Source organism: Anastrepha obliqua, chromosome 6 (assembly GCF_027943255.1).
Source record: "Anastrepha obliqua isolate idAnaObli1 chromosome 6, idAnaObli1_1.0, whole genome shotgun sequence".
Lineage (NCBI taxonomy): Eukaryota > Metazoa > Arthropoda > Insecta > Diptera > Tephritidae > Anastrepha > Anastrepha obliqua.
In genome coordinates this window covers 60739991-60812079 of record NC_072897.1, presented here as the reverse complement: position 1 = coordinate 60812079, position 72089 = coordinate 60739991, and the positions used below count along the sequence as shown (strand labels likewise).

The 72089-nt window shown below is 37.9% G+C and overlaps 2 pseudogenes; one reads left to right on the top strand and one right to left on the bottom strand.

The window, feature by feature from the left end:
• Positions 1-44348: 44348 nt before the first annotated feature.
• Positions 44349-44791, bottom strand: LOC129250594 (uncharacterized; annotated as a pseudogene).
• Positions 44792-67851: 23060 nt separating this feature from the next.
• Positions 67852-68294, top strand: LOC129250593 (uncharacterized; annotated as a pseudogene).
• Positions 68295-72089: the final 3795 nt, after the last annotated feature.

Below are 72089 nucleotides of genomic sequence, written 5' to 3'. Positions count from 1 at the left end.
TTTGAGAATTTAATGTGAAATCCGAATGTTCAAATGAAATTATGTTTTGTGGATTTATTTATAAGCTACGATACACCATGAGTGAAAAAAATGGTAAAAAAAGTGAAAAAACAAAAGAAAGGATGCAAAAGAATTAATAGCCTTATCATGCAAATTGCCAACAATTTTCAGAAGAAAAGGGATACTTTAAGAAAATCACAACAAAATAAAATAATCCTGACCATGTAGACTTGGGCTTTTAAACACATATGCATCGAAAATATAATGCACAAAATTGAAAAAAAAAACATGTTTTAAAATCTCAGAATACCATAATTACAATCATGTGTATTACAGTACAAATGCCAAGACAATCACATAATCATATTGGTCGTTCGACAAATAATAATAGGCGCAAGAGAAATGCCCGGAATAACGCGACATCAGAAGAACGTCAAGAACAAAATTAAGTAGTCAAACGATTGATGAATAATGTTATCCAAGCAACTATTTTAATTGGCAAATTCAAGAATGAAGACGTTCTAATACCAAGAATTCCAATGATTGCGATTTGAATTCAAGCGTTTACATCTGCCCATTCGTTTAGCATTTGCAATAACTATCAATAAATCACTAGGGCAAACTTTAGAAATATGCGGGATGAATTTAGAAGAACCAGTATTCACCCATGGTCAACTATACGTTGGCTGTTCACGTGTTGGGAAGCCAACAACATTATACATTTACTCAAAAACAAATAGAAAAACAAAAAATATTGTTTATGCCAAATCGCTTGAATAAAGAATAAAGGAATAAATAATATGAAAACCATATCTTTTCTGTTCTAAACCATATCTATTCTATTTTAGCGAAGCGAGCCGGGTTTGCTAGTATATATAATATTAAAATTATTGCACATATACTCATTTATGTGAGGTACTTAAGCGTAATTTTGGATAGCAAATTTACCTTTGTAAGACATGTAGATTTCATTTTGACAAAAACAAACAAATTTTCTTTAGCTTTTGTAATTTAGTAAGAAGGCTAGGCCTATCGAACTGCATTAAAATAAATATTTTCAATTCTTCATCCAAATGGTTCAACATTTCGTCGAACCAAATGGAGAGATTAAGACAATATGAACGATGTGTCTTAAGAATTTGAAGCGGTCTCAACCGCTAATTTTACAGAAGTGGTACTTTTCCGAAAATAATTTCTAATAAAAGTTTATATGAAAAATGTAAAATATCACGCATAGACTTTTTCTTAATGAAATCGTCAGTAAGATTTGTTGATAAAATGACACTCCTAGAAAATTAACTGACCCAAAATCGACAATTCTGCTTATTTACGTACCCATTTATCCAAAAATGAGCTTCGTCGCTGAACACAATATTTCGATAAAAAAGTGGATCTTCGGCCAACTGTCCAAGAGCCCATTCACCAAAAATTCTGCGTTGGGGTAGGTCGTTCGGCTTCAATTCTTGCACCAGCTCTATTTTGAAAGGCTTCACACCTAAATCCTTTCGCAAAATTTTCCACGTTATTGAGTAACAGACACCCAATTGCTGCGAACGGCGACGAATCGATAATTGATGGTCATCATTAACACTGGCCGATACAGCTGCGATATTTTCTTCAGTTCGCACTCTACGTAAGCGTGTTGGTGGTTTGATGTCCTATAATGAAACTTGGTTCTAAATTTAGTCACAATAGCTCCAATAGCCGCTTCAGTGGGCCGATTAAACCATAAAATAAAAGAAGCGCGCGATAAACTTTCTTAACAGAACACGCATTTTTATAATAATAAAATTCAATGATTTGCAAGCGTTGTTCGTTTGTAAGACGATTCATGGTTAAATTATAGACCAAACTGAAGATGTCTGATAGTGAAACAAAACACGAAACGTGCGTCAGCTGTTTAAACCAACTGTTTAAAAAGATAATAGCTAAAAAATCATATCATTATAGCGCTAGCCTTGTAACTCCATAGTCAGAGCCAATATGAAGTCTATAAGCTAGGTAAAGCAATTGAAATGAACAACGCAAATGTAGGTTTTAAACCTTTAAACTTAAATAAAATTTGCAAATTCGACATTTTAATTATGTCCTTTATCCAAACTGTGCAGAAAGAGATTATTTGTTTCTTTTGTGTTTTAAGAATACCATTTTATTTCGTGTTTTCTTTTACATATACCAGTACATCTTCTTCTTCTTAATTGGCGCTAGAACCGCTTACGCGATTTTGGCCGAGTTTAACAAAGCACGCCAGTCGTTTCTTTCTCGTGCTAACCGGCGCCAGTTGGACACACCAAGTGAAGCCAAGTCCTTCTCCACCTGATCTTTCCAACGCAGAGGAGGCCTTCCTCTTCCTCTGCTACCACCAGCTGGTACCGCACCGAATACTTTCAAAGCCGGAGCGTTTGTATCCATTCGGACGACATGACCCAGCCAACGTAGCCGCTGGATCTTTATTCGCTGCGCTATGTCTATGTCGTCGTAAAGTTCATACAGCTCATCGTTCCATCGTCTGCGATATTCGCCGTTGCCAACGTGCAAAGGTCCAAAAATCTTACGCAGAATCTTTCTCTCGAACACTCCAAGCGTCGCTTCATCGGATGTTGTCATCGTCCAAGCTTCTGCGCCATACGTTAGGACGGGCATGATGAGAGCCTTGTAGAGTGTTAGTTTTGTTCGTCGAGAGAGGACTTTACTACTCAATTGCCTACTTAGTCCAAAGTAGCACTTGTTGGCAAGAGAGATTCTACGTTGGATTTCAAGGCTGACATTGTTATCGGTGTTAATGCTGGTTCCTAAATAGACGAAGTCCTTTACAACCTCGAAATTATAACTGTCTACAGTGACGTGGGTTCCGATACGCGAGTGCGCCGACTGTTTGTTTGAAGACAGGAGGTACTTCGTTTTGTCCTCGTTCACCACCAGACCCATTCGCTTTGCCTCTTTATCCAGTTTGGAGAAGGCAGAACTAACAGCGCGGTTGTTAAGGCCAATGATGTCAATATCATCGGCATACGCCAACAATTGTACGCTCTTATAAAATATTGTGCCTGAGCGATTAAGTTCTGCGGCTCGTACGATGCTCTCCAACATCAGGTTAAAGAAGTCACACGACAGCGAGTCACCCTGTCTGAAACCTCGTTTGGTATCAAACGGCTCGGAGAGGTCCTTCCCAATTCTGACGGCGCTGCTGGTGTTGAGCAACGTCATCTTACATAGCCGTATTAGTTTTGCGGGGATACCAAATTCAGACATCGCGGCATACAGGTAACTTCTTTCCGTACTGTCGAATGCAGCTTTGAAGTCGACGAAAAGATGATGTGTGTCGATTCTCCTTTCATGGGTCTTTTCCAAGATTTGGCGTATTGAGAATATTTGGTCGATGGTGGACTTTCTAGGTCTGAAGCCACACTGATAAGGTCCAATCAGTTGGTTGATGGTGGGCTTCAGCCTTTCACACAATACGCTCGCTAGAACCTTATAGGCGATATTTAGAAGACTTATCCCGCGGTAATTGGCACAAATTGGCACACTTAAATTCCAATCGGCAGGCATGCTTTCATCCGACCATATTATGCATAGGAGCTGATGCATGCACCTTACCAGCTCCTCGCCGCCATGAATAGCTCAGCCGGCAGTCCGTCGGCGCCCGCGGCTTTGTTGTTCTTTAGCCGCGTTATCGCTATTCTCACCTCGTCATGATCGGGTAGCGGAACGACAATTCCGTCGTCAACGATTGGGGTATCGGGATCTTCACTTTCTCTGTGACATGCGCAGCTGTCACCGTTTAACAGGTTCGAGAAGTGTTCCCTCCATAATTTAAGATTGCTCTGTACGTCAGTCACCAGTTCGCCGTCTTTGTTCTTACAGGAAAACGCCCCGGTCTTGAAACCTTCTGTAAGCCGCCGAACTTTCTGGTAGAATTTTCGGGCGTTGTTCCTGTTGGCCAGCATCTCAAGCTCTTCGCACTCACGTATTTCGGCCTCTCGTTTCTTCTTTCGGATAATACGTCTCTCTTCCTTTTTCAGCTCTCTGTAGCGATCCCACATGGCTCGCGTTGCGCCCGATCGCAGCGTGGCTCTATAAGCGGCATCTTTTCTTTCTGCGGCAGCATGACATTCTTCGTCGTACCAATTGTTTTTTCGGGCTCGCCGGAATCCGATTTCTTCTTCGGCGGCGGTACGTAGGGAACGAGAAATGTGGCTCCATTGCTCGCGCATGCCGATTTGTTGGGCAGTGCTTTCGGAGAGCAGGAGTGAGAGTCGAGTGGCGAATCTTCTGGCTGTCTGTTGTGATTGCAGCTTTTCAATGTCGAACATTCTTTGCGCAGGTAGATGTACGTTTTTTGCTGCACAGAGGCGTGTGCGCAGCTTGGCTGCAACAAGGTAATGATCCGAGTCGATGTTGGGTCCTCGGATCGTGCGTACATCTAATACACTAGAAGCGTGTCTTCCATCTATCACAACATGATCGATCTGGTTTCGCGTTTTTCGATCAGGAGACAGCCAGGTAGCTTGGTGTATCTTTTTATGCTGGAATCTGGTGCTGCAGACTACCTTGTTTCGGGCCCCGGCGAAGTCGATCAGCCTCTGTCCGTTACCGGATGTTTCGTTGTGCAGGCTGAATTTTCCGACTGTGGGACCAAAAATTCCCTCCTTGCCCACCCTGGCGTTGAAGTCGCCAAGCACGACTTTTATGTCGTGGCGGGGGCAGCGCTCATAGGAACGTTCCAGGCGCTCATAGAAGGAATCTTTGGTCGCATCGTCCTTCTCTTCCGTCGGGGCGTGGGCGCAAATTAACGATATGTTGAAAAAACGGGCTTTGATGCGGATTGTTGCGAGACGCTCGTCCACCGGAGTGAACGACAGTACTTGGCGACGAAGTCTCTCTCCCACAACAAATCCGACACCGAATTTGCGCTCCTTTACATGGCAGCTGTAGTAGACGTCGCAAGGTCCTATAGTTTTCTTACCTTGCCCCGTCCATCGCATCTCTTGGATGGCAGTGATGTCAGCCTTTACTCTCACGAGGACATCAACCAGCCGGGCAGAGGCACCTTCCCCATTAAGGGACCGGACATTGCAGGTGCATGCCCTCAAATCATAATCCTTAGATCGTTTGCAGGGGTCGTCATCAGTATAGGGAGGTCTCATCCGAGGCTTTTTTACACTTTTCATTGGGGGCGATTTTTAAGTGGCGGGTCCCAAGCCCAACGCACAACCAGCTATCCTGGAATATTTCGCCTTCTCACGTTAGCTCACTCCCAAACGGATGTTCGGAAGCTACCCAGAGGATACGTGGGCTAATCCCGGCCGTTGTGAGCTGCTTGAACCATATGCAGAAGAATCGTCCTGGCCATTCCCAAGTGAATGGCGATCAGTAACTTTCCCCACTTGCGTGGACTTCTACACATGGAACCATCCTCCATATACCAGTACATAGTATGTGATAAATTATGATTTTAACGATATTAAATATAAATGTACGAGTATGTGATAAAAACAAGTTTCAACGTTGACTAGAGTTGGATTTTTATTTATTTATTTAAATTTTTAGTCAAAAAACACAAAGGTTCTTACTGACTATTTCCTTCGTGCTTATATAAGATAATATATTAATAGAATAACAAGAAAAACGATCTAAAATCTAACTTAATTAAAAAGAATACTACTCTATTAGCGAATTAAATTATGTGTTACATAGAGAATCGATTTACCGTGCATGCGTTCCTTGAAATCGGCTGCAATATGTACCCGTAAAGGTAAGTCAAACTTTCTCAAATAATCGAGAATTTTGATAGCATTCTTTTATTCACTAACTTTTCGGCAGCTTTCCCATTTGGAGTTATGAAATCCTGATAGCAGGAGCTGCATATAGGTGGAAATATTACCTAAATGAAAGCAGAGGTAAGTATTCCCTAGCTTACTTGCATTTACATGCACATCACCACAACGCAGACCCACAAATGTTGAATCCAAACTGAAAGCTGTACTTCTAGTAAATTGTTGATGATGATGGTTGACATGTATAATTTGTGTCTGCAAGATATTAATAAAACTCAAAATGTAGTTTTATACCTATGTTTCCGCAAATTTCGTTTTACCTGGTCTCCATTTTCATTTAATAACAAAATTGAGCACTTTGTTATTATATGTATGTCAATGCTGCAACTTCTTGGTCAGGTATAAATAATAATCCTAGTTGTTAATTATTTTTACAATTAATAACATAAATGTACTTCGAACAATTTTACGCCACACTCGAAAAACTTTGTTTGCGGTTATTTACTATTTACAATCCATCTCGCCTTCGAAATAAAAATTTTTTTGACACTTGTGCCAAAAAAACAAAAACAAAATACATTTAACTTTTTGTTTTTGTACAATTGGTATCACCTTGAAAAGATTCGCCTTGGTATTAATTCCGCTCATTGAAAATTTGTTTTGTATTGGCAATTTGAAAATTTGGATGTGGCTGCCTATTACGATATTTTGAAATCTGTAAAACTTGACACTTGCGTGAGTCATATCCCAATGTTAAATACTAAACCTTCGAAGCGGCCGTAGTTCTCTTAAGAACTCAAACGACTAAGGAACTTGAAGAATAAGTTTTATAAAAAACAAAAGCATTCGAATGATTCTGATTTTCGTAAGCGGTGTGTGTTTTACAGAGGTAAATTTAACAGGCTCAATAAGACTTTGTATAGAAGTAATATTCATAATGTAGAGAGCAATGTTAAATGTAATCCCAAGTCCTTTTGGAGTTGCATAAGAAAAAGTGCTCAAATATACCTACTTCCGTTCATCTAAAAGAGGTCTCAGCTAATTCAGATAATACGGATTTGAGTTTATGGTACTCATTAAGAAATCCTGTCTAATTTCGATACTTCCATCAATTTTGAGAAATTAAATGTGACTAACGAGGATGTCATTGTTGGAACAAATCAGCTTAAGCCATCCACTACTACCGATGTTGATGGTCTATCAGTTATTCTAGTTAAAAGTTGTCCTTCTTTGATTACGCCTTTAAAGCACATTTTCAACTTTCTGCTGGAGTTTTTATTGATGACTGGAAATTAACTTTTATTACGCCTATCCTTAAAAGCGGCAATAAAAATTATATTGAAAATTATAGGAAGATTTCCAAGCTATTTACAGATTCGAAATTATTTGAGTATATACTATAGTCAAAGACAAAATATACTTTGCTGTTAAACATTTGATATGTCCTAATCAAATGGGTTTATTCTGAGCAGACCTAGGTTAACGAATTTAGCTGTCTTTATGAGGGATTGTTTGGATACATTTGAAACAGGTTTCTAAATGGATGCAATCTACACAGATTTTTCTAAAGCTTTTAATAGCGTATCTCACTCAATATTAACAGCTAAACTTGAGGGTTTCAGCTTTCACTCTCAATTTTTTAAGGGGTTAATTTTAAGGGGCTAATTTCCTATCTTGATAATTGGCACTGTGTCGTTCGACTTGATAAGTTATCGTCTTATGCTTTTGTTGCTTCGTCTTGTGTTCCCCAAGGTAGTGTCCTAGATCCGCTAGTATTTAACCTCTTCATTAACAATATTTCTCCCTGTTTTTTTATTATGTAATGTCCAGAAGATTAATCCATTCTCCAGCGCGAGTTGAATAATATAGTTGGAGCGCACTCCATAATCTAATCTAATCGTTTTTTCCTTAACATTAATAAATGTCACTATACTTCGTATGCGAAAGCTTTCAATATTGTTCCAATAGCTTACTTCATCTCAAACTCGCCGCTATAATCTATTAGTGAATTAAAAAACCTGGGTGTTTATTTTGACTTCACCACCCACATAAGCTTTGTTCTTTCGAAATCGGTTGGAATGTTAGCCTGTATTCGTCAAAATAGTTCTTCGTTTTCTGATTCCTATACTCTCAAACTCTTGTACTCGTCCTTAGTTCGGTCCAGGTTAGAAAACGCGCTATTTGTTTGGAGACCGTTTCATGCAGTCTATATTAATAGATTAGAGTCTGTTCAGAGAACTTTTGGGCGCTTTGCTTTGCACTCAAGGAAATTCGCTGACCCCATTCTCTCGCTCTCGTTGCTTATTAATAAATCTGATATAATTGGAATCTAGGAGTGGTCTGTTATCTATGTGTTTTGTCAATGTGCGGGCTTAATAGATTGACCGTATCTGCTCATTAAATTTATTTTAATGTTCCCTCACGTATTTTCCGTTGTAATGAATTGTTTTTTGTGGGTATTGCTAAAACTGTTTATGGAATGAATGCTCCTTTAAGGAGGACGCTAGCTTCCGTGACTACCATTCGGAATTCAGAGAGAACGTTGGTTCGAATATCTGTGAAAAATCCAAATGAAGAAAAAGTTTTTTCTAATAGCGGTCGCCACTCCGTCGGACACCTCCGAGTGTATTTCTGTCATGAGAAAGCTCCTCATAAAAAATATCTGCCGTTCGGAGTCGCTTCAAACTGTGCGTCCCTCCTTTTGTGGAACAACATTAACACGCACACCACACATAGGAGGAGGAGCTCGGCCAATCCCCCAAAAGGGGTGTACGTGCCAATTATATACATATGGCTCATTTTAATGCTTATTCTTCTTCCTTAGACTTTGATTTTCTTACTCTAAGTTTACTTTTAAGAACTTACATATAAGACTCTAGTCGTGAGGTCTTTGTTTGTATCTATTTTATAGTCCGTAAGGAACTTAGGAACACAAATTACATAAGGAATCACTGAATATTGCGGAGTTCAAGAACACCAAAACCAATCGAGATAAAACCCACCTATTCATTAGCTTTAGCAGAACTATTTGACTCCCTCTGTTGGTTCACTCCTGTAATTATAACGGCAAAATTATTATGCAAGAAGTGTGGCTTGATAAATCCGACTTGGTTGAAAGTCTTAAACCACTCACATTTCATCTATGGCTCAATCTCGTACAAGACCACGAAACGTCAAATAATATTGAAATATCCAGATAAACCCATTTCTCAATGTCAGCAACCATGGAATTTCATGAAATTTCTAATGCCTCCGAGAAAGTTTATGCCTCAACCCTTTATATTCAAGTAACAATCGAAATCAAAGTATGGACTGCCCTGTTAGTTTCAAAAACCAGAGTTACCCCAATTAAAAGCACATCACTGCCAAAATTAGAACTGTGTGGAGCCGTTCGACAAGCTTATCTTGTTGCCACTACCCTACCCCACTCAGCATTAGAGCAATGAAGAAGCTATTTTGGACGGACTCAACTATAGTTCTATCGTGGTTAAAAAAACCACCATGTTCTTGGAGTAAATTCGTGTCTCACCGAGTCACCGCAACCACGGAAAAATTTGGAGTCAATAACTGACACCATTTCGAAAGGCATGACCATCCCGCGTATTGGGCAAGACGATGATGACGGCACGGACCCAAATGCTTAAGATTCGAACAAGCCAAAAACCATACAGCACTACAGCTAAAATCAAACCCGTAACTACCCATGAGCATATACTACCTAAAATAAAAAAATATATATAGGGTTTTTCAGTAAGAGCGCTTCAACTTTTGAACTTTTTTGAATAAAACACAAACGGTTTGACTTTTTTAACTAATTTTTTTTTTTTATTATCGAGTTTGAACATATACATTTAAGTATGAAATTCGATTTCTTTTGCATGACCACCGCGTGCACGTTTTACGAAGTCCAATCGTTGAACCCAATTTTCGACCACTCTTTTGCATAAATCGGCCGAAATTCCAGCAATTTCGCGTTCAATATTGGCTCTGAGCTCACAAATCGTCGCCGGCTTGATACTGTAGACCAATGACTTCACATAACCCCAAAACGGGACGGCTTGTTAAATGGACCGTAAAATGGTCGTAATGCTCTTAAAGTAGTAGCAACAGAACGATTAGTTTCATAAAAAATTTGCACGATTTGCAATCGTTGCTCAAGTGTGTAGCGTTCCATGATGAAATGTATACTAATGAAGTTTACAAATGACAAGCGAAAAATAAAAAATATTGCGTCGTTCGCCCTCGCTATCGGAAAAAAGTTGAAGCGCCCCTATTGAATAACCCTATGTAATTGGTGTGCACACTTCCGTTAGGTATTTGGCCGAGCTCCACCTCATATTTGTGGCGTGTGCCTTCCACAAATCGGAAGCCTACAGTTTAAAGCTGACTCTGAATGGCAAATGGTTTTTGTGAAGGGCTTTTTTCATAACAAAAACGCACCCGGAGGTTAGCTAATACCTGCCGCTATAAGAAACAATTTTTTCTCTTCTTTGATATCGAAGACATAACTTCGAGTGAATTTAAAGCGAATAAGGTTAATTATTATGACCCAAAAAAATTATTGGGTATGGGAATAAGTTTCCGTTCTCTCTTTGCTAAAGTTGGGAATTATTTAAACAATTAAACGACTTTACTCCATCTTCCAGACAGTATAGACAGGTGGGCAAGATTTCCCAATTCAGTCCTTCTAAATATTTCTGAACCGATTTAGCAACGTGTGGCCTGACGTTGTCATGCATCAGTTGGTCATGTCTATCGTCGCTCTCCTTTGAGAGCTCGATTCAAACGCATTAGCTGCACTCCGTAACGATCGCCAGTAATGGTTTCAGATAGTTTAAGGAGATCCATTTTTGATCGCCAGTGACGATGCGGTGCAGAAAACCTTTTGTTTTCTGCCGTTCAAGAAGCGTCTCACACGTAACCAAACGTTTCTCGATATCCCAGTAGCACACAGTTACCTGCTTTCTGGTCCATTCCCATCGCATGCAAACGTTTACCGACGGTTGATCTGTCAACATCCAACTCTTTATACATATCATCAAGCGTTCGACATGCGCCTTCATTCAGTAATTGTTGTAGTTAAGTAGCTTCAAATTTTTTCGGTGCTCCTTCGCGATCTTCATCACTCACTTTGAAATTGCTACTTTGGAAGCGTCGAAACCACACTCAAGTTGTATTTGATGGAGCGTGATTACCGTAAATTTAGATCAATATACGACACGTTTCAGCTGCACTTTTCTTTAAAAGGTAATAATGAAGCATGACTTCCCTTAAATGCTGTTTTTTCGGAACGAACGTAGACATTTTTCACATCAGATAAAAGGAATCTCTACGCTTCAAACGAATGTCACCAGTATATTTCTCGAGCGAATACAAAAATAGTATCAGTGGCGACACCTGTTTTACGAGGGCGGAGACTTATTTCCGTACCCAGAAGAATATGATGCTCTGACCCGAAACAAAAGTTCACTACTAACCCTGAACCCGTCATTGGACTCAAAAATAATAATGCGGATTAATGGATGATGTACGTTTCTTGTACGTCCAGCAAAAACGTCGTCTAACTACGCAAAGAATGTTCAACATCGAAAACTTGCAATCACAACAGACAGCCAGAAGATTCCCCACTCGACTCTAACCCCTGCTCTTAAAGAGTACTGCCCAACAAACCGGCATGCAGGAGCAATGGAGCAACACTGCGCGTTCTCTACGTACCGCCGCCAAAGAAGAAATCGGATTCCGGCGAGCACGAAAAAACAGCTGGTACGACGAGGAATGTCATGCTGCCGCAGAAGGAACAAATGCTGCCTATAGAGCCACGCTGCGATCGGGCGCAACGCGAGCCATATGGAATCGCTCCCGAGAGCTAAGAAAGGAAGAGAGTCGTATTATCACGAGAAGCCGAAATACGTGAGTGCGAGGAGCTTAAGATGCTGGCCAATAGGAATAAAGACCGCGTTTTTCTGTAAGAACAAAGATGGCGAACCGGTGACTGACATCCAGAGCAAACTTTAATTATGGAGGGAAGACTTCTCGAGCCTGTTAAATAGTGATAGCTGCGCATGTCAAAGAGAATGTGAAGATCCTGATACCCCAATCGTTGCAGTCTATGCCAATTACCGCGGATTAGTCTTCTATATATCGCCTATAAGGTTCTGGCGAGTGTATTGTGTGAAAGGCTGAAGCCCACCATCAACCAACTGATTGGACCTTATCACTGTGGCTTTTAGACCTGGAAAGTTTACCATCGACCAAATATTCACAATACGCTAAATCTTCGAATTGACCTATGAAAGGAGAATCGACACACACCATCTTTTCGTCGACTTCAAAGCTGCAGTCGACAGTACGAAAAGGAGTTTCCTGTATGCCGTGATGTCTGAGTGTGGTATCCCCTCAAAACTAATACGGCTACGCAAGATGACGTTGCTCAACACCAGCAGCGCCGTCACAATTGGGAAGGACCTCTCCGAGCCGTTTGATACCAAACGAGGTTTCAGACAGGGTGACTCGCTGTCGTGTGACTTCTTTAGCCTGATGTTGCAGAGCATCGTACGACCCGCAGAACTTAGTCGCTCAGTCACATTTTTTTATAAGAGCGCATAATTGTTGGCATATGCCGATTATATTGACATCATCGGCCTTAACAACCGCGCTGTTAGTTCTGCCTTTTCCAAACTGGATAAAGAAGCAAAGCGTATATGTCTGGTGGTGAACGAGGAGAAAAAAAAGTACCTCCTGTCATCAAACAAACAGTCGGCGCACCCGCGTATCGGCACCCACATCACTGTTGACAGCTATGATTTCGAGGTGGTAAAAGTCTTAGTTTATTTAGGAACCAGCATTAACACCGATAACAATGTCAGCCTTGAAATCCAACGTAGAATGTCTCTTGCCAACAAGTGCTACTTTGGACTAAGTAGGCAATTGAGCAGTAAAGTCCTCTCTCGACGAACAAAACCAACACTCTAGAAGGCTCTCATCATGTCCATGCTAACGTATGGCGCAGAAGCGTAGACGATGATAACATCCGATGAAGCGACGCTTGGAGCGTTTGAGAGAAAGATTCAGCGGAGGATTTTTTGACGTTTGCACGTTGGCAACGGCGAATATCGCAGGCGATGAAACGATGAGCTGTATGAGCTTTACGACGACATAGACATAGCGCAGCGAATAAAGATCCAGCGGCTACGTTGGCTGGCTCATGTCGTCCGAATGGATACAAACGCTCCGGCTCTGAAAGTATTCGATGCGGTACCAGCTAGTGGAAGTAGATAAAAGGGGAAATCCTTCTCTGCGTTGGAGAGATCAAGTGGAGAAGGACTTGGCTTTGTGTGTCCAACTGGCGCCGATTAGCACGAGAAAGGAACAACGAAGAAGATGGACGATTAAGCCATTCCGCCGCACTATCATATAACGAGCGACATCCGATCTTATTACCCTATAGCACCCAAAGCGCAAAGCTACTGATCCGATCTACGCACTCATGGGAATAGCGTTTTGGATACCAAAATTAAGAACCCTCATAAATTTAATGATCCACAACTGCAAAACTGGTAAATTGTACAAGAAGACACAACACACACAAGTAATGACGACCTTCCCAGCTGAGAAGATAACCTTAATCCGTCCATTGCCACCATAGGAATTAATTTGAGCGGACAGTATGAGATAAGAAATTTAATTGGTCTTTACACGCGTCTGCTTCATAACTAAGGCCATACATCTCGAACCTGTCAGAAATCTTACGACGTACGCCGTATGTGCATGTTTCTTCTCCAAGCGCGGATATCCTGCCGATTTCTACTCGTACAACGGAACAAATTTCGTAAGAGCTTTCCAACTATTACTCAAAGATCGCCGAGAATTTTTCAAAACCCAAGTAACCGAACCAATTATGAACACCAAAACATCAATTGGCACATCAACCCCTGAGGGGCTCCGCACATGGGCGGACCAAGGGACGAGGGTGTACAAAATTTCAAAACCCATTTAAAAAAGGTGTCAAAAACCCAAGAATTTACTTTCGAGGAACTATGCAGCTACGCTATTAACCCTGAATTCTCCTCCATTAATCCGCTCAAATGGTGACCCAATAAATTTAGAATCTTAGAACCCCAGCACACTTTTTAAAAGGTACCGTATTATTAACAAAAGCCGAACCTAATTTAAAAGTTATTAATCTAAGCAACATAAACAAATGGAAAAAATTAAAGGCCTTCCATCAACATTTCTCCAAAAGATGGAAAGTAGAATATCTCAAGAAACTTCACAAGCGATAAAAATGAAAACATCCTCAACACAACGCAGTCAATCGGTCAACAATGCTCGCCGAAGCAATTCAATATCGTAAGCAATTGTTCAGTTATAATGCCACTTATTTTATGCCCAATTAACCACTTTTATTCCAAGATGCTGCAAGGCGCCCGAGATGTTTATTTCAAACAAACACATCCCTGCATTGTCCTCTTACATTCTAAAAAGCGAAAGAAAGACAATGCAGGAGCGATTAACCGCGCCAACATCAGTATAAAAGCATAGTTTTTTTATAACTACCAGCCCGGAAAATATCCAGGAGGAATTCAGCAATACAAATTCAGCACCCAGATACACTCAAATTAATTGGCAATTTACAAATTTCTACAGAATCGGACATACCCCGACATACCCCGACACATGTTACGGAGAGGATCGTTTTGAAATCAGGTGATCTCAGCTGTGGGCAATTTTTGGCGACCAACTGAGTGTTTTACTTATGGATCTGCACAATGGATAGCCTTTAGGGAAAAACATGTATGGTATATACATACATATGGTACATACGTACATATGTGATAAATACAAGTTTCAACTTTCAGTATACTTGGCTTTACCATGTATGCTTGTCTTTAAATCATATTGTTAAACTTCCACGAAGGGAGTATTTTCACTTTGATTTACGACTCGGGAAAAATTAATGTCATGTTCGTGTTAGAATTGGTTTTGCATCTCAAAAGGCATACAAAATGAAAGAAAACATAGAAAATTCATATATATCTTTCTTCTAATTAGTTTGACGCTTACGCAAGCAAAGTCGAGAATTTTGATAGCATCCCTTTGTCCACTAGCTTTTCGGTAGCCAGCAGCATATGGTCTTAATTGACTTTGCAATTTGTAATTAATATTTGGTTCAGGTACTTGTATCAAATCCGCATAGCTGGCGCTGCATATGGATTTGCATACTCATCACCAGAACGCATACAAACATACTTCATTGGCCAGAGAAATTTACTATCAATGCAGGCATCTTGAAAATCAAAGCAATTTGCTTGGTTAAATGCCAGACTCACAAATGAAAAAACCAAATTGAAAGTGCAAGACCACGCTGTGCTTCTCATAAATTGCTGAAGATATGAATAGAAACACAAAATTTTTTTAACACAAGTACTTCGTCATGAAAACAATCCTAAAATGAAAAAGTAAGAGATTGCGAATTTATACGCACACACACATGTTTTCATCCACGGCGTCTTCGCATGAAGACGCAAACAAACTGCATTTGGAGGCTTTATTTAATTTGTGCTTTCACAATTTAATACTCGGCACTTTGTTTTTATTAGTTTGTTTAGTTTCAATCTCACACATTCGAATATTACCGAATTTATTTTCTCCTCCTTTTTCTTGTGTTGTTCGTTTGTTTTGTATTGGGAAGGGAGCTGTTGTCAGACTTGCGGATGTCAAAACCTTTAATAAATTCGCCATTTGGGTAATTGGTCATTTGTATCAACTAAAGAGGCCTTATTTAAAACAGAACATTTTAATTTGAAAGAGATGTGTTGTTCCATGGCCGCAAAGAAAATGTGTTCACCATAACGCAAAACTGCTTGTTTTATTAAAATTCATTTATCTCGATGGTGCATCTTATGTTATTGTATTTGGTGAGTTTTGCGTTTATAACTTCTTCATACTGTTAATTTCTGTATATTAATACATTCTGTATATTAATAATTAATTTTAAAGATGCATATCAGACTTAAAAATGTATAAAGATGTATTGTTCGCGGATAATGCAAAAACTGAGGAAAAAAAAAACAAAAACTTTGAGGAAAAGGACTACGCTTGGAGGAAATAGCAGCGGTAAGACATACTATAAATAAACTTTATAAAGTTGTGATCCCGAATTTATTAATAGATTCGGAGTTTAGAAAAAGGTAGAGAAACCTCTATGGCTCCTTTTAATGTTGCAAAAGAATGGGCCAAATCTCTTCCGATAGCAATGCCATTTTTGGAAAATGTTGCAAACTCCACACGGTAAGTGATCATTACACTAAAAGGCTTTGGCCCTTCAAAATGTAATTAAGAGTTGAATCTAAGAAGTGGAAGATGAAAGAAAAGGAAATCAACAAAATTGAAAATACATGTGGCCTATTTGCCACTAAAATATTTATGTGTATACCTATATAGTTGGCGCGCACGTTTGGCCGAGCTCCTCCTCCTATTTGTGGTGTGCGTCTTGATGTTGTTCCACAAATGGAGGGAGGGCAGTTTCAAGCCGACTCCGAACGGCAGATATTTTTATGAGGAGCTTTTCCATGGCAGAAATACACTCGGAGGTTTGCCATTGCCTGCCGAGGGGCGACTGGTTTTATTAATTTTGGTTTCACCGAGATTCGAACCAACGTTCTCTCTGTGAATTCCGAATGGTAATCACGCATGAACCCCTTCGGCTATGGCGGCCGCCATTAAAATATTTACCTTGTCTTATTCATACTGTTATGAATTTTGTTACGTTAAAATCCAAATAAATCCCTCACATTGATTCCTCTGATTTCGATCACTACCTAGTCCTGCCATAAGTTCTGTTACAAGTTAAGTCCATTATAGGTATCAAATTATAATCCCTTTTTTAATGACGTTAGTTTTATTTAATCATGTAAACATTAAAAGTAAAAATTTTCATTCGAAATGGTCAACATTTTCTTTACGGCAAATGACGGTTATGAAGAGATGTAACGCCTTTATAAGATATTGCCCACTATACCATTACGGAGGTGGATGGTGGTCACGCTGAACCCTTAGAATAACATTTTTTGCGTCTTTAGAAGTTGTTGAATCCTATGAACCATTCGATTAAAATAAATCCTGTGTTCTTATACATACATGTGTAGAACTTACCGCTTTTGAGAAATATGTTTTACTATGAATACTTTAAGGTTTATCGATTCTTGTTACTTCTGATCGTTTTCTGTGTGAAAATAGATGGTCTTTGATTGAAAATAAATATACTTTGTCAAGAATGGCTTTTAACATAGGAACTAAAATCAATTTTTCCACTTCATTGGAATAAAATTGCACTCCTTATTTAACTTTGACCTCTTTTTTGTACTGATTTATATTTATTCACAGCATTAAAGGGAAATTAATTAAAAAAGAAAAATTAAAAAAAATAAAAATTAAATTAATGTTGTGGAAACACAACAACTAAAGCAACAAACACAAATAACACTCTATATCATCATTGTCAATAAACTGTTTCTACATTTTGCTTTTCAATTTCTTTAGAATGTGTTGCAGAGAACGTTAATGTATAGAGAAATCTCAATGACAGGAACGCATGCAACGTTGAAGGATACTCATCACACAAGTACTAATAACCACAGATACATTTTTCACCAAAAGTTAACAGCAAGAGACTGAATTATTTAAATTTAGCAGCAGTCGAGTAGAATTCGTTTGTGATTAGGAACAAAGAATATTAACGCTATAGGCTTGCTTTTTAATATGATCAATATGTTTAAATTTTTTCCAAATCATCCAAAATTATGCACATATATTAGGTACGCAACTAAGTTCCAGAAGTCAATAGGTTCCGCCAGTAGTGTGTGCTTGTCGATTCTAACATAACCTAAACGTAATAAACCAGGCTTAGACATAGGGTAAACAAACTCATATACTTTTGGTTTTGTGAAAATGTCTGTTTTTGTGCCGAATAATCGTCAATTGCGGTAAGTGTTGATTTTCCTCTTTCATTCGAAAAAATGGCGGCCGAAACGCATCGAGAGCTACAAACAGTTCATGAAGATGCTGCTTTAAGTGAAACAATATGCCGAGATTGGTTCCGTAGCTTCAAAGACGGTGATTTTAATGTTGACGACCGTCCATCTGAAGGAAGTCCAAAAACCTTCGAACACGCTGAATTGAAGGTGTTGCTATGTATTTGGTGGGGCCAAGTCGGTGTTATTTATTATGAACTGTTAAAACCAAGCGAAACCATCACTGAGGATCGGTATCGACTTCACTTGAACCGAGCACTGTGCGAGAGTGGCCGCAATACGCGGAGAGGCATAAAAAAGTGATTCTGCAGCATGACAACGCTCGGCCTCACGTTGCCAAACCCGTTAAAACCTACCTGGAAACACTGAAATTGCAAAACCTACCCCACCCGCCATATTCTCCAGATATTGCGTAGTCTGATTATCACCTGTTCCGATCGATGGCACATGGTCTAGCTCACCAGCAGTTCCATTCATATGAAGACATCAAAAAATGGAATGATCCGTTGATAGCATGAAAAGATAAACAGTTTTACAGCGACGGTATTCGAGATGTACCAGAAAGATGAGAAAAAGTAGTAGCCAGCGATGGGCAATGCTTTCAATAAGAGGTGCTATTTTATATTCAAAGAAAAACCACCACCACTACCACGCTTACAGGACAATATCCTTTTCATGAAATTTTCCATAAGCAAATTGGAAAGTGGCTGCCCTATGTCCTCGATAGTCTCACGAATTCCATCTTTGAGGTCTTGAATCGACCCTGGGCTGTTGGCGTAGACCTTCTCTTTCAGGTGGCTCCAAAGAAAAAAGTCACAAGGCGTTAAGTCCGTGGTCGAGCAATAACACGGTCCGGAAACTTTATCCGTAAAAGATTAATGGTCTCGTTGATTTTGTGGTACGTAGCGCCGTCTTGTTGAAAATAAACCTTGTCCAGATCAATACCATCCAATTCCGGCCAAAAAACATTGTTAATCATCTCTCGATAGCGCAATCCATTCACCTGTAACACCTCTTTATATACATATACAAGTATATAATCGGCGCTTATACCTTTTTTGGGTGTTTGGCCGAGCTGCTCCTTCTATTTGTGACGTGCGTATTGATGTTGTTTCACAAATGGAGTAACCTACAGTGTTAAGCCGACTTCAAACTGCAAATGGTTTTTTTATGAGAGCTTTTTCATGACAGAAATACACTCGGAGATTTGACATTGCCTGGCGAGGGGCGACCGCTATTAGAGAAAACTTGTTCTTCATTTCGGTGTTTAACGGAGATTCGAGCCTACGTTCCCTCCGGATTCCTAATGGTAGTCACGCATTTATCCATTCGGGTACGGCGTGGCGCGTACACCCTGTTTGGCCAAGCTCCTATTAGTGGCGTGCGTCTTGATATTTTTCCTCAAAGTGAGGGACCTAAAGTTTCAAGACGACTCCAAATGGCAGATATTTTTTATGAGGAGTTTTTTCATAGCAGAAATACACTCGGAGGTTTGCCATTGCCTGCCAAGGGGTGACCGCTATTAGAAAAAACTTTTTCTTAATTTTTGTGTTTCACCGAAATTCGAACCTGAGTTCCAACCCATTTGGCTACGGCGGCCGCCAAATGTAATAAATTTTAGAAATAAAAACTCAACATATAAGGAAAAATATTATAATAGTTCAACAATATTAAATATTAATATTAAATATTTGCCACTTTGGGATTCATCCTAAGGCTGAATGTATGTACAGTAACATTAAAAAAAGTCGCACTCTGGATTCAGTGTAAGTTTCTAACTTTGCGGCTGTATACATATAGTATGTATGTTTTTGTGCAGTTTTTATCAATTGGAGAACTACATACGTAAAGTAACATACTAATTAATTATTTACCGACTATCAGAATAATAATAAAAATAATTCTTTCGAAATTTTTGTTAGTATACAATTGTTCAGGACAGAACTTTTTCATAAGCTAGTTGTGCTGTTTTCTGCATCTTATTGTATGATACATTCCTGTTCGCACTTGACGCACAGCAGCTGCGGATATATTTACACATATATATGGGTGCAAACATATATACGGAGCCGCGACCATTCGACATGACAAAAATTCACGATTCACCAAATATTGGCAAATATTTCCACAATGCCCTATGTATGCGGTTATATGAGCATGCATATGTATATATAATACTAATAGATGCTTTCCATTTCAATTCAACCGGGCTATTCGGGGCATGTTCTTCGATTTCGATGTAACTCAAATATGTTGCTCTCTGGTCAAAATAATGAGACACGTATTTTTTTGTTCGCCCGAAAAAATTTTTTTTCAAGAGTTATCGGCAATTTTGTTTTTCGGCTCAAACTCGATTTTTTTTAATTATATAAGAAACAATTTTTTTTAAATGTCCATAACTTAGTCAAAAATGAACCGATTTTAATAATTCTGGGTTCAAAATGATCGTCATTACTTACACGAGCGACTTCATGTAGAAACAATTGCAAAAAAGTAGTTACCAATTTTTTATTTAGCAAAAAAGAAAAAAAATGAAATTTTTTCGAAATTCAATATTTCAAAAAGTGTATTTTTGTTTTTTTTATAACTTTTTCCAAATCAAGAGGACACCTCAAACTTCAATTAAGCTGAATGCCCAGTAGCTAAAATGAGTTGTTTTTGAGTAATGAATTTTTAAATAAAAAAACTTGTTTCGCACTTTTTGTTTTTTGCAAAATAAAAAATTTGCAACTACGTTTTTGCAACTGTTTCTGCATGAAATCGCTCGTGTAAGTAATGACGATCCTTTTGAACCTAAAATTATTAAAATCGGTTCATTTTTGACTAAGTTATGAGCATTTAAAAACAAAATTTTCTTATATTATTAAAAAAAATCGATTTTGAGCCGAAAAACAAAATTGCCGATAAAGCTTGAAAAAAAAATTTTTCGGGCGAAAAAAAAATACGTGTCTCATTATTTTGACCAGAGAGCAACATATTTGAGTTACATCGAAATCGAAGAACATGTCCCGAATAGGCCTTTCGAATTGAAATGGAAAGAATCTATATAAGAAATTTTTTTTAATTACTCACAACTTAGTCAAAAAAACGCCGATTTGAATGATTCTGGGTTCAAAATAATCGTAATTACTTACACGAGCGACTTCGTGCAGAAACAATTGCAAAAAAGTAGTTGAAAATGTTTTATTTTGCAAAAAACAAAAAGTGCGAAACAGGGTTTTTACTCAAAAATCCATTACTCAAAAACAACTCATTTTAGCTACTGGGCATTCAGCTTAATTGAAGTTTGAGGTGTCCTCTTGATTTGGAAAAAGTTATAAAAAAACAAAAATACACTTTTTGAAATATTGAATTTCGAAAAAATTTCATTTTTTTTTCTTTTTTGCTAAATAAAAAATTTTTAACTACTTTTTTGCAATTGTTTCTACATGAAGTCGCTCGTGTAAGTAATGACGATCATTTTGAACCCAGAATTATTAAAATCGGTTCATTTTTGACTAAGTTATGGGCATTTAAAAAAAATTGTTTCTTATATAATTAAAAAAATCGAGTTTGAGCCGAAAAACAAAATTGCCGATAACTCTTGAAAAAAAAGTTTTTCGGGCGAACAAAAAAATACGTGTCTCATTATTTTGACCAGAGAGCAACATATTTGAGTTACATCGAAATCGAAGAACATGCCCCGAATAGCCCGGTTGAATTGAAATGGAAAGCATCAATAATCATAGTTTTACTGGGAGTTCAGAATACAAATATGTTCGTACATAGGCTAGGGCATCAATTGTGCAGATTCAAATAGAAATATTATATATATGTATGTACATACTCGTATAGGAATATGCAACAGATAATTGTTTTAGCATTTTTAGGCAGGAATTCGATCCTTTGAGTATTTACTCCCTAATTATTTTATGTAAATATAATAAGGCAAAGCCTCGTGAGGTAGGTCATGGTCACTATACGAATTAAAGATGGAATTGAACTTTTGCTTAGTTGTCACATATATGCATATGCATCTCATCAAATTTTTAATTAATTTATTTTGATTTTCAAAGTGTTATACAATTTAGAAAATGCATAAAATTGAAAAAAATTTCGTTCTAAAGAACATAGAAATGCACATTCAAAAGACTTTCAAAATGCCGTCGGAAATTTGATTTCATATAGAACATAAAAACCGCGCAGAGCCAATGCAGGCCACAAACGGACAACAAATCGAAACAATCGGTTGAAACTTTGCCACTCACGTGTGGATTTGTTGACGATTTTAGTTTCATGCTGTACATAGGTAGATTTTGAAGATTTAGGCGGCCAAAAATATTTGACTGCATATATCGTCTTAAAACTGTTTAATAACCAGAAATTTGTAATAATTTGTTTTACTAATCGGTTAAATTAAAAAAAATACCAGTCTAACGGTTAGACACGATAGAAGTGAAACCTTCCGTAAAACAAACTGAGAGAGAATAAGACGAAAGCAGCATTAGGAGCGGGATAACTATAGGTTCATTATAATATTGCTATAAAGTTCATATTTTATTTTCTTCATTTTATTATTATTCATCCTCAATGTTTTCAATTTCAAAAAATGATACGAGTGGCTTATGATAGATAAAATATGATACAAATGCTTTGGTTTCGATGTTGTCAATCTTTGAAATACCGCGTCAATGGTTGTTTTTGATCGTGTTTTCGATTCAGTGCGATTGTTACACATTTTTAAATTGAATGTTGTATTGAGAACGTCAATTAAAGGAACCGCTGTGTCCAATGCAAAATTTACGTTAAAATCGCCACTTAAAATCATTGGAACTTTATTGTAATCTTTTCTAAGTATCCGCGATACTTCTGGTGTATACTTTATTAAATTTTCGTGAATGAATTCCGTGATGCTATTTATTGATTTTTTTTTCTGTCGATATTCACGACACTTTTCTGTATTATTTTTCGGCATAATTGCGGTAAATATTTAAAAATGAAAATATTTACGAATATAAAAATGCACACGCGGTTGCTATTATGAGCGTCCCCAGCAAAACCTGCGTGACCGAAACTCTAACACAATTACATTTTTTTGAATGTTACAAACACATATGCACGCAGGTTTTGCTGGGGCGTGACCGAAACTCTAACACAATTACACATATGCACTCGTATTTGTTTGAAAATCGACTTTTTTTTTTGGTTCTCCGTCACCTTTGGAATATGTGTAAACAGTAAGCAAACTTTATTCATATATTTTTCCTCATTTTTGCATCAGTAAAATTAAACAAACGCCGTAGCCGAATGGGTTGGTGCGTGACTACTATTCAGAATTCACAGAGAGAACGTCAGTTCGAATCTCGGTGAAAACACCAAAATTAAGGAAAACTATTTTTCTAATAGCGCTCACCCCTCAGCAGGCAATGGCAAAACACCGAGTGTATTTCTGCCATGAAAAAAAGCTCCTCATAAACATATCATAAAATAAAATAAAATAACTGTATAAACAAATTTTTTTTCTTGTGATTCGAACCAAGAATTTTGGATCGGAAGCTCACATTGCTAGCCGGTCGGCTATCGCGCCATGCTGTCGGCGCTGGCCTAAAAGTTATTTAGTTCGTCGCTACGTTTATATGTAATATTCGTAGCCAAGAGTGTCGCTTTTTTCGTTTCACTTTTTCTCAAATCACTCCCAACGATTCTAAAGAAGTTTTCACTTCAAAAAGTATATGTATTACCCTGGGTAACACTGAAAAATACCTTAGCAGTAAAGCTCCTTTTCTTGTAGTATGACAAGAACTGTCATCACTTGTTTGTATCTTATTGTGGGCTACACATTGAGTTCATACAACAAATCTTGACCTTTTCCAAAGTAAAACTAGAGCGCATATTTCACTAGTATTTGCATAGTATAACCTTAATCGATTTTGAAAAAATTGTTTTATATATTGGGAGGTTGAATTAGTTTTAAAGGTTTTTTTCGAAGATTTGGGGCTTTATTGTGAAAAAACGGTACAAAATATTTTATTCGAAGTATTGCCCATCGCTAGCTACAACTTTCGCCCATCTTTCGGGCAATTTCCGGATGCCGTTTCTCCAAAATTCTGGCCGCTGCTTGGCTATCCATGACTCAACCCATATTTTGGGAGCCTCGTACGAGGAGAACCGCTGGTCCGCCAAATCGAGACTCATATGCCGGAAAAAATGATAATCGGAGGGAGCTATGTCTGGACTATACGGCAGGTGGGGTAACACTTCCCAGCCAAGCGTTCCAAGGTATTTTTTGACAGGTTGAGCAACATGCGGCCGAGCGTTGTCATGTTGCAAAATAACCTTGTCGTGCCTTTTTACCGTTTCCGGCCGTTTTTCTTTCAATGCCCGGCTTAAACGCATCAATTGCAGTCGGTAACGATCCCCCGTAATTGTTTCGCCCGGTTGGAGCAGCTCAAAATATACGACGCCGACCTGATCCCACCAAATGCAGAGCATGATTTTCTTGCCGTGAATATTCTGCTTGGCCGTCGACGTTGATGCGTGGCCGGGCAAACCCCATGATTTTTTGCGTTTTGGGTTATCGTAGTGGGTCCATTTTTCGTCGCCAGTCACCACCCGATGCAAAAAACCCTTCCGATTTTGTCGCTCGATCAGCAATTCGCACGTAAAAATCGCCGTTCGACGTCGCGCAGCTTCAACTCGTACGGGACCCAATGTCCTTGCTTTTGGATCATTCCCATCGCTTTTAGACGTTTGCAAACGGTTGATTTATCAACGCCCAATGATTGAGCAAGCTCTTCTTGGGTTTGGCACGAGTCCTCGTTTACCAATTCCCCCAATTCCGCGTCCTCGAACTTTTTGGGCTGGCCAAGACGCTCCTTGTCTTCGGTGTGAAAATCACCACTTTTGAATCGTCGAAACCAGTACTCACATGTTGAAATCGACGGAGTATGGTCTGGGTGGGCCTCCTGCAGCAATTCACGGGCTTGGGCTGTATTTTTTTTCAAATTGAAGCAGAAAAGCAAAGGTCCCCGCAAATTGCGTTTCGACGGCACGAAAGTTGACATACTCGGAGCACGAAAACACTGCGTTGTTTATACTTCAGCGAAATGACAGATACTGATAAACAAAGCCTAGGGATGAGGCTTTGTCATGAATATATATTCAGTATTGCCAACGCGATAAAGTGATAAATAGCGCCATCTGTGTGTCACCTTTAAAACTAATTCAACCTCCCAATATAATATAATAGAAAAATATTTAGAGATATATTTGTTAAAAATACACCAAAAGCACAATAGATATGTATATACAGAAATTATTAGTTTATTAGTTTTCGCCTTCTGAATTAAGGAGTTCTGTCGCATTTTTGTCCACATATTTAAGGGGTACGAGCAGCTTAATTGTGTCTGGGCTAAACGACTTTGATGCTTTATTCTTTCTTCTGCGATGAACTGAAATACTGCTCAAAAAGGGGTCCGAGCTTAACAACAATCGGTGGTATATGTCGCGATTACACTCCTCATGAGAAAACTTCCGTGCATAATTTTCTCCATACATCCGGAAGTGCTTGTTGCGCGCCTCTTGAGCCTCCTCTGACAGTTGTCCTATTGGTAATAATGAGTTTTCAATTATAGCAGCGCCATGGACTAGTATCTTGTGCATTGTGGGTGTCATCGGATGCCACGCGTAAAGCTTTATATATAATTTAGCGGTATCCAATGCATATTCATCATATTTAGCAGAATCAATTTCATAGCCACTAGATATGGCTTCCAGTATTATTTTAAACCTGTAAATGAAATCATAATCAACACCCTGTGATATCTGCAGCCAATTTTGGGTTTTCGAAAAATCGCCGGCTTGTATTGCCATCATTGGTGTTACCATAATTTGCTTTGGGCATGTCTATAAGTAAGCCTAACTCATCCCGAAATCTTTTTTGAATGGTTTCTTTAGTGGTTTTTTCCAACAGTTCTTCCTCAGCTGTTCTCTTTGCTCTATATTTTTTCACTGGCAATTTGTAAGCCAAATGCAAAATACTTTCGATTAATCTATTCTAGCGTGCAAAACGGATAGTCCAAAATCAAGGGAATCTAGGCTAACTGCATTCTTTTTGTCTAGATTGTTAAAGTCTTTCGATGTTGCTTTACACAAATAACATTGACTAGTGGATCTGGTATCGGTGACAGCATTGTAAACCTTACCATCAATCAATGTCATCTTAAAAATATGCCGGAAAACAAATTTATTTCCTTGCAGCTCTATTTCAGAAGCAACTAAGTTGTTTACTGAGGATTAAAAAAAATTTATTTCTTCTTTCGTGACGTCTATACTTTCTTTGATAAACCTAAATCTTATCGGTCTACAGAATCTAGGAGATGACGGAGAAGGGTTTTGCCAAACAATTTTTCTGTTTTCGTTTCCACAGGTGATTTGTAGTGGCACAAAAGAGCTAAGAAAAATGTTGGCAACCGAACCAGAAGTATCCTCAATTTTTTGTTTATATTTAGGTTGCTGGGAACCATCGCATCCCCACTTGCATATTATTGTAAGAGAATTTCTTTCGTCTTTCTTTCGGTGAGGAGCACCTCCTCTAAATACATTGATAAGCGCATAATTGTCTTATCGATGAGGCTTTGCAAGTCAGTTTCTGCGAAAGAACTAGTTACCCGTATTTGCGTTTGGTAACATTCTTTTTTAGCTTCTAATAAGCGATCGTAACAGGGATAAAGATAACGGTTTATATTACGAATTATTTCATATTGCTCCCTTGTTAAGTCTGCTTCTACAAACATAGCTAAGGCTGCATGTGGTGTCAATATATTATATTACCTCTCCCCGGGCTTGTTGATTCTTTGTATACACTTTTGTATTTTGCTGCGCGCGATGGTGATTCTGCGATTTCTTTCAGAATTCGCGAGGCGTCCCTCTGCCCTTTTGCTATTAGAGTGGATTGCGCAGCATGTATAATAACTGTATCTTCTACCAAGGAACGGACTTCTTCCGTTTTCCTACGTTTACTTCGCTCACTACACTTTTCGAATGATTTCAATGGACGGCCAGGGCGAAAATGTGACTTATTTGGAATTTCAATTGTTCCATTTAACCAAGACTGGTTAGCGTTTAGAAAAGCGTCCTCCTTTCTTCTGGCTTTAGTCCACTTTTCCTTAAGCTGTGCTTTAAAATAAGAAAAGCTTTTCTTAAATGTTATCTTCTAAGAAATCTAATTTTTCCTCCAAAGATGTCAAATTCTGCCCTTACATTTGATTGTAGAGATATTGACGAGTTACTTGTCTAGTGCCTGATGAGCTGGCAATACCTAAGATAAGCAAAATTGGCTTAGAAATCAAAACAAATGCAATAATTTTTATATTGACTTTAGACAAGCGTGTATCAAACCCTTTATATGACCCTCTATCTGCAAGTATCTGCAGCTAACTTTTATGCACGTGGCGAGCTAATTGCACCAGGTATCATGTTCAGCACTAACTTTCACTTGGACGGACTTGGAAATATACCAAACCGGAAATATATCAAAACCAAAAAACACAAAAAAACAAAAATAAATTATACCCTAAATGAAATAGGCACCACTTATCCATTTATAACTATTAAAATCACAAACACCATTAACAAATGATAATATTCACCTGAATCCATCCATCACGATTACTCACCTCGGTAACTTAAATCCGTAAATATTCACGTTAAAACATACGATTTCGTGCCTTTCAGAAATAGCTATATTTTGATTAACTGACAGCTAATGCAAAGTATGGGATTGACCGTAGGAGGTTGAATTATTGTTCCTCGGTCCATTTTCAAGTTGTGGGAGTGCTTTTTTTTGTAGTTGTGACAACTTTCTGAAATCCAATTATGGCCGCCTTAATAGCTTAAATCTACCTATGTGCGCTGTGCGTTGCTGTGTGAACATCGAATATGGAAAAAAATAATGGTCATTTATGTTATTTGTTTGTGTTTGAAAACAAGAGGAGAGAAGAAGATTTTTTTCACACTTTCTATATTAGCGTTTTTGTCAACTTCTTATATTTTTCTAATAAAATTTGCCACTATTTTACATTTCTGTCTTTATATTCACCGCTCTTATTTTTCCACAATGATGGTTGACTTTTGTAAAAATTTTTGAGTTCCTCAAAAATTATTTATTTATTTATTACAAATATAATTATACTTACATAATTATTATATTCATATAATTATATTACATTACGAGAGACCCTAGTAGATAAAGACAATGGGCCCGCGTCAATAAATGTTTTGCTTAATGTTGTCATTTGTCCGCTCATGTGCACACTTCAAAATTTCAAAAGAAATGAGAAAAATCCTGGACTTCGCGTCACACATACGCAACCGATTGGAAGTTCACAAACATTTTTGTAAATTTTTAATCGGTTTGCTAACTGCGCCACACACGCGTCAATCTGTTGAAATTTTTACCGATTGCAGTAGTAATAAATAGTAATTTATAAAAAATGAGGGTTCATAATTGATTTGATTCAATTAATATATTAAAGTAAATAAAGAAGTAAATAAAACTGTTTGTGACAATAATGATGTCACAGCTCTTAAATTAATTAATAATTGAACTCTGATATAAGAACATATCTATAGTGCCAAGCTGAGTATATGAAACCAGTTAGTGTCCTCTAATTTTGGTAATTAAGTATATATATAGTATTACTTCCGCGTCGTTAGCTGCATTTAAGTATCTTTGTCTGATTTCCTTCAGTACAGGGCACTTTCTTAAGAAGTGATACATATCTTCTTCTTCGTTTGAGTTGCATATTGTGCAAATTTTTTCCACGTAGCCGCATATCTTCTCTAAGGTATGATTCTCCTTTTGAGTGCTCTAAGTGTTTATATATTCGTGTCGTGTTTGACAATGCTTTTTGTTTTGTATTTTTAAATTTTTTAGTTTAATGTTTGATAAAAGCCGGATACAGCGATCCTGCCAGTCCGTAGCAGTTATGTTTTCTTCAAGCTTTAGGCCGAATCCTTACCTAAGTCATTGAGTTGTTTGAGCCAAAACACGATTTTTCGTAATATGCACTGTGTAAGTTTGTGCGGGAGCCTACTGCTGTTGTATTCATAGATAGTTTTCCAAATGTATTTCATATGTAGTTCTAACGAATATAAGTAGCTATCTTCTAGGTTAGTTTCTAGCGTTATTGCATCATTCGGGGTGAAATCAGGTAATTTGAAAATTCTTTAATAAAATAACGCTGAAGTTTATTTACTTCTTCGAACAGCGTATAACCCCAGATTTGGGCTCTACACTCAGCTTGAAAGAGCTTCCATTTAGCTTTGTATCAGATGTATGTACAATTAATGCTAGCTTTTGCTGAATTATTTCTGGCCTGCACATATTTAGAAAACGCCATTTTGGATGTGAGAAAGACACCAAGATATTTATATTCTGCTACCACTTTTATTTCCTCACCTTTGTACCACAATTTTTCTGCCTTGGCTAGTTGACCACTTTTTCTAAAAACCAGATTTCAAAAAATTTGCTTCAATGTTCCACTCAGCGCAATATATTTCTAATTTTTTAATCAATATCATCAGCATATAGAAGAAGGCGTACATTTATTCCATCAATCAGTAGACCACCTTTTAAACAGCCATGTATGTAGATCATTCCGGTTTCAAAGTAATCTGATACTTCCCTTTATGTCCAAACTGCTGTTCTCGTATTCGAATACATATTTTCAATCAGATTTGTTATTTTGTTTGATAGTTCCATCTGTCATTTGTAAATTAATGGCCTCCTGGGTACCCTGTCGAAAACCGCTTCGAAATTACAAGGTATGCATAAACCATTTTGTTTCCATTGAACTTTAAATGTACTATAGATTGTACATGCTATCCACCGTTGAGTAGTTTTTTCTAAAGGCGGCTTGAAATTCAGTGGGCATGTTAATGTTTTCCATACAGTTTGTAAGTCTTGCATTAATCAATTCCATTAAAACTTTTGCGATACAGTTCATAAAGGATATTCTCCGATAATTACTTGCTATATTTGCATTTTCTTTTTTTTTTAGCTCATAATGTATTCTGTCTTCTCCAGGTGCTTTGATTGTTTTCGCATTTTTAATTATTTGTTGGATTTCGATTATTGTTACATCTTTATCAAGCTCCGTATCTGTATGCAAAGCAGCTGCATAATGAATATCTTTTGTTAACTGGGGCTGATTTAATAAGGCTTGAAAATAGTTTTTGAACACCGATGTCGTAATATCTGCACCAACTTTAAATGATACTCCTCTTATTTCTGTGATAAGGCTCCACCATTCTTTTGAATTTGCGGTTTTATTGATTCTCTTTTCCAGTTCTTCATAATAATCATTCTTCGCTTTCTCGCATGTGTTCCTAAACAATTGCTTTGCCTGCAAATGTTTGTGCTTGTCGTCTGCTTGGTTGGATTTTCTGAGATCATTTCAATATTTAAAGGAAAGCTTCCTTGCATTTAAACATTTCATATTAAACCAAGCGCTTTTGAAAGCGGCTTTAGTGTTTTCCGCTGTTGTCTTCAGCACAGACATTTTTATTACACTGTCAAGTTTTCTTTAAGCATTACTTTTGGTAGCAGGCTTGTATTTTCCATTTCGTTCTGCGCTCTATCTATGTACATATGTTTAGTGTCAGTTTAATTGGCATATGATCTGGCATTTTTACCGATTGTTTGGATTTGTTTTCCGTTTTTGGCCTGCAGTAGACAGAATTTATGTCGGTCTCCTTGCCGCGGGGATGAGGCTTAAGTGGCGAGTTAACCCCTTTCTATGGAGATTAACTTACCACGAACTAAGAGGGCAGCTCCATATAGGAATTGGGTATCCACTCAACCGCGGAACGGCGGAATTGGTGGCCGCCCAAGTACTATGTGGAGAGTACCGTACCGACAACCTGGCAGGAGGTATAAAATGCATTTTCCTACAATGTGGAGGCTAAACAAGGATCTCTCTGCACGAGGTAACCCACTTCTGGGAAATCCTCCCGTCGAGCAATCGACGGCTCGGGCATCGGATGTGCAGGCCCGAACCCCACATTCCCCTATGACCGGAACTGACACCCAGGGTTCCGGAGGAAGCGCACTACTAGTGGTGAAACATGGCACATTGGCTATGCCAATGGAGAGCCGAGTGAGTGTGAGCGATACACCGCCGTCGAAACGATCTGAAGCAACTGAACAAGTTGTGGAGGATGTGGACATGGCGGACAATCTCTCAGTAGACTCAGATGGATCTCTGGTACCGAGTAAGTCTTTGACAACGGTCAAACCTGGTGTGAATCAGGTAAGTACCGGTAAAAAGACCGAAGTTATTGGAGATTCGAGCGCAGGTGTTGGTCTAACCGCAAGGCAGATCAAACGAAGAAGACAGAAGGCGAGGCAAGCCGAAGCACTAGCTAAGGCAAGGACTCAAGCTCCGTCAACTTCGACACCTGTAACGGAAATGGGAAAGCGTGGTAGAACAGAGGATTCCTCTGTAGCGCTGCGCTCTTCCGGAAACGAAACAGGGTCTGTGCCAACGACCGGGAAGAGGAGAAAGGCAAAGAAGAGGAAAGTCGAGAGACTGAATTCGGAAATGCCTGCATCCTCGACCCAATCCAAGGCAGACAAACCTTTGCCTGACAAGGCAGAGGCTAAGGGACCTCAAATGTCGAATGACACTCTTCCGTCAACGTCTGGCGAATCATTCGCGAGAATGGCAGCAAAGGCAATGACGGTGGAGATACATACCGAGGGGAAAAGCGTCGTGGACGGCATCGTAAAGGTGCACTGTTCCAATGCTTTTTCCCGAGAATGGCTAGAAAAAGCGATAGCAAAGATTCCAGCCTGCGAAAACAGCAAGTTCATTCTTGTTGAGAGTAGCCAAGAAAGGCTGGTATGAGCGAGTGTCTGGATTCCGGGTCCCTCCTGTAATTCAGCAGAACTCCTCAAACGCATCCGTGTTCAGAATAAGGATCTTGACACGACTCTCTGGAGAGTATACTCGTGCACCAGGCAGAAATCCGCTACCACTTCGGAGGCGGGTTCCCACCTGGTACTGGGTATCGATCTTGGGTCCCTCAAGGTGCTTAAGTCGAAGTACGCGTGCCATCCTCACCTACATCTGGGGCGGATCCAGTTCCGTGTCCAGGATAAGGTGGAGGACAAAGCGTAAATATACTCAGTCTCATGACTGAAGTAATATTTACACAGATAAACCTGCAGCATAGCAAAGCGTCTACGGCTCTCTTGTGCCGTAGGCATGCAAAACTGCAAACAAACCCACACATAATACTTATACAAGAAACATGGGTATGTCACAAGCGTATCTGTGGTCTAAGTGCTATGTCGTGGGGACAAATACTTCATTGTGAAGGGAATGTGAGACCGCGAGCTATTATTATTATGTCGAGGTTGATCGAACACACGATGTTAAAAGAACTATGCTCCGGAGATATCGTTGCTGCAAAAATAAAGTACTTGAAAAGTGGGAACAGTGTCGAAGCTATCATAGTTTCGGCCTACCTACCCTACGACTCTTTACAGCCACCTCCTTCGAGGTAGCTAAGAGAAGTGGTCAAATACGCAGAATCCAATAATCTGGGGCTAATAGTGGGCTGTGACGCAAATTCACAGAACATTGTGTGGGGAAGAAGCAAATGCAACCCCAGAGGTCCCAAGTTACTGGATTTTATCCTGTCATCCGATTTGGTCATCCGAAACACTGGTAACAAACCAACTTTTGTGACCAGAAGGAGACAAGAGGTGATTGATTTAACACTTACCAATAGGTCAGTTGGAAATCAAATCAACCGATGGCGAGTTTTGGAAGAGGACTCTCTTTCTCATCATCGTCTTATCGAATTCCGACTGAGAATTGACACAATATCAATACCTTCCGGTAGGAATCCTCGAAATGTGGACTGGGGCAGGTATGGTGAGCTTGTAACAGAGCGATTACCAAACCTGAAAAAACTCAAATCAGCAGAAATGATTGAAGATGCTACTAAGAAATTAGAAGGTACTTTAATCAATTGCTTTGAGGAACTGTATCCACTCAGGCAAAGCAGACAGGGGAAAGCGGTTCCTTGATGGAACCCTGAACTGTCGAAACTTCGTGTACGGTCCAGGAAACTTCTTAATAAGGCCTTGAAGACCAAAACAGAAGAGGACTGGGCCAATCATCGATTTACACAGAGAGAAGATAAGAAAAAAGTACGGCAAGCCAAACTTGAATACTATAGAAATTTCTGCAGTAACGTCGAAGAAATGAGGGAAACAGCGAGACTTTGTAAGGTCCTTCATTTAGACCGCTCAGTAAGGCTGGATTCCATTCGAAAACCTGATGGTTCATACACCATTTCCAAATCGGAAACGTTTAATGCTCTACTCGAAACCCATTTCCCGGGTAGTAGAACTCTCTCTGAAGCTGAGAGTGACATGAACAATGACGGTGGCAACGGTGGAACCTCTAGGTACAGCTGGTATATTGCTAGTCGGATAGTGACAAGGGAATCGATAAGGTTTTCCTTATCTTCCTGAGCGGGAAACAGATTGGAGTGCATTGAAGGCCCTGGAGAACGCGAAGCAAACCTCAAAAATTGTTCAAGAATGTAAGAAGAAGCTCAATTCTGTCGCAAGGCAAAACAGGCTTGTACTTATATGGGTTCCGGGACACTCCGGTGTTCAAGGAAACGATGCCCCCACAGGGGCCAGAGCCAATAATCGGAATCAGTGCCGCAGGAATCAAGAATTGGATCAACGATTATGTAGGCAATCTACATAAAGAGCGATGGTCCGGTCTAGAACGCTGCAGAACTGCAAAGTGTTTTGTGACAAGTCCGAACAGAAAACTGTCAAACTTTCTACTAAAACTTAGAAGGAAAGATATTCGGTTGATGGTCGGCATCATTACAGGACACAACCCATGGGGTCAGCATATGACCACCATTGGAATCATCGAGGACCCGGTATGCCTGTCATGCTTGGAGGAGGCGGATAGCACTGAGCAGTTTCTCTGTGAGTGTCCTGCCTTTGCTAGAGCGCGACTACGAGTATTGGGTTCCGATGTCGTGGGAACGAGTAATATTCGTTCTCTAAAACTGAAGGATATATACAGATTTGCCAAAGAATCTGGAAAATTCTCACAGGACTAACTATCTCTATCTCTGTCTCTACTCTTTCCTATCTCTTTCTCTGATACTTTTCTCCCTCACTCCTTGACTATCTACCCCCTTTCCAGAGCTTTAAATACAATGGGCTTTTTAGCCTGAATGTTTTAGGAGCCACCAAATCTCCTGGTGCTCCTTGGCTCGACCTCTTCAAATTCAAATTCAAGACAGAATTCACTGCATTCAGCTCGGTTAAGAACTTCTCTGCTGTCGAGTTAGGCGAGGTGAAAAGTCTTCGCGGTTACACTTCATTTTTGACAATTCACACTGCTCGTAGGTTGTTAGGCTTCTCTCTATCATTAACGTTCTCTGTGTGTTCCATGATTAACTTCGATTCACCGTTATCTCTGTTGTGCAACGATCACTTTGATGCTTCGTTTTACAATTCAGTCAAAAATTTTGGTTTATTCGGCCTCAAATTTAAATATTGCCTTTTTAAGGTACCTACCAAGAGATATCCTTTGATATTACGCAATTATTATATTATAATTACCACTTGGGTAAAAGTGTTCACGAATTGTCTGAAATGTTTTCGGTAATACGTCAGACAGTATACAATGTTATAAATCGAGCGGAAAAAAGCGTAGGGGTGAGTGAAAAATCTTCACTAATTTGTGGAGATATTTAAATTATTTAAAAACTTTATAGCCCGAAATTAATCTAATATTGCCTGTTTGCGTGATTAAAAATGAACACCGCACACGTCCGATAAACAATTCAAGAGTGAAATTCCTTATTAAATTCTACTCTTATATTACTGCTTAAAACTAAGACTAGAGGAATAGGGGAAACGTAAGTAGACAGTTACAGAGAGTATGGGTGAGCAAAAAGGTAGGCAAATAGAAATAAGAAAATAGCTGTAGAAATAAAGTTAATGACCGAAAGTAAATAACGAAAAGTAAGGAAAGTGCGAAAAAGTAATATATATATATATATATATTATATTTATATATATAACTTAATATTAAGCTTAAGTATAGTTTATATATATATATATATATAATTGGCACGTAAACCCGTTTTGGTGTTTGGCCGAGCTCCTCCTCCTATTTGTGGTGTGCGTCTTGATGTTGTTCCGCAAGCCGAACGGCAGATATTTTTTTAAGAGGAGCATTTTCATGACAGAAATACACTCGGAGGCTTCCCATTGCCTGCCGAGGGGCGACCGCTATTAGAAAAAACTTTTTCTTAATTTTTTGATCTTTCACTGAGATACGAACCGACGTTCTCTCTCTGAATTCCGAATGGTAGTCACGCACGAGCCCATTCGGACACGGCGCCCATTACATATTTACATATTTATTTAATTTCAATTATTTAAAAGTTCAAACGAGATTTCTATTAGCCACTTAATATAATTTTTAATTTATCAAATTCAATTTTAATTTTAATTTATTATGTTTTATTTTATTAATTACGATGTTTGCCAGAACCTGGCTTGACAACGGCCACCTTGAAGGAATCGAACAGCCTTCAATTTTCATTTTCCATCGATAATACAGCGAGTTTGTGGATAGGGCGTCTCACTTCACCCGACCTAGTTGCGATATCTGCGACGCGAATTTCCCCGTCCGCTTCGGGAACGGTTGCCGTTACTCGATCCATCACCCACTGCTGTGGTAGCACGTTTTCTTCGTGGACGACGACGAGCTAGCCTGGGCGGACATTGGGCTGCACCCGCCCCCATTTGTTGCGCTGCTGAAGCTCCTGAAGGTGACTCTTCGAACACGCGCGCCAAAAGTGTTCCTTGAGAGAGCAAACAAGCTGTCATATCTCTAACCAGTGGCTGGGGTTGTCGGGTACCTTCTCCGATGGCAAAGCTCGCAAGGGGCAACCGATTAGTAGAAGTGCCGGCGTTAGTGCCTCGCCGTCTTTGGGGTTGTTGCTGAGTGGTGCGAGCGGTCGCGAGTTCAATACTGATTCCATTTCGACGTGAAGCGTTCGGCGGTTAACAGCCCGTTGCCTACGGTGCACACCAGCAGATGTTTGGCCGACTTCACTGCTGCTTCCCACAGGCCACCGAAGTGGGGTGCCTTCGAAGGTATGAAGGCGAAGATGAATCCTTCGTCGGCGGCTTATTGGAGAATCTCCTGCATCCGTGCTAGAAAGGCTTCCCGAAGCTCCCTCAGTTTCCTCTCTGCTCCCATAAAGCACCTCGCGTTGTCGCAGTACATTTTGGCTGGCATTCCTCGGCGCCCAATGAACCTTTTGAGAAAGAAAAAAATGTATCAGCAGTTAAATCAGTTACAAGTTCTAGATTAACTGCCTTTGAAGCGAAACACACGAAAATGGCACTATACATTTTCACGGGAGGGCAAACGCGAATTTTTAAGGTTCTGTGAATGGGCCCTCAATAATCTACCCCACATATTGTGAAGGACCGTTGAGGAAATAGTCGATCGGCGGGTAGATTGCCCATGATCTGACCTTGCAATTTTTATTTATAACGAAAACAGTGAATGCATTCTCTTACAGTTCGACTACAGGCTTCTCGAGCTTTTACCAGCCATATTTTTTCTCGCAGAAGCGCTACCAGTGCCTTTGGACCGGCGATTACGAAAATGTAGGAACCGGATATATGCCTTCACAAGGTGCAAATTTTTGCGTAATAGCAAAGGAGTTAATTTCGGCAAACTTGAGGGAAGTACGTTATTTTCCGATAATTTATTATTTTCATCGCTAATTCAAAATGTTGTTGGGGGGGGGGTTGTTAGATGGGAAAGTGATGCGAACAATATAGCCACTCCTCTCCAATTGGCAACCTCTACCCACTGTCCAGGACCTGATGCCCTGGACTTAGTACTCCCTGTTTTCGCTAACGAGGCTCTGTCAACCGGTGACAAGGCGGTATAACCTTGTCAGCACTTTAAGCTAAGGTGTCGAGGTACCCGTGCCGAGAGCTGCATGGCTGGTAGTGTCTAAATAACCAGTCTTTAACGGTCCCCTCCGATGCCCAGGCTAGGTCGGTTGTATTAAGTGCCTTACCACGGCATGCCGGCTCTGCCGTGGCGGACCACCCCTTCCGTGCCTACTCGTGGGACCAAAAAGCTAATGGATTCTAAAAAAAATACAAAAACAAAAGAAGAAGTTAAGGAGTTAACGGAGAGTGTGCTGGGCACTCTCACCGAGGACAATCTTCTGGCCTCCAGCCAGGAAACGATCGTCGAGCCATGTTCGAGCGGTGCAAAACACAGCACCCCGCTTCTAAGACCAAGCCTTCTCCAGTCGGCTACCAAGACGACCTCTGGTGAGGTAATCAAGGCGGCCTCTGGAAGGGTTTCCTTGGGGGTCTCTGGTAAGGCCGCCAAGGTGACCCCTGGCAATAATGCCCCGGTGACCACTGCGAAGGTCACCAAAAAGAGGAAGAATAAGAAGTCGTCCGGTACCCTGCTCAAAGCGCGCTACCTAAGGGCGAAATTCATTCTGGCAAAGATTGCCAAGAATGAACAAGCCGGTAAAGCGCACGAGCGGGACGCTGAGGACCGTGTGAAGTACGAGGCCGCGATCAGAGAGTACGAGGCCGCGTCCGCAGCAAAATTAAACCAGCCACAACAACAACCACAACAACAACCAAAACCCGCACGGAGCTCGGCTAAACGGTTGTGAGTGGACGTGTGGTTAAAAGGAGCAAATTCTCCTCAACCCAGGGGGCTGGCGGCCCTTCAACCAGTGCGGCAGGCGCGGCCTCGAGGGCGGCTTACAGTGAGGTGGCCAGAGATAATCTCCAAGTTGCCCTCGTGGACGCAAAAACCAATAGTGGAAGAGCGGTGTTACCCCTTTGGGATGCCATTGAGGGACGGCTATGGGGTATGGTCGTCAGACTCCTCATGGATAAAAAAGGGCCAGCACCTCTCTTCGACTCGGGTGAAATCTGTCGAGGCTGTAGGGTGAGAAAATGTGCCAATAAGTACTCGAAAGAGTTTCTGGAGAAGAGCCTTGCTACGGTTAGCAACGCCTGGGAAGGGCTTTCGCTAAAGCTCATCCCGCCTCAGAAATTCCCAGGCGACCACGAGCCAGAATCTGGTTGCCGAAAATGGAGCTGGAGAGATCGGAAATTGTCCCGTGTCTCAAGCTACAGAATCCTGAGGTTCCTATGGATGACTGGTCTGTCATCAAAGTAGAAGAAACTCAGCAGCATAGCTCAGCCATATTACTGCTGATCAACAACGAGTCGCTGGAGGCACTCGAAAAACAGCAGTTCAAACTTCGCTTTGGCCTCAGGTTGGCCAAAGTGAAGGTCTTTCCCGCCTCTGTCGCCCCGGACGATGACTTGGAGAAATTGGGGATGACACCAAGAAGCTGCTCGACGATCTCGGCTGTCTGGGACGGACGCAGATTCTGAACTGGGGGAGCAGTCGTAAAGGTAAGTAACACTTTTGAACAGTTTGTCAAAAGTATTACAAATTAACTTTCGTCATTCCAAACTAGCCACAGATAACCTACGAGTCACCCTCCGGGAGGAGGACATCGATGTCTGCCTGATACAGGAGCCTTGGATCTGGCAGCAAAAAATCATGGGACTGAGGGACAGATCCTATGACCTTTTTAATGTCCAAACTGATGGTTAGCCAAGGGCCTGTATCCTAGTAAGGAACACAATTCATGCCTTTTTGCTATCTAATTTCAGTTCACCGGATGTGACTGCGGTCAGGGTGGAACCATCCAGTGGCAGTTGCTTCTGCTTGGTGTCTGCCTACATGGCCCACGACAGATCGGCGCCTCCTGAGGAGTTGCAACATCTAGTGGATACTCTCCAGCCCAAGAAGGAGAACATCCTGATCGGATGCGATCCGAATGCCAGACACACCATTTGGGGCAGCAGCGAGATCAATGAACGGGGTGAGTCTCTGTTTGATTTCATACTAAGCCGTATTTTACTTATCTGGAACAAGGGCAACTTTCCAACTTTTGTCTTCCCGGCATCGGGAACATCAAGTGGTTGGGAGGAAGTTCTTGATATCACTCTTTCTACAAACTCATCTGCTGTTAGGGTTGAAAATTGGACGGTCTCCCAGAGGAACTCGTTTTCGGACCACAGGATGATCCTCTACGAAATTGATTTCGTTCGGGAGACCTTGCTACCCCGCAGGAACCCTAAACGAACAGACTGGTCTCTTTTCCACAGGGTTTTCTGCAAGAAGCTGAATAGGAGTAAGTTCTTGACTACCACTAAGGAACAACTGGACACGCAAGTTAGACACTTAGAAGGGTCCTATCAGACTGCGTTCAAAGTGGCCTGTCCAGTATCCTTTAGCAAGAAAGACTTTCCTCCCTGGTGGAGCAAGACGCTGACCGACTTGAAAAAGAGGGTTAGGAGAGTCTTCAACAAATGTTACCAATTAAGGAACTTTCAAGATTACCGGAAGATTTTGAAAGTTTATAAGAAAGCCATTAGAGATGCGAAGCGCAACTCTTGGAAAGAGTACTGCGAATCCATCGAATCCGTAAGAGACTCGGCCAGACTCAGCAGGATCCTATCCAAGGACCACTCCTGTAAAACTCTTGTCAAAAGAGAGAACGGGGAGTGGGCTGAATCTGCAGGCGAATCCTTAAAAATCCTTATTGATGCCCATTTCCCGGAAAACTCTATTGATCCGGTCTGTAACGAAGACGCGAACCGGCAGGAGGGGTTACCTGTGATGTCCCTGACACGGGTCTTGTCCGTCAACAGAATAAACTGGGTAATCGAGAGTTTTTCCCCTTTCAAATCTCCAGGCATCGATGGTATCATGCCAGTAATGCTTCAGAAGACTAAGACCGTGGTGGTTCCCGTTCTTCAAAAGATCTTCTCGGCGTGTATCTCGCTGAACCACGTTCCTGCTAGCTGGAAGAAAACCAAAGGTGGTAGCATATGCTGAAGACTTGGTCCTGATAATCTCAGGTCCCTTCCCATCAGTAATGGCTGAAATTTTGGAAGGTGCACTGGCTACACTTAGTAGTTGGGCCGCCAGTAGCGGTCTCAGAGTCAACTCTGACAAAACGGAGTTGATGCTATTCGCCTGAAAATACAAGCCTCCACCTTTTAAGCTTCCTAGACTTAACAACCAGTGTCTTACACTTGCGTCGGAAGTCAAGTATCTTGGTGTAATACTTGACCCCAAGTTCCACTGGAAGCTGCACATAGAAAATCGAGTTAAGAAGGCTAATATAGCCTTCTACGCCTGTAAATCTATGTTCGGCAAAAATGGGGCCTCAAGCCACGTGTCGTACTTTGGATGTACAACTTAGTGGTTCTGCCAATTTTGACATACGGCTGCCTAGTTTGGTGGGTAGCTCTTCAGAAGAGCTACAACTTCACTAAATTAGAGAGAGTGCAGAGAACTGCATGTGTGGGCATCACTGGTGCCTGTAGAACATGTCCCACCGCTGCGCTCAACGTTATTCTCCACTCAATTCCTGTGGATCTGCAGGTTAAATCCATTGCTGCTCAGAGTGCTATTAGACTGAAGGAGTTTGGCCTTTAGAGACAACTCCCTGTAGGGCATAGCAGCATCTTGAAGCAGATCTCCCCTTCCTTCTCTGATATTCGCACCGACCTCTCCATCCGCAAACTGTGCTTTGAGGGTTGTGCTAGGGCTGTCTTTCCGAGCAGTCAAGATTGGAAAGAGGGGAGAGTTATTGCGGATATAGATGCCTCTGTTTTCACTGACGGATCCAAAATGGAGTCTGGAGTGGGAGCGGGGATCTACTCTAAATCAGCCAGCATTTCGGTCTCCTATAAACTGCCGGAGACAAGAGCGTCTCTCAAGCAGAGGTCTTCGCGATCCTGCAGGCATGCAAAATGCTTCGGTATCGCTGTTGGGAGGGAGACATTAATATTTTTTCCGATAGCCAAGCTGCAATCAAGGCACTGTCGTCGCCGTATTGCAGCTCTCTTCTCGTGAACTCCTGTAAGGAGGAACTTAAACGCCTCGAACGTGCAGGAAACATTTCCCTCATCTGGGTTCCTGGGCACAGGAATATAGAGGGAAATGAAATTGCCGATGAGCTTGCCAGGAAGGGGGCGGCAGAACCGAATCCAGCTGCCCTCTTCTCAGACATCGGTATCCGCTTGGCCGTCGTTAAAGGGAAACTACACAACTTCTTTCTAAGAAAAGCGCAAGACAGATGGAGGTCTGTCTCATCGTGTGCCATTTCAAAAGCACTATGGCCTCAATACGATATAAAAAGAACGCTTAAGGTGATGGGAACCCCCCGCCATTCAATTTCCAAACTCATTGCGGGGATCACTGGCCACTGGGTGATCGGTACTCACGCGGAGAAGCTTGGAATTCCGTACAACCCCCATTGCAAAAGCTGTGGGGATCCTACAGAGAAAGAGACTGTGGAACACTTTCTCTGCAGATGTCTGGCTTTGGCGGCTAGTCGCTTGAGATTCCTCAGCGTCCCCTTTGGGGATGATTTGATGAAATTCTCCAGCCTAGATCCCTTTTCTCTCCTCCGCTACATCAACAGCACTGGATGGCTGTAGACGGTCTTATCTCCTCCCTTAATCCTTTCACAGGTAGTGGTCCACTTTATGGTATCAAAACGGCACGTAAGTGCTACTTGTAGCGTACCTGGGGTACTCTTGCCATCTTATCTACCTACCTATCCATTGTTGTCTTTGAGTGTTGCAGTTGTTGATTTTTTGTTTTCTGTCGCGAATCTTCCTTGTTTGGCCTTCGTTGGGATGAGGAAGCTTCTTCAGCTGATAAATGCTAGTATTTCTTATTTAGCATAGCTTCACACTCAGCCCAAAGCGGCAGCTTATCATTGTCAAGTTGCTCCTCCCACTTTGACCGAATAGTGAGCTCAACCTTTGTCATGACTATGTGAATCAACATCGAATTTTAAATAAGCTTATCGTCACCCAGCGATAAAAGGGAGTCATATACTGCAGGCATTGTATCAATCATTGATCGGAAAGATGACGCAGAAGGCCTTTGGATTTTTGACAATTCAAAAAGTTTTCACACTATATTAAAAAATAATTTTCTTCCGACATTCACTGTGCTTCACTGTGCCTAAGGCTTCACCGGATAGACATGAAACTAAATGATTACATTTTTCCATATCGGGGATTGTGGGATCATTGTGCACTAATCTCTAACAGACTCATAAAGATTTAAATTCGGAATATTCTCCTTTGAATTTAGGTAACGATTTTTTTTGTAATCGCGAACTGTGAGGTGTAATGAAAGATGGCAATTGGCAATTTATTTTTCGCCAGAATGGACTTATTAATGAACTTTGTTTCTACAATTAAGTCCTCTAACTCTCCACGGGAAATATCTTCTTCGTCGATTTCCTCAATTTTCGACTAACACTTCATGAACTTTCCGCTGTAGGAGTTCAATATGTCGAGTCGGCACTCCAATTCGATTGGATCTGGCTAAATGGTCCTTTCAATGAGACCCGTTTTTATGCGCACTATACTGTTTTTTGCAATAGTTCTCTGGGGCTTTAAAGACTTTAAGTCCATCATCTCTTTACTTGCAGAGAGACTTGAAATAGCCGACTTTGGCTTACACATGTTTGAGATTGAAGTTCGCTGCTTTAGCCTGTGGCTTTTGGAAAACTAAAACGGTTTAGGAAGTTTGTCAGCACAAAAACGAAAGCGATAAATACTGAAATATACTTCTAGTCAAATATGAACGAGACGGTATCAATAAAACGGTCCGCGGATGACATATGGCAAAAATAATTTTTTTGTTTTTTGGTAGGACTGTTATAAGCTTACATGGCAAATTTCAGCGTGATATGTCACATAGTTTGTTTTCTGTGCTACTGTAAACAAGTCAAGCTCGAGTGTGTTCTTCGAATTCTCTTTTATGACTTCAATTGTCTCAAAATGTTTTCCACGGAGCGGCAACTTGAGCTTGGGAAACCGGTTCACACATCACGTATTGTTCGCGATTATTTGAACAAAAATAATGTTAATATCGTTCCGCAAGCACCGTATTCGCCTGATATGGCTCCATGTGACTTTTTCCGAAACACTATGTGTATTGTCAAAAACAATTTTTTGTTTTTTTGAAATATATTGAAAATATTACGGCTCATTAAGAAACCACAGTTTTGTTTGCTTTTTATGTTTTGTAAAAATCCCGAAAACAAACCGAAAAATATTACTCGCAAGCTATTTGGCAGCAAACACGTTCCTCTACTTCGGATCCCACTGTATCCTTCATTTCATAGGCAGTATATGTATATGTATAAGTATATATGTATGGTTTACTTGCATATAATAAGAAGTGGATACACAAGAGCCAATAATTGAAGCCCTTGTAACCAGTGAGACGATTATTAACAACTGTATTAATCTCGGTCAATCACAAAGCCATTTGTTTGCTTCAATTGCTATTTATCATGGATTGGTTTGCTTCCAGCTTCCACTTCCCTTTGGCAGGCCACGCAGTTGCAGGCCATTCCTATTTCCTACGATGTTCTATATAACGGTGGATAATGGTGGTGATGGTTGATGAACCGGTGAGTTGAAGTACAGCTTCAAAGTAAACGAATTTCTATATGTTTTATTTTTTATAGTTTTTTTTTTTTTGTATATAGAAATATTTTATTTTATATATTTTATGTATATAAATATTTTATTTCTACTAGTTTTTTTGTTTTGAAAGATATGATTTTTTGTTTTTTAGGGGCTCACTGTCCCTGCACTTTTCCAGTCACTGCACTAGTTTCTGTTAATAAATGCATATATACATATGTATATTCGTTTAGTTGTCTGTTTTTTTTTTTTTTTGTGAGACGACTTTTGTTTTTGTTTGTCAACCCACCGCGCAGGCAATATTCTTGTTGCCCTATTAATTAGCACTTATATTTTGTTATATGGCCGGTGTCTTGGTAGTTTTATTTATTAAATAACTAGCATTACCCAGTGGGCTTCGCACCACCATACATAAAATGTTTTTTTTATATTGAATCGTCTGGCGTGCTCCCCAATTGGTGTTTTATCGGCTTTTATTATGATTTTGTGGCCATCGGTGGGCATCAGATCGAGTGCCACTTTGAACAATTTCACCAATTCATTGTGTTGATGGAACATTGTTTGCAATTCATTCACGATTGATCTTCTCGTATTCGTCGAAATTGCACAGCGCTGATCTAATTCACGATTATCATCACCAATAAAATATATTTGCAAAAATTTATGGTCACCATCTGGGAATGGTAGCAAATCTATAAAGTTCGAGAAATATATATAGATAGCGGATCTGAATTTTTAAAAACATCGAACACAGGGACGGCACATAAATTAAATATGATATTGTTTATTCCAAACGAAATAATAACCTTAAACGTCGGCATAAATCCATATCTTACTCGTATAAATTTTGAAGCTCCAAAAGATGTCATTTGAAAGCATGAATTGTATTTTTTAATGTTTAAGAGAAAATGCTTCGACGTTGGTGAATTGCCAAAAACCAATGAATGCAAAGGTTCTGGCGGAAGTTCTAGCACCGGCAATTTGACTTTCCCACCAGCACAGCACATACCAGGCGATTCGTTTCTGAATTTAATTGCTTTGCAATGTCTACATTCTACATTCCTTTGGCCAATGTAGGCATGCATGGTGTAATCAATGGTGGCATCGTAATTGAAAGCCGCTCGTTCCATTTGACGTATATCATAAACGGACGTACGCCCACGACGGTTTCTTGGTGCTTCACTATTAACCGACTGGTTTCTCCGTCTGTGTCGTTGTGTTTTCACTTCATTTCGTCGAACACGATCTTCTTCACTTTGTGATCTTCGGTTTAACGCTGTAGCATTTGATTGACGTGAACGTCTGCCAATGTTTGCTCGTCTTGCACGTGGCATTCTTTCAGCACAGTATATTACTAATTGAATGTAAAAGCAAAACATTGAAAATTATTTCAAGAAACAGTATATTACTAATTGAATGCAAAACATTGAAAATTATTTCAAGTCATTTTGGACGAAAATATATAAAAATAAATTTAATTCAAAGTTCAATGTGTGTACGTGGTTAAAACAAACACTGACCAAAAGTATGTCTGTTCGCAATGAGAGCACGATATAAAAGAACTCAAAGCACATAAGAGAACTGTCAACTGAATTCCAACGACAGCAAATTAATATTAACATAATACACTTACAACCACAACCGTACAACAGAAATGCTCATAAGCGGCTGTGTATTTGTTGTTGTTTTTCCCATACAGGCATTTCGTATGAGAGGAAACCATTACTCACATAAAATGTCATAACTCAGGAATGGCTGCACCGATTTCAATCAAACTTCACACAAACCACTTCCTCAAAGATAGAAAAGAACTCTAAAATTTTTGTGTCAATCGGTTCGGCGGTTCTTGAGTTATAAGATTACCAAGCAAATGTAAGGGGGCGTCCATAAATTACGTGAGGTGTTTTTTTACATTTTCTGTCCCTCCCTCCCCCCCTGGTGAGATGTCGTGAGATTTTATTCAACCCCCTCCCCCATCCCCCAATCTCACGTGAGATTTTTCAAAATGTGGGTTTCTTATGTAAACGCGTTGGATTGTTATTGTAAAAAGAAAAAAAAAATTTCCTCCGTGCTTTTATTTACGACTATTTAAGACTAGTAATCAATATTGCTGAGAGTTATAAGTGTAATAAAAATTTAACAATAGAAGACTTAAATCGTAACTACTGCGATTAAAAAAAAATATCTACTCTAATTCAGTCCATGGAGAATCATGCGCGGTTTCAAGAGAGACTATTGGGACCAACATGTCCATATGATTTTCAGTAAAATCATCTGCTCCTTCAACTTCGTTCTGATCTAGCCACTCTAAGCCGTTGACGCTTGCGCACAGTAACTCATTAGCTCGTCTTGTGACAATCCGTGAGGGTCGCACTTTGCGAAACATACGCGCTTGCTTAGCTGGTCATGTTCTTTAAAGTCCGAAATTGTCAAACGTCCATCAACCTGAGTGATAGGGTATTGAGGTGGCAGAAAACGGTCGTGAATAATCATATGCAGATCACTCCGGCGTGCGCTGCAGCACTTAGGTCAAGCTCCATATGCAGCTTAGCAATCTGTTTCTTCATAGTATCTTGTGCTAGAGTGGGACGTACGTTGGATGGTGTAGTGCTCGACATAGATTCATCCACATCATCGCTGATCACAAGAAGCTGATTTGGAATTATGTGAAAACAGTGAAGGAAATGACCGCGCTAATATTTTGTAGTTATGATTTTAGCATATTTTATCAAGAATTTCACTGTTTCAGTTTTTTTTTATGCTATTAAATGTAACAATAAACTTTATATAAAAAAAGTATTTTCTTAAAAACATATATATTTTACCTACCTTTTGAAGGAATGCTAAAGTAGACCGAACTTTTCTCTCAGTGGATTCCCTGAGAAGCCGTTCAATCTCATGTTTAATGTGATGTATTAACTCTTCTTTCTTCGGGAATTTTTGCTTCGAGGTATTTCATAATTTTATCACATCGTCGTGGCAGGACTTCTTCGCCTTATAGACGTATCTTTTGACGTATGCGTTATAAAAATCTGGATAACTCATTTTAAATTAGTAAGAGCATGCACTGAGTCGAGTAAAACATTTACAATAATAAACAAAGAAGGTTGGAACCTGTCCGTGTGTCGCTGCCACTCAGCTCGTACGCTCTTGTTCATTGAGTCGCGCGTTCGGCTGATAGTGGCGCGAAAACAAACGACGGGCTACACTGTACTGTAAATTCAGATTAAATTGAGCTATTTGGTATAAAACAAATATGGTGGTTTGACAGTAGTAATGTATAACGTCGAAGTATGAATGAAATTATTTTCTTTCGAACGAATTAGTGAATGATCTTAATCATACTACGATTACGCTTAAGATTAAATCTTAAGCATGTTCAATCTGGATAATGGACCAAAATAGTATAATTGTTTTTGTTTCAATCAGAAAAAAAATTGCGTGATATTTGCCAAGACCCCCCCTCTCTCCAACGTAAGATTAGATGAGATTTGACTCGAGCCCCTCCCCCCCTTAAACATCTCACGTAATTTATGGACGCCCCCTAACTTCTTTATATATATATATAGATTATCTTGTAGCTATACACGAATTGCCAACTTGTGGTCTTTTGTCACTTTAACTTTGTTTTTTACCACTTTCGCGCTACTATTTGATTATGTGATTAACAATTCAAAAGTGTTATTCTTTATTAAGTTGTACCCTTATATTACTGCTTAAAACTAAGATTAAATAAATAGCGGTAACGAAAGAACAGTAAGTGGAGAGTTAGAGAGAGTATAGGTGAGCAAATAGGTAGGTAAATATTTAGAAATAAGAAGAACGGAAAGCTGTAGAAATAAAGTTAATGATCGAAAGTGAATAGCGAAAAGTAAAGAAAGTGCGAAACAGTAATGTATGATATTTATATAATAATATTAATTACTTAAAAGTTCAAACAAATAATGTATATACATATATATAAAGTTCAATATTTCTATCAGCTACTTAACATTATTTTTAATTTATCAAATTCAATTTCAATTTTAAAATTCTTTCAAAGACGCCATGCAACCTAGGCACTCCTAGGCACACACTTCCCCGGAACAACCTGGTGGAACAAAACGACTTCGCTAATTACACGGTGCTACAATGAATCAGAACTTTTGAAGTGACATGATGAGCACTGTATATATAGATCTACCCGAGAACGACGCAGAATCGTGTTCAAAAATTTTTTAACACCTTCCAATCTTTTATTTATCGTTAAAAAACCGATATAGGGTGTTTTCCGACACTTAAAAATTCGTAGCTCGTCTGCACTTTATCCGATTTTCAATCTTGAAATCAGTAAACTGAAATTTTGTTCACTACTTTCATATTTGCGAATTTAATGCGGTTCTCCGTTATTATTCGCGAAATACGTCTTTAATTAAGTATATTTACTCATACCTGTGCCCATTCCGAAACTAGCAAACACTATTTCATTAAAATTGAAAGAAATGTTCCAAGTGAAGAACGTTTTTTTAGAAATTAATATAAATAAAAACAGAACATTCTCGTGTTGAACAGAGACCGTAGAAGAATATAATAATTTCAAAAAAAAAAGCATAACGCAAAAAGTAACGCAATTTGCTGATTTACTTCCGCAATTTTCTGACTTACCCAGACGCAGTATTACCTAACCTAATGTTATCGAAATCAATCCAACCGTGCACAATGTGAGACAATCGAATCCATTGTGCTGCTTTTCTGCATTGCAAAAGGAAGTCATTTTGATTATGCAGTTTGCAATGCCAACCTATCCAAACTCAACGTAACCTTGAATAACTTATATTATATTGTGAATATTAGCTTAATTTAACTAAGGTTAGGTAAGGTTAGGTTAGATGCACTTATGCTAAGTTTTAATAGGTCGTGATCATTCAAGAGTGATGATTTTTCACACTCATTAAATTTTACATGAATACCAGCAAATTGCAACAGCTCTGCTGTGTCATGAAAGCTTCTTTTGGTCAGTTTGCATTAGGTAAGCTTGCGTTATAAGTTTTGATATGCTGATATGTTAGATGTAGTCATAGCAGCAGAGAATGTTAATGCAATGAGAAGGAGCAAATGTTAAAAGAGCTTTTTTCGAGTTCTAATTTATAGATTCATAATAAGGTCATTTCAAATTCAACTTTCCTGAAGAGGTCGGAATTGCAGATATTTACCACGCGAGTGGAGGGTTTCTATATTTACTTACCACGCTAGGCCAAGAATTCAGATATTTTCTGCGTTTACCATACTACTGAGGACGTTCATAAGATTTTTCGGCACACTACTAAGGAAATCGAAGCGAATAAAATTGCGATTAAGAAAGCCGCGCGGCAGTTAGTTTGTGGTGCAGAAGCTAAAGTCGGCGGAATTATTCGTTTTGTGTTTTTGCACGTATTTAATTCAGGTTCAAGTCCTGAAGTCATATTTTTTTTCTTGCACATTTTTTTTTTACAATTCAAACCAGGAACGTTTGGTAAAATTTTTGAGTTTATTTTAATTAAAATTTCTTTAAAATACTGTTTTTTGTATTTTATAAATGGAAATTTCTTTTCGGTATAAAATAGTTCATACTGGATATGACCTGATTTTTATATAAATCAATCAAAACAGAAAATATGTACATATATCTATAATCTATTTCATCAAATCCAAATTATATTGATGAGAAAATATCATTCTAATATCCGTCCAGAAAGCCAAACGCGCATACACACATGCATATGCATATAATTACGCATACAAACTTTCAACTAACGCAGAATATGTACATATAAAACTGCGAATCGAATAAATGAGTGATTTAGAAAATTTCATTAATAATTGTAGATTAGCGCAATCGTTAAAGACGTGTCGTATATGCAGTACGTAGTCCCATATTTGACTCAGGTTCAAATCCTGTGCACAGTTTTTTATTCGATATTTTTATTTCATTTTTTATATTTGGTTTAATTGAAATTGATTTAAAATAGTGTATTCAGGTTTTTCTAATACCAGTTATTTAGAAATTTATTTTCTATATAACATTATTCATTTGAATTGATTTATATGTAAAACAGCCATAAAGTCAATCATATGAATATGCATTCCTATATTTAATTTCTTCAGTCAAATCTGAACTACTTACATACACATATTGATGAGAAAATATTCTAATATCCATCCAGGAAGCCTAACGCGCATACTCACATATGTGTTTAAATATATGTACAAACTACCACCATTCTAACAAACCCAGAACACAAGCTTCTGCGCACACTTGACACATGGGATATGTATACCCTATGAGCAAAAAGAACCGGGAAGGTGATGTTGACTGCTTCCTTCGATTGCCAAGGCATAGTCCACCATGAGTACCTTCCATCGGGCCAGACAGTCAATAGAGAATATTATTTATTCGTTTTGAAACCTTAGAGAGATGCTGTGTGTTGTAAACCGCCGGAAATGTGAGCAAACAATTCTCAGATTTTGCATGGTGATAACGCGCCATCGCACTGATCAAAGAGAATACAAATCGGCCTGCCGGGAGTGTTTGGAGGACTGGGTTAAGCGTTGGCACATGTGTGTTCCTTCAGACGGGTCATATTTTGAAGGAGATAATATAAATTTTCCTTAAATTTAACTCTGTTTTGTTTAATTTAAACATTCCCGGTACTTTCTGATCATAAGGTACATATATGCGGCTTTGCGGACAGCAATGTGTGATTCGCTGGAAGTCGCATTAACTCGCGACTGTCGCACAGTTAGAAGACATATTTACATACATATAAGGGTGCATACATACATACGGAGCCGCGGCCACTCGACATGACAAAAATTTAAGATTTATCAAATATTGGCAAATAATTCCACGCGAAATATTCCAATATTGACTATTTTCGAACGGTCGCGAAAATTGGCATATGGGCGGCTCGTTTTATGAATGAAATTGAAATATGAGCTCTAACTTATGAATGAACTTTTTGTTTTTCTTCTAAATTGTTCAGCGCAGTCGCTGATAGAATCATGGCCGCTGCGACTGCGTCTACGAATGTATTTTGTTTTTGTAGTCGCTAGGTTTCGATTTTAGCTTTGGGCGACATGCGCATGTGAGGTATGTGTTTTTGTTGTGTTCTAGAACATTTTAGAATGTGCGGTGGCAAAGCGGCCATGGCGTTGCGCTTGCTGTTGCTTTTGCGTCTATCAAAGTACATATCGTGTTTTTGTAAGTACAATATTAGGAATATCGACTGGTGAAAGACAAAAGTACACGGAAGCAAGAAGGGAGCGCTGTGCTCGCGCATATATGCATGAATGTATGAACATGCATGGATGTAGTAACATATGAATACAATTATTTTGTAGGAAGTTTAGAAGGCAAGTAGGTATATATGTATGTATATATGCTAGGACATAATACATACATAGAGCAGAATCGTTTTTGCACTTGTTAGGAAGAAACTCGCTAGTGCGTATGTGTATTTGTCTTGTAAGAATATGATGTGCTGTGACTTGTGTACATACATAAGTCAAGGTTATTTGGGCATACATGCATATGTACATATGTATGAAAGGAAGATGATGTTCTTGCGCTTGTGCATTATTGTTTTTCATATACAAATGTACATACCTACATATGTATGTAAATGCTGTCGAATACATAAACTATAAATTGGCATACAATATAAAATAAGTGTTGATTTATCTTAAACCGTTTTTTTTTTCTTAATGCAAATACCTCCTATTGACATGTACATACATATTATGTATGTATATTGTCATATACCATCATTTATGTACATATAAAGTATACGTTCATTTATGAATGTATGTAATGAAAAACTTCATGAATTACTTTCAGAACTTTATTAAAATTAATTCGCGTCGCGCGCATGCACAAAACCTTGGTTCACAACGCAGGCGCAGAAATAAACGCACTGTGTATTTATCCTCCCCATGTGACTCGGCATCAATTCTCGGCGCCAATTTTTTTTTTTTTTTTTTTTAAATGTGTTTTTTTTAATGTAATCGTAAAAATTTTTTAATAAATTTTATGTATCCGCTTATCATTTCAAAAGTAACAAAATGGTAAAAAAATAAGCAGTCGAAGAAATAAATGCACCGCCTATTTTTCCTCGCCACATGTTAGACTCGATTTCAATTCCCAGTGCAAACCTTTTTTTATTAATTTTTTTTTTTTAATATAAATTCGTTTTTTTTTATGTAATTAAAAAAAATTATGTAATAAATTTTACGTATTCGCTTATTATTTAAAAAAATACGAAAATAGTAAAAATTTAATTAGTTTAATGTATTTATCCTCCCCATGTGACCGGCATCAATTCTCGGCGCCAATTTTTTTTTTTTTTAAATGTGTTTTTTTTTAATGTAATCGTAAAAAATTTTTAATAAATTTTATGTATCCGCTTATCATTTCAAAAGTAACAAAATGGTCAAAAAATAAGCAGTCGAAGAAATAAATGCACCGCCTATTTTTCCTCGCCACATGTTAGACTCGAGTTCAATTCCCGGCGCAAACTTTTTCTTATACATTTTTTTTTTTAAATCGTTTTTTTTTTTAATGTAATTGAAAAAAAAATTATGTAATAAATTTTACGTATTCGCTTATTATTTCAAAAATACGAAAATAGTAAAAATTTAATTAGTTTAATGTATTTATCCTCCCCACGTGACTCGCCATCAATTCTCGGTGGAATTTTTTTTTTTTCGTTTTTAATTTTTATTTTTTTAATGTAATCGTAAAAAAATTTGTAATCAATTTTATGTATCCGCTTATCATTTCAAAAGTAACAAAATGGTCAAAAAATAAGCAGTCGAAGAAATAAACGCACCGCCTATTTTTCCACGCCACATGTTAGACTCGAGTTCAATTCCCGGTGCAAACTTTTTTTTATAAATTTTATTTTTTAAAATCGTTTTTTTTTTTTTTAATGTAATTGAAAAAAAAAATTATGTAATAAATTTTACTTATTCGCTTATTATTTCAAAAATACGAAAATAGTACAAATTTAATTGGTTTAATGTCGAGGTGAGAAATGTGTTGTGTGTTGAGGTGAAAGATGTGTGGTGTTTCTAAGGTGCAAATGTTACTGTAAGCTTTTTTTAGTACAATTGAGATCTGAAAGATTTGTAATAAGGTCATTTAGCACACCGAGTTTATAGACACCTCACTGACTTTTGCCCACACAAAAATTAGAAACACCACACATCTTTCACCTCAACACACAGCACATTTCTCACCTCGACATTAAACCAATTAAATTTGTACTATTTTCGTATTTTTGAAATAATAAGGGAATACGTAAAATTTATTACATAATTTTTTTTTTTTCAATTACATTAAAAAAAAAAAAACGATTTTAAAAAATAAAATTTATAAAAAAAAGTTTGCACCGGGAATTGAACTCGAGTCTAACATGTGGCGAGGAAAAATAGGCGGTGCGTTTATTTCTTCGACCAGAGAATGTTAATGCAATGAGAAGGAGCGAATGTTAAAAGAGCTTTTTTCGAGTTCTAATTTATAGATTCATAATAAGGTCATTTCAAATTCAACTTTCCTGAAGAGGTCGGAATTGCAGATATTTACCACGCGAGTGACGCGAGTGGAGGGTTTCTATATTTACTTACCACGCTAGGCCAAGAATTCAGATATTTTCTGCGTTTACCATACTACTGAGGACGTTCATAAGATTTTTCGGCACACTACTAAGGAAATCGAAGCGAATAAATTTGCGATTAAGAAGGCCGCGCGGTAGTTAGTTTGTGGTGCAGAAGCTAAAGTCGGCGGAGTTATTCGTTTTGTGTTTTTGCACGTATTTAATTCAGGTTCAAGTCCTGAAGTCATATTTTTTTTCTTGCACATTTTTTTTTTTACAATTCAAACCAGGAAAGTTTGGTAAAATTTTTGAGTTTATTTTAATTAAAATTTCTTTAAAATACTGTTTTTTGTATTTTATAAATGGAAATTTCTTTTCGGTATAAAATAGTTCATACTGGATATGACCTGATTTTTATATAAATCAATCAAAACAGAAAATATGTACATATGTCTATAATCTATTTCATCAAATCCAAATTATATTGATGAGAAAATATCATTCTAATATCCGTCCAGAAAGCCAAACGCGCATACACAGATGCATATGCATATAATTACGCATACAAACTTTCAACTAACGCAGAATATGTACATATAAAACTGCGAATCGAATAAATGAGTGATTTAGAAAATTTCATTAATAATTGTAGATTAGGGCAATCGTGAAAGACGTGTCGTATATGCAGTACGTAGTCCCATATTTGACTCAGGTTCAAATCCTGTGCACAGTTTTTTATTCGATATTTTTATTTCATTTTTTATATTTGGTTTAATTGAAATTGATTTAAAATAGTGTATTCAGGTTTTTCTAATACCAGTTATTTAGAAATTTATTTTCTATATAACATTATTCATTTGAATTGATTTATATGTAAAACAGCCATAAAGTCAATCATATGAATATGCATTCCTATATTTAATTTCTTCAGTCAAATCTGAACTACTTACATACACATATTGATGAGAAAATATTCTAATATCCATCCAGGAAGCCTAACGCGCATACTCACATATGTGTTTAAATATATGTACAAACTACCACCATTCTAACAAACCCAGAACACAAGCTTCTGCGCACACTTGACACATGGGATATGTATACCCTATGAGCAAAAAGAACCGGGAAGGTAATGTTGACTGCTTCCTTCGATTGCCAAGGCATAGTCCACCATGAGTACCTTCCATCGGGCCAGACAGTCAATAGAGAATATTATTTATTCGTTTTGAAACCTTAGAGAGATGCTGTGTGTTGTAAACCGCCGGAAATGTGAGCAAACAATTCTCAGATTTTGCATGGTGATAACGCGCCATCGCACTGATCAAAGAGAATACAAATCGGCCTGCCGGGAGTGTTTGGAGGACTGGGTTAAGCGTTGGCACATGTGTGTTCCTTCAGACGGGTCATATTTTGAAGGAGATAATATAAATTTTCCTTAAATTTAACTCTGTTTTGTTTAATTTAAACATTCCCGGTACTTTCTGATCATAAGGTACATATATGCGGCTTTGCGGACAGCAATGTGTGATTCGCTGGAAGTCGCATTAACTCGCGACTGTCGCACAGTTAGAAGACATATTTACATACATATAAGGGTGCATACATACATACGGAGCCGCGGCCACTCGACATGACAAAAATTTAAGATTTATCAAATATTGGCAAATAATTCCACGCGAAATATTCCAATATTGACTATTTTCGAACGGTCGCGAAAATTGGCATATGGGCGGCTCGTTTTATGAATGAAATTGAAATATGAGCTCTAACTTATGAATGAACTTTTTGTTTTTCTTCTAAATTGTTCTGCGCAGTCGCTGATAGAATCATGGCCGCTGCGACTGCGTCTACGAATGTATTTTGTTTTTGTAGTCGCTAGGTTTCGATTTTAGCTTTGGGCGACATGCGCATGTGAGGTATGTGTTTTTGTTGTGTTCTAGAACATTTTAGAATGTGCGGTGGCAAAGCGGCCATGGCGTTGCGCTTGCTGTTGCTTTTGCGTCTATCAAAGTACATATCGTGTTTTTGTAAGTACAATATTAGGAATATCGACTGGTGAAAGACAAAAGTACACGGAAGCAAGAAGGGAGCGCTGTGCTCGCGCATATATGCATGAATGTATGAACATGCATGGATGTAGTAACATATGAATACAATTATTTTGTAGGAAGTTTAGAAGGCAAGTAGGTATATATGTATGTATATATGCTAGGACATAATACATACATAGAGCAGAATCGTTTTTGCACTTGTTAGGAAGAAACTCGCTAGTGCGTATGTGTATTTGTCTTGTAAGAATATGATGTGCTGTGACTTGTGTACATACATAAGTCAAGGTTATTTGGGCATACATGCATATGTACATATGTATGAAAGGAAGATGATGTTCTTGCGCTTGTGCATTATTGTTTTTCATATACAAATGTACATACCTACATATGTATGTAAATGCTGTCGAATACATAAACTATAAATTGGCATACAATATAAAATAAGTGTTGATTTATCTTAAACCGTTTTTTTTTCTTAATGCAAATACCTCCTATTGACATGTACATACATATTATGTATGTATATTGTCATATACCATCATTTATGTACATATAAAGTATACGTTCATTTATGAATGTATGTAATGAAAAACTTCATGAATTACTTTCAGAACTTTATTAAAATTAATTCGCGTCGCGCGCATGCACAAAACCTTGGTTCACAACGCAGGCGCAGAAATAAACGCACTGTGTATTTATCCTCCCCATGTGACTCGGCATCAATTCTCGGCGCCAATTTTTTTTTTTTTTTTTTTAAATGTGTTTTTTTTAATGTAATCGTAAAAATTTTTTAATAAATTTTATGTATCCGCTTATCATTTCAAAAGTAACAAAATGGTAAAAAAATAAGCAGTCGAAGAAATAAATGCACCGCCTATTTTTCCTCGCCACATGTTAGACTCGATTTCAATTCCCAGTGCAAACCTTTTTTTATTAATTTTTTTTTTTTAATATAAATTCGTTTTTTTTTATGTAATTAAAAAAAATTATGTAATAAATTTTACGTATTCGCTTATTATTTAAAAAAATACGAAAATAGTAAAAATTTAATTAGTTTAATGTATTTATCCTCCCCATGTGACCGGCATCAATTCTCGGCGCCAATTTTTTTTTTTTTTAAATGTGTTTTTTTTTAATGTAATCGTAAAAAATTTTTAATAAATTTTATGTATCCGCTTATCATTTCAAAAGTAACAAAATGGTCAAAAAATAAGCAGTCGAAGAAATAAATGCACCGCCTATTTTTCCTCGCCACATGTTAGACTCGAGTTCAATTCCCGGCGCAAACTTTTTCTTATACATTTTTTTTTTAAATCGTTTTTTTTTTTAATGTAATTGAAAAAAAAATTATGTAATAAATTTTACGTATTCGCTTATTATTTCAAAAATACGAAAATAGTAAAAATTTAATTAGTTTAATGTATTTATCCTCCCCACGTGACTCGCCATCAATTCTCGGTGGAATTTTTTTTTTTTCGTTTTTAATTTTTATTTTTTTAATGTAATCGTAAAAAAATTTGTAATCAATTTTATGTATCCGCTTATCATTTCAAAAGTAACAAAATGGTCAAAAAATAAGCAGTCGAAGAAATAAACGCACCGCCTATTTTTCCACGCCACATGTTAGACTCGAGTTCAATTCCCGGTGCAAACTTTTTTTTATAAATTTTATTTTTTAAAATCGTTTTTTTTTTTTTTAATGTAATTGAAAAAAAAAATTATGTAATAAATTTTACTTATTCGCTTATTATTTCAAAAATACGAAAATAGTACAAATTTAATTGGTTTAATGTCGAGGTGAGAAATGTGTTGTGTGTTGAGGTGAAAGATGTGTGGTGTTTCTAAGGTGCAAATGTTACTGTAAGCTTTTTTTAGTACAATTGAGATCTGAAAGATTTGTAATAAGGTCATTTAGCACACCGAGTTTATAGACACCTCACTGACTTTTGCCCACACAAAAATTAGAAACACCACACATCTTTCACCTCAACACACAGCACATTTCTCACCTCGACATTAAACCAATTAAATTTGTACTATTTTCGTATTTTTGAAATAATAAGGGAATACGTAAAATTTATTACATAATTTTTTTTTTCAATTACATTAAAAAAAAAAAAACGATTTTAAAAAATAAAATTTATAAAAAAAAGTTTGCACCGGGAATTGAACTCGAGTCTAACATGTGGCGAGGAAAAATAGGCGGTGCGTTTATTTCTTCGATGAGAAGGAGCGAATGTTAAAAGAGCTTTTTTCGAGTTCTAATTTATAGATTCATAATAAGGTCATTTCAAATTCAACTTTCCTGAAGAGGTCGGAATTGCAGATATTTACCACGCGAGTGACGCGAGTGGAGGGTTTCTATATTTACTTACCACGCTAGGCCAAGAATTCAGATATTTTCTGCGTTTACCATACTACTGAGGACGTTCATAAGATTTTTCGGCACACTACTAAGGAAATCGAAGCGAATAAATTTGCGATTAAGAAGGCCGCGCGGTAGTTAGTTTGTGGTGCAGAAGCTAAAGTCGTCGGAGTTATTCGTTTTGTGTTTTTGCACGTATTTAATTCAGGTTCAAGTCCTGAAGTCATATTTTTTTTCTTGCACATTTTTTTTTTTACAATTCAAACCAGGAAAGTTTGGTAAAATTTTTGAGTTTATTTTAATTAAAATTTCTTTAAAATACTGTTTTTTGTATTTTATAAATGGAAATTTCTTTTCGGTATAAAATAGTTCATACTGGATATGACCTGATTTTTATATAAATCAATCAAAACAGAAAATATGTACATATGTCTATAATCTATTTCATCAAATCCAAATTATATTGATGAGAAAATATCATTCTAATATCCGTCCAGAAAGCCAAACGCGCATACACAGATGCATATGCATATAATTACGCATACAAACTTTCAACTAACGCAGAATATGTACATATAAAACTGCGAATCGAATAAATGAGTGATTTAGAAAATTTCATTAATAATTGTAGATTAGGGCAATCGTGAAAGACGTGTCGTATATGCAGTACGTAGTCCCATATTTGACTCAGGTTCAAATCCTGTGCACAGTTTTTTATTCGATATTTTTATTTCATTTTTTATATTTGGTTTAATTGAAATTGATTTAAAATATTGTATTCAGGTTTTTCTAATACCAGTTATTTAGAAATTTATTTTCTATATAACATTATTCATTTGAATTGATTTATATGTAAAACAGCCATAAAGTCAATCATATGAATATGCATTCCTATATTTAATTTCTTCAGTCAAATCTGAACTACTTACATACACATATTGATGAGAAAATATTCTAATATCCATCCAGGAAGCCTAACGCGCATACTCACATATGTGTTTAAATATATGTACAAACTACCACCATTCTAACAAACCCAGAACACAAGCTTCTGCGCACACTTGACACATGGGATATGTATACCCTATGAGCAAAAAGAACCGGGAAGGTGATGTTGACTGTTTCCTTCGATTGCCAAGGCATAGTCCACCATGAGTACCTTCCATCGGGCCAGACAGTCAATAGAGAATATTATTTATCCGTTTTGAAACCTTAGAGAGATGCTGTGTGTTGCAAACCGTTCTCAGATTTTGCATGGTGATAACGCGCCATCGCACTGATCAAAGAGAATACAAATCGGCCTACCGGGAGTGTTTGGAGGACTGGGTTAAACGTTGGCACATGTGTGTTCCTTCAGACGGGTCATATTTTGAAGGAGATAATATAAATTTTCCTTAAATTTAACTCTGTTTTGTTTAATTTAAACATTCCCGGTACTTTCTGATCATAAGGTACATATATGCGGCTTTGCGGACAGCAATGTGTGATTCGCTGGAAGTCGCATTAACTCGCGACTGTCGCACAGTTAGAAGACATATTTACATACATATAAGGGTGCATACATACATACGGAGCCGCGGCCACTCGACATGACAAAAATTTAAGATTTATCAAATATTGGCAAATAATTCCACGCGAAATATTCCAATATTGACTATTTTCGAATGGTCGCGAAAATTGGCATATGGGCGGCTCGTTTTATGAATGAAATTGAAATATGAGCTCTAACTTATGAATGAACTTTTTGTTTTTCTTCTAAATTGTTCAGCGCAGTCGCTGATAGAATCATGGCCGCTGCGACTGCGTCTACGAATGTATTTTGTTTTTGTAGTCGCTAGGCTTAGATTTTAGCTTTGGGCGACATGCGCATGTGAGGTATGTGTTTTTGTTGTGTTCTAGAACATTTTAGAATGTGCGGTGGCAAAGCGGCCATGGCGTTGCGCTTGCTGTTGCTTTTGCGTCTATCAAAGTACATATCGTGTTTTTGTAAGTAATATACAATATTAGGAATATCGACTGGTGAAAGACAAAAGTACACGGAAGCAAGAAGGGAGCGCTGTGCTCGCGCATATATGCATGAATGTATGAACGTGCATGGATGTAGTAACATATGAATACAATTATTTTGTAGGAAGTTTAGAAGGCAAGTAGGTATATATGTATGTATATATGCTAGGACATAATACATACATAGAGCAGAATTGTTTTTGCACTTGTTAGGAAGAAACTCGCTAGTGCGTATGTGTATTTGTCTTGTAAGAATGTGATGTGCTGTGACTTGTGTACATACATAAGTCAAGGTTATTTGGGCATACATGCATATGTACATATGTATGAAAGGAAGATGATGTTCTTGCGCTTGTGCATTATTGTTTTTCATATACAAATGTACATACCTACATATGTATGTAAATGCTGTCGAATACATAAACTATAAATTGACATACAATATAAAATAAGTGTTGATTTATCTTAAACCGTTTTTTTTTTTCTTAATGCAAATACCTCCTATTGACATGTACATACATATTATGTATGTATATTGTCATATACCATCATTTATGTACATATAGAGTATACGTTCATTTATGAATGTATGTAATGAAAAACTTCATGAATTACTTTCAGAACTTTATTAAAATTAATTCGCGTCGCGCGCATGCACAAAACCTTGGTTCACAACGCAGGCGCAGAAATAAACGCACTGCGTATTTATCCTCCCCATGTGACTCGGCATCAATTCTCGGCGCCAATTTTTTTTTTTTTTTTTATGTGTTTTTTTTTTAATGTAATCGTAAAAAATTTTTAATAAATTTTATGTATCCGCTTATCATTTCAAAAGTAACAAAATGGTAAAAAAATAAGCAGTCGAAGAAATAAATGCACCGCCTATTTTTCCTCGCCACATGTTAGACTCGATTTCAATTCCCAGTGCAAACCTTTTTTTATTAATTTTTTTTTTTTTAAATTCGTTTTTTTTATGTAATTAAAAAAAATTATGTAATAAATTTTACTTATTCGCTTATTATTTCAAAAAATACGAAAATATTAAAAATTTAATTAGTTTAATGTATTTATCCTCCCCACGTGACTCGCCATCAATTCTCGGTGCAAATGTTTTTTTTTCGTTTTTAAATTTTTTTTTTTAATGTAATCGTAAAAAAATTTTTAATAAATTTTATGTATCCGCTTATCATTTCAAAAGTAACAAAATGGTCAAAAAATAAGCAGTCGAAGAAATAAACGCACCGCCTATTTTTCCTCGCCACATGTTAGACTCGAGTTCAATTCCCGGTGCAAACTTTTTTTTATAAATTTTATTTTTTAAAATCGATTGTTTTTTTTTTAATGTAATTGAAAAAAAATTATGTAATAAATTTTACGTATTCGCTTATTATTTCAAAAATACGAAAATAGTACAAATTTAATTGGTTTAATGTCGAGGTGAGAAATGTGTTGTGTGTTGAGGTGAAAGATGTGTGGTGTTTCTAATTTTTGTGTGGGCAAAAGTCAGTGAGGTGTCTATAAACTCGGTGTGCTAAATGACCTTATTACAAATCTTTCAGATCTCAATTGTACTAAAAAAAGCTTACAGTAACATTTGCAAATGTTAAAAGAGCTTTTTTCGAGTTCTAATTTATAGATTCATAATAAGGTCATTTCAAATTCAACTTTCCTGAAGAGGTCGGAATTGCAGATATTTACCACGCGAGTGGAGGGTTTCTATATTTACTTACCACGCTAGGCCAAGAATTCAGATATTTTCTGCGTTTACCATACTACTGAGGACGTTCATAAGATTTTTCGGCACACTACTAAGGAAATCGAAGCGAATAAATTTGCGATTAAGAAGGCCGCGCGGTAGTTAATTTGTGGTGCAGAAGCTAAAGTCGTCGGAATTATTCGTTTTGTGTTTTTGCACGTATTTAATTCAGGTTCAAGTCCTGAAGTCATATTTTTTTTCTTGCACATTTTTTTTTTTTACAATTCAAACCAGGAAAGTTTGGTAAAATTTTTGAGTTTATTTTAATTAAAATTTCTTTAAAATACTGTTTTTTGTATTTTATAAATGGAATTTCTTTTCGGTATAAAATAGTTCATACTGGATATGACCTGATTTTTATATAAATCAATCAAAACAGAAAATATGTACATATGTCTATAATCTATTTCATCAAATCCAAAATATATTGATGAGAAAATATCATTCTAATATCCGTCCAGAAAGCCAAACGCGCATACACACATACATATGCATATAATTACGCATACAAACTTTCAACTAACGCAGAATATGTGCATTTAAAACTGCGAATCGAATAAATGAGTGATTTAGAAAATTTCATTAATAATTATAGATTAGGGCAATCGTGAAAGACGTGTCGTATATGCGGTACATCGTCCCATATTTGACTCAGGTTCAAATCCTGTACACAGTTTTTTGTTCGATATTTTTATTTCATTTTTTATATTTGGTTTAATTAGAATTGATTTAAAATAGTGTATTCAGGTTTTTCTAATACCTGTTATTTAGAAATTTATTTTCTATATAACATTATTCATACTTCTTTTGAATTAATTTATATGTAAAACAGCCATAAAGGCAATCATATGAATATACATTCCTATATTTAATCTCTTCAGTCAAATCTGAACTACTTACATACACATATTGATGAGAAAATACTCTAATATCCATGGATGCATCCAGAAAGCCAAACGCACATACACGCATTTGTATACAAATATATACAAACCTTCAACGAGAGCAAAATGTATGCATATAAAAAACAACAACTGCGACCGTCTTCTTGTCCGTCAGTGAAAAGATGGGATATGTATACTCTATGAGCAAAAAGAACCGGGAAGGTGATGTTGACTGTTTCCTTCGATTGCCAAGGCATAGTCCACCATGAGTACCTTCCATCGGGCCAGACAGTCAATAGAGAATATTATTTATCCGTTTTGAAACCTTAGAGAGATGCTGTGTGTTCCAAACCGCCGGAAATGTGAACAAACAATTCTCAGATTTTGCATGATGATAACGCGCCATCGCACTGATCAAAGAGAATACAAATCGGCCTGCCGAGGGTGTTTGGAGGACTGGGTTAAACGTTGGCACATGTGTGTTGCTTCAGACGGGTCATATTTTGAAGGAGATAATATAAATTTGCCTTAAATTTAACTCTGTTTTGTTTAATTTAAACATTCCCGGTACTTTCTGATCATAAAGTACATATATGCGGCTTTGCGGACAGCAATGTGTGATTCGCTGGAAGTCGCATTAACTCGCGACTGTCGCACAGTTAGAAGACATATTTACATACATATAAGGGTGCATACATACATACGGAGCCGCGGCCACTCGACATGACAAAAATTTGAGTTTTATCAAATATTGGCAAATAATTCTATGCGAAATATTCCAATATTGACTATTTTCGAATGGGCGTGAAAATTGGCATATGGGCGGCTCGCTTTATGAATGAAATTGAAATATGAGCTCTAACTTATGAATGAACTTTTTGTTTTTGTTCTAAATTGTTCAGCGCAGTCGCTGATAGAATCATGGCCGCTGCGACTGCGTCTACGAATGTATTTTGTGTTTTTAGTCGCTAGGCTTAGATTTTAGCTTTGGGCGACATGCGCATGTGAGGTATGTGTTTTTGTTGTGTTCTAGAACATTTTAGAATGTGCGGTGGCAAAGCGGCCATGGCGTTGCGCTTGCTGTTGCTTTTGCGTCTATCAAAGTACATATCGTGTTTTTGTAAGTACAATATTAGGAATATCGACTGGTGAAAGACAAAAGTACACGGAAGCAAGAAGGGAGCGCTGTGCTCGCGCATATACATATGCATGAATGTATGAACGTGCATGGATGTAGTAACATATGAATACAATTATTTTGTAGGAAATTTAGAAGGCAAGTAGGTATATATGGTATGTATGTATATATGCTAGGACATAAAGCCGGTATATATACATACATAGAGCAGAATTGTTTTTGCACTTGTTAGGAAGAAACTCGCTAGTGCGTATGTGTATTTGTCTTGTAAGAATGTGATGTGCTGTGACTTGTGTACATACATAAGTCAAGGTTATTTGGGCATACATGCATATGTACATATGTATGAAAGGAAATGCATTATTGTTTTTCATATACAAATGTACATACCTACATATGTATGTAAATGCTGTCGAATACATAAGCTATGTATAAATTGACATACAATATAAAATAAGTGTTGATTTATCTTAAACCGTTTTTTTTTTTCTTAATGCAAATACCTCCTATTGACATGTACATACATATTATGTATGTATATTGTCATATACCATCATTTATGTACATATAAAGTATACGTTCATTTATGAATGTATGTAATGAAAAACTTCATGAATTACTTTCAGAACTTTATTAAAATTAATTCGCGTCGCGCGCATGTACAAAACCTTGGTTCACAACGCAGGCGCAGAAATAAACGCACTGTGTATTTATCCTCCCCATGTGACTCGGCATCAATTCTCGGCGCCAATTTTTTTTTTTTTTTTAAATGTGTTTTTTTTAATGTAATCGTAAAAATTTTTTAATAAATTTTATGTATCCGCTTATCATTTCAAAAGTAACAAAATGGTAAAAAAATAAGCAGTCGAAGAAATAAATGCACCGCCTATTTTTCCTCGCCACATGTTAGACTCGATTTCAATTCCCAGTGCAAACCTTTTTTTATTAATTTTTTTTTTAAATTCGTTTTTTTTTATGTAATTAAAAAAAATTATGTAATAAATTTTACGTATTCGCTTATTATTTCAAAAATACGAAAATAGTACAAATTTAATTGGTTTAATGTCGAGGTGAGAAATGTGTTGTGTGCTGAGGTGAAAGATGTGTGGTGTTTCTAATTTTTGTGTGGGCAAAAGTCAGTGAGATGTCTATAAACTCGGTGTGCTCAATGACCTTATTACAAATCTTTCAGATCTCAATTGTACTAAAAAAAGCTTACAGTAACATTTGCACCTTCTCATTGCATTAACATTCTCTGGTAATACTGCGTCTGGGTAAGTCAGAAAATTGCGGAAGTAAATCAGCAAATTGCGTTACTTTTTGCGTTATGCTTTTTTTTTTTGAAATTATTATATTCTTCTACGGTCTCTGTTCAACACGAGAATGTTCTGTTTTTATTTAATTTCTAAAAAAACGTTCTTCACTTGGAACATTTCTTTTCAATTTTGATGAAATAGTGTTTGCTAGTTTCGGAATGGGCACAGGTATGAGTAAATATACTTAATTAAAGACGTATTTCGCGAATAATAACGGAGAACCGCATTAAATTCGCAAATATGAAAGTAGTGAACAAAATTTCAGTTTACTGATTTCAAGATTGAAAATCGGATAAAGTGCAGACGAGCTACGAATTTTTAAGTGTCGGAAAACACCCTAAATCGGTTTTTAACGATAAATAAAAGATTGGAAGGTGTTAAAAAATTTTTGAACACGATTCTGCGTCGTTCTCGGGTAGATCTATATATACAGTGCTCATCATGTCACTTCAAAAGTTCTGATTCATTGTAGCACCGTGTAATTAGCGAAGTCGTTTTGTTCCACCAGGTTGTTCCGGGGAAGTGTGTGCCTAGGAGTGCCTAGGTTGCATGGCGTCTTTGAAAGAATTTTAAAATTGAAATTGAATTTGATAAATTTAAAATAATGTTAAGTAGCTGATAGAAATATTGAACTTTATATATATGTATATACATTATTTGTTTGAACTTTTAAGTAATTAATATTATTATATAAATATCATACATTACTGTTTCGCACTTTCTTTACTTTTCGCTATTCACTTTCGATCATTAACTTTATTTCTACAGCTTTCCGTTCTTCTTATTTCTAAATATTTACCTACCTATTTGCTCACCTATACTCTCTCTAACTCTCCACTTACTGTTCTTTCGTTACCGCTATTTATTTAATCTTAGTTTTAAGCAGTAATATAAGGGTACAACTTAATAAAGAATAACACTTTTGAATTGTTAATCACGTAATCAAATAGTAGCGCGAAAGTGGTAAAAAACAAAGTTAAAGTGACAAAAGACCACAAGTTGGCAATTCGTGTATAGCTACAAGATAATCTATATATATATATATAAAGAAGTTAGGGGGCGTCCATAAATTACGTGAGATGTTTAAGGGGGGGAGGGGCTCGAGTCAAATCTCATCTAATCTTACGTTGGAGAGAGGGGGGGTCTTGGCAAATATCACGCAATTTTTTTTCTGATTGAAACAAAAACAATTATACTATTTTGGTCCATTATCCAGATTGAACATGCTTAAGATTTAATCTTAAGCGTAATCGTAGTATGATTAAGATCATTCACTAATTCGTTCGAAAGAAAATAATTTCATTCATACTTCGACGTTATACATTACTACTGTCAAACCACCATATTTGTTTTATACCAAATAGCTCAATTTAATCTGAATTTACAGTACAGTGTAGCCCGTCGTTTGTTTTCGCGCCACTATCAGCCGAACGCGCGACTCAATGAACAAGAGCGTACGAGCTGAGTGGCAGCGACACACGGACAGGTTCCAACCTTCTTTGTTTATTATTGTAAATGTTTTACTCGACTCAGTGCATGCTCTTACTAATTTAAAATGAGTTATCCAGATTTTTATAACGCATACGTCAAAAGATACGTCTATAAGGCGAAGAAGTCCTGCCACGACGATGTGATAAAATTATGAAATACCTCGAAGCAAAAATTCCCGAAGAAAGAAGAGTTAATACATCACATTAAACATGAGATTGAACGGCTTCTCAGGGAATCCACTGAGAGAAAAGTTCGGTCTACTTTAGCATTCCTTTAAAAGGTAGGTTAAATATATATGTTTTTAAGAAAATACTTTTTTTATATAAAGTTTATTGTTACATTTAATAGCATAAAAAAAAACTGAAACAGTGAAATTCTTGATAAAATATGCTAAAATCATAACTACAAAATATTAGCGCGGTCATTTCCTTCACTGTTTTCACATAATTCCAAATCAGCTTCTTGTGATCAGCGATGATGTGGATGAATCTATGTCGAGCACTACACCATCCAACGTACGTCCCACTCTAGCACAAGATACTATGAAGAAACAGATTGCTAAGCTGCATATGGAGCTTGACCTAAGTGCTGCAGCGCACGCCGGAGTGATCTGCATATGATTATTCACGACCGTTTTCTGCCACCTCAATACCCTATCACTCAGGTTGATGGACGTTTGACAATTTCGGACTTTAAAGAACATGACCAGCTAAGCAAGCGCGTATGTTTCGCAAAGTGCGACCCTCACGGATTGTCACAAGACGAGCTAATGAGTTACTGTGCGCAAGCGTCAACGGCTTAGAGTGGCTAGATCAGAACGAAGTTGAAGGAGCAGATGATTTTACTGAAAATCATATGGACATGTTGGTCCCAATAGTCTCTCTTGAAACCGCGCATGATTCTCCATGGACTGAATTAGAGTAGATATTTTTTTTTAATCGCAGTAGTTACGATTTAAGTCTTCTATTGTTAAATTTTTATTACACTTATAACTCTCAGCAATATTGATTACTAGTCTTAAATAGTCGTAAATAAAAGCACGGAGCAAATTTTTTTTTTCTTTTTACAATAACAATCCAACGCGTTTACATAAGAAACCCACATTTTGAAAAATCTCACGTGAGATTGGGGGATGGGGGAGGGGGTTGAATAAAATCTCACGACATCTCACCAGGGGGGAAGGGAGGAACAGAAAATGTAAAAAAACACCTCACGTAATTTATGGACGCCCCCTTACATTTGCTTGGTAATCTTATAACTCAAGAACCGCCGAACCGATTGACACAAAAATTTTAGAGTTCTTTTCTATCTTTGAGGAAGTGGTTTGTGTGAAGTTTGATTGAAATCGGTGCAGCCGTTCCTGAGTTATGACATTTTATGTGAGTAATGGTTTCCTCTCATACGAAATGCCTGTATGGGAAAAACAACAACAAATACACAGCCGCTTATGAGCATTTCTGTTGTACGGTTGTGGTTGTAAGTGTATTATGTTAATATTAATTTGCTGTCGTTGGAATTCAGTTGACAGTTCTCTTATGTGCTTTGAGTTCTTTTATATCGTGCTCTCATTGCGAACAGACATACTTTTGGTCAGTGTTTGTTTTAACCACGTACACACATTGAACTTTGAATTAAATTTATTTTTATATATTTTCGTCCAAAATGACTTGAAATAATTTTCAATGTTTTGCATTCAATTAGTAATATACTGTTTCTTGAAATAATTTTCAATGTTTTGCTTTTACATTCAATTAGTAATATACTGTGCTGAAAGAATGCCACGTGCAAGACGAGCAAACATTGGCAGACGTTCACGTCAATCAAATGCTACAGCGTTAAACCGAAGATCACAAAGTGAAGAAGATCGTGTTCGACGAAATGAAGTGAAAACACAACGACACAGACGGAGAAACCAGTCGGTTAATAGTGAAGCACCAAGAAACCGTCGTGGGCGTACGTCCGTTTATGATATACGTCAAATGGAACGAGCGGCTTTCAATTACGATGCCACCATTGATTACACCATGCATGCCTACATTGGCCAAAGGAATGTAGAATGTAGACATTGCAAAGCAATTAAATTCAGAAACGAATCGCCCGGTATGTGCTGTGCTGGTGGGAAAGTCAAATTGCCGGTGCTAGAACTTCCGCCAGAACCTTTGCATTCATTGGTTTTTGGCAATTCACCAACGTCGAAGCATTTTCTCTTAAACATTAAAAAATACAATTCATGCTTTCAAATGACATCTTTTGGAGTTTCAAAATTTATACGAGTAAGATATGGATTTATGCCGACGTTTAAGGTTATTACTTCGCTTGGAATAAACAATATCATATTTAATTTATGTGCCGTCCCTGTGTTCGATGTTTTTAAAAATTCAGATCCGCTATCTATATATATTTCTCGAACTTTATAGATTTAAGGTCAAATATACCATAGAGCTGGGTCTTTGCTACCATTCCCAGATGGTGACCATAAATTTTTGCAAATATATTTTATTGGTGATGATAATCGTGAATTAGATCAGCGCTGTGCAATTTCGACGAATACGAGAAGATCAATCGTGAATGAATTGCAAACAATGTTCCATCAACACAATGAATTGGTGAAATTGTTCAAAGTGGCACTCGATCTGATGCCCACCGATGGCCACAAAATCATAATAAAAGCCGATAAAACACCAATTGGGGAGCACGCCAGACGATTCAATATAAAAAAAACATTTTATGTATGGTGGTGCGAAGCCCACTGGGTAATGCTAGTTATTTAATAAATAAAACTACCAAGACACCGGCCATATAACAAAATATAAGTGCTAATTAATAGGGCAACAAGAATATTGCCTGCGCGGTGGGTTGACAAACAAAAACAAAAGTCGTCTCACAAAAAAAAAAAAAAAACAGACAACTAAACGAATATACATATGTATATATGCATTTATTAACAGAAACTAGTGCAGTGACTGGAAAAGTGCAGGGACAGTGAGCCCCTAAAAAACAAAAAATCATATCTTTCAAAACAAAAAAGCTAGTAGAAATAAAATATTTATATACATAAAATATATAAAATAAAATATTTCTATATACAAAAAAAAAAAAACTATAAAAAATAAAACATATAGAAATTCGTTTACTTTGAAGCTGTACTTCAACTCACCGGTTCATCAACCATCACCACCATTATCCACCGTTATATAGAACATCGTAGGAAATAGGAATGGCCTGCAACTGCGTGGCCTGCCAAAGGGAAGTGGAAGCTGGAAGCAAACCAATCCATGATAAATAGCAATTGAAGCAAAAAAATGGCTTTGTGATTGACCGAGATTAATACAGTTGTTAATAATCGTCTCAATGGTTACAAGGGCTTCAATTATTGGCTCTTGTGTATCCACTTCTTATTATATGCAAGTAAACCATACATATATACTTATACATATACATATACTGCCTATGAAATGAAGGATACTGTGGGATCCGAAGTAGAGGAACGTGTTTGCTGCCAAATAGCTTGCGAGTAATATTTTTCGGTTTGTTTTCGGGATTTTTACAAAACATAAAAAGCAAACAAAACTGTGGTTTCTTAATGAGCCGTAATATTTTCAATATATTTCAAAAAAACAAAAAATTGTTTTTGACAATACACATAGTGTTTGAGCAAAGACTCAATTGTTCGCTGCTTACTTTCGTTTTCGTTGGTTCTGGTCAAGTTTCAGCTATTACATATACTTCTGCTCAAATATGAACGAGACGGTATCAATAAAACGGTCCGCGGATGACATATGGCAAAAATAAATTTTTTGTTTTTTGGTAGGACTGTTATAAGCTTACATGGCAAATTTCAGCGTGATATGTCACATAGTTTGTTTTCTGTGCTACTGTAAACAAGTCAAGCTCGAGTGTGTTCTTCGAATTTAACGATGGAAATTCAAAGAATTTGTTTGAAATTTTGTTATTCCAACAAAATTTCGGCTTCAGACGCCTTGAAAATGTTGCAGACAACCTATGGGTACTCTGCTCTATCGCGTGCACATGTTTTCCAGTGGTACAAATCGTTCAAAGAGGGCCGTACATCAACCCAAAAAACGACGCCAAAGTCGCTCAAAACTTAAGGTTATGCTGACTGTTTTTTTCGATTACGAAGGTGTGGTGCACTCGGAGTTCCTTCCGCAAGACCGATCGGTTAACGCTAAATATTATTTTTAGACATTTTAAAGCGTTTTAAAGCGTTTGCGCGAGAACATTCGTCTTAAAAGGAAGGAATTGTGGGACAACAAGTCATGGTTCTTGCATCACGATAATGCACCAGTTCACACATCACGTATTGTTCGCGATTATTTGAACAAAAATAATGTTAATATCGTTCCGCAAGCACCGTATTCGCCTGATATGGTTCCATGTGACTTTTTCCGGTTTCCCAAGCTCAAGTTGCCGCTCCGTGGAAAACATTTTGAGACAATTGAAGTCATAAAAGAGAATTCGAAGAACACACTTGTTATGTATTGAATTTATTGGCTTTATTAAGTGAAACTATATTACTGTTATATATATATGTATGTAACGTGTGTGTAAATGTCGGGATCCGAGGGACAACTTGTTCGGTGGATGTCTCTATTGCTTCTGTGCTTTTCTCATACATGACACCCCTTAACACCCAGAGGCGGAGTAGAATTGTGGGGCCTGTCGGTCGCGCTTCGATCTGCGCGGTTCTTCCGGTCTTGGCGATGACGAGGCGACAGGCTGTAGATTCGTTGATGGCCCTGGCGATTGAGTCTCCACGACGTGACCAGAAGTACTTGAATCAACTTCATCAGATGATTGGATTGTGCTGGCTTCGACGTCTTCGGTTGACAGTATTTCGCAGTCGGAATCTTCTGATGCCACCCGACTACGAAGCTGGTCCTGATGTCGTTTGATGACCCTAGAGTCGTTCAACCGAACCTCATAAGATATAGGCCCAGTCTGATTTTCCACCAGGCCCTCGATTCATCTCGGGCCCGTCGAATGATTACGAACCCATACTGGACTGCCTGAAATAAAAGGTTTAGTACTGACAGGGTCAGTGACCTTACCGTAAACTATTTCGTGAGGTTGAATTTTGTCGAAATAAGTTTTCAGCTCACGATTGAACAGTAGCTCTGCAGGCGAGCGGTTCGTTGTTGAGTGCCGGGTGGTGTGTTGGTTGAACAAATATCTAGCCAGGCTGAGATCGATGTTTATGCCAGGCTCTGCTTTCTTCAAATAATTTTTGGTACTTTGAACCATTCGCTCCGCCTGCCCGTTTGTAGAAGGATGAAATTAAATTAATTCATAAAGTTCTTAAACTCCTCAGATGTGAAAGCTGTTCCGTTGTCCGACGCGAGCTCATCAGGTAGCCCATGCGTGGCGAATATTTGGCGTAACACCTTAATAGCGGCCGCTGACGAAGTTGAATTAACGACGGTCACTTCAAGCCACTTAGAGTAGGAGTCGATGAGTATGAAGAATAATTTGCCTCGAAAAGGACCTGCGAAATCCACATGCAGGCGGGACCATGGACGTTTTGCAGATTCCCAGTGGTGCGTTGTTGTTTGGGGTTGATCGTTGCGATTTTGCTGACATGAACTGCATCTCTTCACAACGAGTTCGATTTCCGCATCGATGTTCGGCCACCAAACATAACTTCGAGCAACGGCCTTCATTTTGACGATGCCAGGATGTGGTGCATGAAGAGTTTTCAAAATAGACCCTCGAAGAGTAGACGGAATTACAGCGCGGTTTCCCCAAACTAAACATCCTCTATTTGCACTGAGTTCAGTTCGACGGCAAAAGTATTGGTACAGCTTATCGGAGCGGTTGATTTTGCTGGGCCACCCCCTTAACACCCAGTTGAAAACTTTGGAGAGCTCCGGATCCTTAGAAGTTTGAGAGGCAATCAGCTGCGCGCTGACAACTGGTTTTGCCGATATTTCTATCATGAGAATGTCTTCGGTCGTCGTAGACTCTGCTTCAGACAGCATTGAACAACGGCTCAAAA